The sequence below is a fragment of the Nelumbo lutea genome, chromosome 5 (assembly GCF_056320005.1).
Source record: "Nelumbo lutea isolate HS-2025 chromosome 5, American lotus-T2T, whole genome shotgun sequence".
NCBI lineage: Eukaryota > Viridiplantae > Streptophyta > Magnoliopsida > Proteales > Nelumbonaceae > Nelumbo > Nelumbo lutea.
In genome coordinates this window covers 25,903,183-25,956,709 of record NC_142688.1, presented here as the reverse complement: position 1 = coordinate 25,956,709, position 53,527 = coordinate 25,903,183, and the positions used below count along the sequence as shown (strand labels likewise).

At 35.3% G+C, this 53,527-nt stretch overlaps 2 protein-coding genes and 1 long non-coding RNA gene across 6 annotated transcripts; all 3 read left to right on the top strand.

The window, feature by feature from the left end:
• The first annotated feature begins 12,793 nt into the window (after positions 1–12,793).
• Positions 12,794–23,555, top strand: LOC148851161 (uncharacterized). 4 transcript variants are annotated; one of them, XR_016098959.1, is made up of 9 exons: positions 12,794–13,325; positions 14,782–14,933; positions 18,535–18,606; positions 19,566–19,672; positions 19,812–19,897; positions 20,550–20,657; positions 22,084–22,188; positions 22,379–22,573; positions 23,318–23,555. XR_016098959.1 is itself a non-coding variant. In XM_088943426.1 (8 exons), exons 1-5 carry the CDS (start codon positions 13,216–13,218, stop codon positions 20,572–20,574), a joined length of 480 nt encoding a protein of 159 aa, XP_088799552.1. In that variant the 5' UTR covers positions 12,910–13,215; the 3' UTR covers positions 20,575–20,657; positions 22,084–22,188; positions 22,379–22,573; positions 23,318–23,555. The 4 variants fall into 4 exon arrangements, 2 of the variants coding, with proteins under 2 accessions (XP_088799552.1, XP_088799551.1); XM_088943426.1 differs by lacking the exon at positions 18,535–18,606 and having other exon boundaries at positions 12,910–13,325; XR_016098960.1 differs by lacking the exon at positions 20,550–20,657 and having other exon boundaries at positions 12,920–13,325.
• A 3,415-nt stretch (positions 23,556–26,970) lies between these two features.
• On the top strand, positions 26,971–31,984 carry LOC148851160 (uncharacterized). Its single transcript, XR_016099636.1, has 2 exons — positions 26,971–27,059; positions 31,228–31,984. It is a non-coding gene; the product is annotated as an uncharacterized LOC148851160 (long non-coding RNA).
• Positions 31,985–45,599: 13,615 nt separating this feature from the next.
• LOC148851159 (auxin-induced protein 6B-like) lies at positions 45,600–46,756 on the top strand. Its single transcript, XM_088946468.1, has one exon. It carries the CDS (start codon positions 45,714–45,716, stop codon positions 46,188–46,190), a length of 477 nt encoding a protein of 158 aa, XP_088802594.1. The 5' UTR covers positions 45,600–45,713; the 3' UTR covers positions 46,191–46,756.
• Positions 46,757–53,527: the final 6,771 nt, after the last annotated feature.

Sequence of the window (53,527 nt, the reverse complement as noted above, 5' to 3'; positions counted from 1 at the left end):
GAAACGTCGAAGCCCAAATTTATTGTCCTTCTGCCAATAAGTGAGATTTCCACTGAAGTATCTTTCAGTGGCTTCTTCGAAGCAGTTCCATCAAAGCTTCAACCCTCGCAAACAGGCCATTAATCTTTTCATACAACAATATATCACCTATCATTACCAACCAACCCAAAGAACCAAAGAACGTTAACTTGAACCTTTAAGTTGTATTTATTTGTGTTTGGTAGAACTTCGAGCCATATATACTTAGACTATAATTTAATCTCTTTCTTCCCTAGAGATGGGAATGAGGTGGGCTTGAGGAGGGTTTTGTAAATTCCAGGTCCTCTCCACGACCCCAACTTCCCAATCCATACCCTCCCTAAAACCCACAGTAGGTTGGATTTTCAGAATCCAAATCCTTCCTAACCCTATCCTTTCAAATTTTGGAGGTGGAATGGGGCAAGTCAGATTGTTAGTCTAATTTCTTGTTATATACAAATAATAAACAAGCAAAATAACACGAACAAACACAAGCGTGAAGTCAAGTATTGGGGGGGGGGGGTTGTTTGGCCCCCCAAACATTTAGTTAATATCAGTACTAGTTGTATATATGTTAGTGGTTACTTTACCCCCTCCCCCCACAAAAAAAAAAAAAAAAAAAAGAAAAAAAAAGTCTCATTAAAATGTCAAAGGATTGGTTTCTCTGATGCCCTTTACTAAAATAAAAAAATAAAATAAAAAAAACGATGTTTATTTTTCTTTCATAAAAAGCCATAATACAACTAAACCCTCTCGCCCTATTTCCCTCCAAGCCTTACCTCTTTTACTTCCTACCTTATTATTATTTTTTTTGTTTTAGCCAAAAAGACATACCATGGGAAAAGTAAGTCAATTACATTGAAGGTTAAAAGGCATTTATGAGTTATCATATATGCATTTCCAACTTTCTGTAACAATATTTGTGTTGTTTATATTGTGTATCTATATAGTGCAATTAACTTGATATAACTTTTTTTCATTATCATAAGCCAAGTAAAATCTATATAACTCGCCCCCCATGAAAAAAAAATCCTGACTCCCCCATTGAATAAATAGCAAAAATCCTAATTATTTGATTGAAACATATAAAAAATACATAAAATATTAATTATTATTTAAATAAAAATATTATTAAATTTAACACATAATACATAAGTTGATGCCTTTCAACAATAAAGTCAACATCCAACTCCTGCTGCTTAAGTTTATATACAAGTATTAGGTTACCAAATAAAAGAAAAGTTTATAAGTATTATGGGTATTTTACTAAATTCAATATATAGATAGGTTAGGTTTAACCTGATTTTGCAAAATCTCAGAAGTCATCCCCACCTCAAAATCCTTTTTTCAAATAAAAATCGAAGGATAGAAATTGCAAACCCTATGTCCAATCCCTAATATACTTTACTTTAATTTGTTTAGTGTTCTCGACTTTTCTCTTCGAATTTTCTGATAACAAATAATAATATTCTAGCAGAAGGCTATTGACCCCAAAAAAAGACTACTATAGGAAATTCAAGAAAAAGAAAAACGCATGCAAACCAAAAGGAACCATCAAAGAGAAGATTGAAAATATTGCTAGCTACTGGTGCAATGTAAATTATTATTAGCTTAATTAATTATTAGTTAACTTTGTGGCGGGTAGTGTTGTTTTTAACTATATATGAAGCAGTGAATTGAAGGAACACCACCGCTTGACACACCTAAAATGATTTGCTTTCCACCCATCGTACAAGCTAGCTTCGAGGATTCCACGGTTTGGCTCAACAAAATCTGAAAAAGGGTTTGTCTCGATTTAAATTTCTGGGGGTGAAAAAGTCTACCGTCTACAGTTAACGAAATAACAGCATAAGGGCTTCGGTCTTCCCCAAAGCTGCTACAATTGATAGTACATATACAGAGGTTTATAAGACTTGTCTCTGCATCTGTTATCCTTTGAGCTTTCCTTTTTCTTTCTTCGTACATACAGAATTACAGATCTAAGCTTGTCTCCATGTTCATGAACTTTTTATTTATTTTATTTATTTTTTTTATCTTTCGGTGTCGGTGAGTGCTCAATTGCTAAATGCTAAGAGGGTGGATACTGGACAGGATAACAACCCATGGCGCCAGGAGGCAGGAGTCCAGCACTGAGATCCTCATCCTCCAAGGATTTTCCAATTGCGTAGCTTAGCTTGCATGTTCAAGCTTTAGACCTCTTACAAACAAATTAATTAATAATGTTCTACCTGGATCAGGGGCTGTCAATTGTGGAACCCCAATGAGCTCTTGACTTGCATTGATTTGGTTTATTCCTGTCAAATATATATAGTGCCTGGTTAGGAGGGTCTTGGGGCATGGCTTCTGTGTTCTGAGCTGGGCTCTACAGTCTACACAGAAATCACATAAGCTGTGTTTGATGAAGATACGGAAAGCTCAATATCATTGTTTTAAAAGTCTATTGAGGCGAGGCTATGAAAAAAGGCCTGGCCTCAATAGCCTTGGACCCCATCAATAAGGCTTAGGCCTTGAATTATTTGAGGCTTATGCCTTTGGGCCTTTGGCCTCAAAATGTCCAAAACTTAGGCTTCAATTATTCAACTTACTAATGTGAAATATGAAAGTTAATTTATATAGCGGAAAACATAAATTTAAGGGAAAAAAAAGCCTTGTTTTGTATGTATTGGTGTAATGAACAAATGAATAAATATACAAATACACAAAAATGTATATAGAATGTGTAAAAAAATAGTTTGCTTTATTGTTCATGCTTTATTCTTATCTATTTGCCCATTTATTGTTATTATTATTATTTTGATAATTCCCATTTTCTCATTTATCTCATACTTGATATTCTATTTCTTCTAAAACACATGCATCATATATATGGTCACTCTTTTCTAATGCATATTAGTGCAAGAACCGAAATAGGAATGTCTTGTTCTTAAAACAATGTTGGTTCATTTCCCTAAATTGAAAATTTTGATGAGGAAAAAAGTCAAAAACTACTTTGGTAAGATTTTAACCTAAATTGTATTGTATATTTGCGGTACCAATACCCATTTTAAGGTTTTTTAATATCTTTTTAAAAACTAAATAATATAAAGCTAACCTTGTAAAATAAAAAAAATGACAAAAAAATTATACATGGTTCAAAGTGTCAATAATCAATACATCCCATTCATCATATTAGGGTGTAATACTTTGAGCCATGAATCCATATCTAATATATCATAAAGGCATATAAAATCCTAATTTTATGTTTTCATGTTTTTATTATTTATGGATTATATCATTTTCTTTTTATTTTTTTCCCTCAAGGCTTACGCCTCAAAACTAACCTTGCTCAATATGGATGTTTTAAGTTTTAACCATGCATGAAAAACACACAAGTACACAACTATAACCAGAATAACACAAGTAACTTGTCTAGAACATGGGTGCTCAACCAACATGGTTGGATTAATGCAACTGGCCTCTGATGCAAAGTTTTCCCAAACGGGCCCTTTTTTTTTTTTTTTTGCTTCATGGGCTACACAATGGGAGTAGCCCATCCCCTTGTATCAGCGGGATTTGATCCTACATCTCTACTCCAAATCAGAAAACCTACCAACTGAACCATGGTAGCCCATATTATTATGGGGGTAGCCCATATTATTAATTGGCCTAGTATAAACCCGAACCAAATTGTACTGGTCCAACTCTGGGTAATATACTAACTATTTGATTGGTGATTCACTGACTTGCACGGACTTAACCTGAGAATATTCTAGAATAATGGTCAATGAGATAGCTAGAAGAAAATACTATAATTTAGGAGATCAGATTCAGTCCTCACAAAATGGTGTTCATCATACTCACAGCCTCTTGCAGCTGTGTATTAGAACATCTCCATCCTTTATGGTGTGAACACCGCTTTTTAAGGACTGATTCTGAGTGATCACATTCCCAATTGGGGACCATACCAAAACCTGAACAGAGAAGAGTTTGGAAGACCACATTTCGGGAGTCCACTTGCTTATAGTTTTGAATTTGCAAAATTATAAATTAAGAGGGAGTTTGTGCTTACTGCAGTTTTCTTTATTTTAACTTGCCGCATCAACTTTTCAGCATAGGTGGTAAAGAAATTTTGTTTATGCAAAAACGCAAATGCAACAAGGTCCTTCAATTTTTTTGTCTAAGGAGATGATAATGGAAACAATATTTTGACATTTCTACTTTCTGCAACGTGGTGGTGTTGTGTTTTAAAACCGATCCGAAAGTTAAACCGTTTTTTTCTCTGGGTCATGGGTCACCATTTTAATTGACAGGGTTGGATGGGCTAGACCGTGTCACATCAATCATATGGAATATACATCTTTGTGTTTGTGTGTGTATAAATATGTATTTTATTAATAAATAATTATGTTCTATATGTAATATATGAAGTATTTTATATTTAATCTATGTTTTTAATTCAGTTAATTTTTTTTTATTTGTAAAAAAATATTAAAATTTACAAATTAAGATTAAAAATGGGGTTTTGAAAAAAATAACGGGGCAAGGTGCCTTGGGATACATAGATCTCAAAAAGTTACTCAAAAAAAAAAACACCTTAATCAGACATTGGAGTGTAAAATTATCGACTCCTGAAATTTGCATACACAATTAATATACAACCTGTGATCCAATTACCAAGTTGAACGGGTCAATAATCCAACTGTTCAAATCAAACGGTTTTGACCAAATCCAATAGTTTTTTTTTATCTTTTATGAAATTTACACAAACCGAACATGAAATGTTGACTGGATGACAATTTAAGCAATTCAACCGGCTAACCCAACGACGAATTAAAAGCACTGGTTACAACAACACCCCCTGTCCCCCTCTTTGTTAAATGAAATGCGGGCTTTTTTTTTTTGTTATTATAAATTGTCACAGTTATGTTGCTGATTAAGGAAAACAACCACGCCAGAAAAACCAAAGCTATGCTAAATACTATCTAATATCATTGTAATAACAACTTCTTTTTCTATCATTTAAGGTTTAAAGTATCAATACATATCTCCGATGGAGGGTATTGAGTATTTTCACTCGATGTTTCCTTTTTTTTTTCTTTTCAAAATCTGTTTAGAGGGGTCAGTTTAAGGCTTCTTTACCATGGTTTTTAAAACTGAAACGGACCAGACAATCAGAATGGAAAAACCGGGAATCGGTTCTGACCAGTTCTGTTTTTCCTAAAAACCAAAATTCCCCCAAAATCGTTGATTTTGGTCAGCAAACCGCTGAACCGGTGGTTGACCTTTTTTTTTTTATTTTTTTTTTATTTTTCTATCAGAACGGGCCAAGCGTTTGGTTTGAATGATCGGACCATTCGACTCGGTATCCGGACCTCTGATCGGTTTATTCACCGGGTCGGTTTTAAAAACCATGTTCTTTAACATTTATATTTGATCTATCAGTAGGTCACTGATTGGCTGATATCTGAGGAAATTTTAAACCTTGCTACTATCTAATCTAAACATAGGAGTCCATCACTCTTAATGCAACTACCAGTTAATCAGGTCTTTTTCTTTGCTTGCTTATGCTTTTACGTAAAAGTAGGGGTATAAACTGATCGAATTCGAATGAATAAGGCAATATCCGAGTTTGAATTCGATTAAAAATTGTGATATCCCAATCCGATTCGATTAGGATTTGATTAACTAATTATTTTAGGTAATTAATAAATATATAAAATACATATTTTATTTATTTAAAGTATATCAATATATAAATTATTTATATAATTTAATTATTATATATATAAATTATATAAAACATTTAAACACTTTATATATTATATATAAGAATTAAATTATCGGTCAAATTCATATATTTATTGAATCAAATTAGATCATATCCAAATTCGATTTGATTATGTTGAATATTGAATTCAAAATCGAAATTTTAAATACCATTGACACCGTTGACACCCGTATGTAAAAGAGGAGGGAAAGGTTTTCTTTGTCCCACGAGGGGCAAATATAGAAATCCCCGCTGCACCTTTTATAATGAAAAGATAGTTGGAAAACCAAGTCTCAACTTGTTAATTCACCAAATGCAAAAAAAAAAAAAAAAAAAAAAAAGGAAAAAGGGGTGTTCCACAGTATGGTTGATTTTGTTGCAGTAGGTTTTTTTTTTTCAAAAACAAAACCAATCATATTGACGAACACCCCCTAAAAGTTTTGGGATAAAAGTTATTTCCTCAGAACTTTTGATATTTTCCTTAATTTCTAACGTTTTCCATATTTTTTCGTTTTTATTAAGTCATCAATCGTATAATAAAAATCAATATTTGGCTTGACTTGCCACCTGACTTGGCTGACTCATCTTCTAATACGAGATAGACCTGAGTCAAATCAAAATTTTTGGTCTTCCAACTTCAAACCACGGGTGAAACAACCGAACCTTGGTTCTTTTCCACTATCCAAACGAGCTCAAATAGTCACTAGATCCAACCCTTGTGAACCAAAACACTGGTGCATGAACATTAGAGGTGGTTCACGCATTGAGTTTGGAAATAAAAACATTTTCCCTTTCAGTATTTTGCACAGTTGATCCATGTTCTCTATACACCTATTCATGGGCTGGGCTCCTATTCTACTTTTTGCCAATATTTGGGAGCACTGCTTAAAAATAAGTGTTTATTCGTATTTTGGGCTGGGAGGCTAGGATCATATCATTAAGTACTTATTGATATTTGGAAACTAAGCCTGAAATAAGTACTTATTTTAAAAATAAGTGCTTAGGCTACATTAGCATTCCTTATTTTAAGGACTTGTCTCTTTGTTTTTTTTTTGTTAAAAGCCGATGCTCATAGGACATTTTAACTACAAAAAGATGAATCTTTATAATAAGTAATGCCAAATGCAATCTTATTTGAATAAGCACTTAATTATATTTGGCACTCAGTTTTTTTAAGTACTTATTTTAAAAAGATGAACACTTAAATAAATATTTATGACTCTTTTGTCTTTCGTCTTTTTTTTTTTTTTTTTTTCAAAATATACCCTGATTTTTTCAAACTTATATGGGTAATGTTTTCTCTCATGTACCCAGCCCTTTGAAACAGGACATTCATCTTTCAAGAAAAGCACTCTTTCTATGTAACTAGCTATCTTCGACGGTAATTCCATCCACCTCTCCTCTATCTTAGCAGCCCTCCTTATAAATCCGACGTAAGTGATTCTAGCCTTCTTATGATATCATCTTCTCATGTCTACTGACCTGTGGCGATTCCATCCACTTAAGTGATTCTATCCAACACTTACGTTTGAAAACATTACCCACATAAGTTTGAAAAACTCGGGATATATTTTGAAATTTTGAAAGAAAAAGGACAAAAGAATTAGAAGTACTTATGGGAGAAAAAGACCACCAAGTGCCCAATATAAAATATGTGCTTCATTCTTTAAAATAAGCACTTGAAAAAGTTGTATGTCAAATGCAAATAAATGCTTATTCTAATAGGGACTCCCAAACTTGGCCTAAGATCACCTTTGTGCATCTCCTTCAATCTATATTGTTAGCACTTAATTTTTGCTTGGTCATTTCATCATACTTCTTTATACCCTCATTTTAGACAAAAAACTTATAATCACAACAAGATTAAATTGAGACTTTACAAAACCAAAAATCCCCCATTTGAAACAATCCATAGGACAAATGAAGACTTCGAGATCAACATCGACATCCAATCAAATATGACATACAGATTAAGGAAACTATAAATTAATCACACATCCACCGTTTATCATGCCAACTTCCTTTCTAATGGCCTTGATCCAACACATCCTTCGCTTCAAGGTCACTAGGATATAGTCCACTAGGGAATTCTATCACAAGCTACAATGATCGACTTCAAAAACACCAAAATTCCATTATGACCGCCCTACACAACTAGATTTAGAAAACCTAGATTAACCATTTCTCTTTTAGATTATAACCATCCACTTGATTCTTCACCTTAATCCATGCCTACCCACCAAATTTCATCTCAAAATACCCCGTTTGACTTGCCATCAAGCCTAGATTCTATTTCAACAAATCTCATCATCCATCATCCCATCTTTATTTTGACCAATCAAACCTCACCACTTTATTTGGAGATCCAAAAAACCCCAGCATGTCAACTTTCACAATCAAACTCATTCATTTGGCCGTTATGAAAGTGAGATTTCATTTCAAGCCTTCTCGTTAAGGCGTTAATTGATAAATCATTGGCTAAAACATAGATCCAAACTAAAACTGTTAATTTACATTTTTTATCAAAGATCCATCACTTCCATTAGATTCAGGACGTCCAAAAGTGTCTATCCACCAAATTTCATCCCAAAGTTCCCCTATTTGACATTTCACTAAATAACGATTTTATTTTAACAAATCTCATTGATTCGAACTTGGCAGCCATAGATCTCCATCATTCCGACCCTATTTGGCCAATTAGACCTCACCACTGTGTTCAAAGGCCCAAAAATCCTAGCACGTCAAATTTCATGACTCGATTCACTCGTTTAACCATTAAACTAGGAAGATGCCATTTGGATGCACTAGATCGAATTGCCATCTCATCTGTCATAACCTGAAACATCAAAAGGATGATGGTTGATGTTAGACCCATTCTTGACTTGTTTAAACACTTAGACTAATGAAATTGATCATAATATACCCAAAATCCCAAAAACCTAAAGATACCCTTACTTAAAATTAAGAAAAAACAAAATCACTTTTAAAAATTCATCAAATTTATATTTTCTACCACTGACAGCCCCAAATACGAGACTGTCATGACAAGCATGCTCCAAGCTCCCATTGGACACACAAAACCCATAAAAACCACCTCCCGAATCGAAGAAAACCTTTCACCAAAGAGGAAGGCTTGACTAGGCACCATTTTCTTTGAAAAAACCTTTGCTTATTTATGTAAAAAATCTTTGTTGAACCTAGACACTGTAACTAAACAAGTTTTAGACCTCTTCCTCTCCTTTCCTCTATAAACATATACCCCACTTAACCTTTGGAGGGGGAAGAAACCTAAGGGTAGTTTTTGAAGGAACTTGAGGTGCAAATTTGAAGAAGAGAGATCTTAGAAACACTACCAACCTCTGTAAAACTTCCATTCGTGAAAAACCCTAGATATATAAACCTTAAACTTCAAAACCACCATCTATGTTTCAAGTTTGAAAATTTCCTTAAATCCCTAGGCATTTGTCAATATCAAACCTTTATTAAGCCCATTCAACTATTCTTTTGATCAATTCGATTGTTGGAATATCGTTGTCAAACTTGCATACAAGAGGTAAGCCTCTTACCCTATTTGTAGCTCGAATTTGTGCTTTTTGTGTTGGTTGAAGTTTTGAGACATTGTTCTCGACTTCTTCTAGACTGAGAATAGGGACAAAGAGGCAAGGGTATTAGGGAAATTAATACCTAAGACCCGATAACACTACCTCAAAATCGGTCTTAGGAGAAATTGAGAGCATGTTTCTCTAGATTTCAGAAATTCCAACTATTTTTGTTGTTTTTTGCATGAAATAGAGCCTAGATAACTCTTGTATTGAGCTGCTACAGCAGCTCGGAGAGAGAGGTGCCTAACACCTTCCCTTTCCCAATCATTTTGGATTTAAAATCTCTAGGTTGTGTGTCTTTTCCTGGAGAACGAAATCACTATTAAAGACATAAATTGACTTTTCAAATCTAAAACTAAAGGCCCATTTCCTCTAAAGAATGGGTGACGAATCCATTTCTTTGAGCTAGCCATGAGCTTTTTGGAGCTCACACATATGTTATTCCATCTTTGATCTTTTGCCATGAAAATGACTTAATATGCTACCAAGACCTCTACCATGCATTCTTGCTTTCCATACAATGATCTTTCTCAATCCGTTCATGCCAATGTAATCCATAGAAGCAATGCCTTTTTTTTTTTCTTCAAAGCACCAAAGTTAACTTTATACTCACGTTTCTTGGGTGGTTTCCATTTGCACTCTAAATCTCTTGTTAAGGTTGTGCCTCATTCAGTCGAAGTTGCCACATGGATGTCGTCGTATCTTGGGCCCAACTGACTTCTTCGGGCCACATGAACGGATAAGCATGCTATGCACCAGGGGTCAACAAATGATCCCCAAATGAGAACTTTTGAGGAAGCTTGACCTATCTTCTAGATAGGTGTCCCGATCGGGGAAAGTGGACCTATCTAAAGACCACGACGAGCAGCCTCTTCCCATAAACCCCATGAGGGATGTGTTTGAATTTGCCACGACATTGTGCTATTTAAAGGCATCTCCCCCCAAGGCTTAATCTATCTAAGCTCTTTAATTCTCACCCGCACTTAACACCCTTACTTTCATACACTTCTCCTTGGTCCGAACCAACTTGTCCCAATCAATCTCATCACACATTATTGACTTGAGCATCAGAGTGCCTTCCCCGGGGACCATATCCTTGGGCCTCTGACAATTGATTTGGTTGCAGATTTGTTCGGTGCACCACTTTATACTCCCACCTTGACTCTTCCAAATTGGTAAGATTGGATGGCATCACTTACTCATAAACTTTTCTCACATCCCTACCTACAAGATAGTATTGTTGTGTATGGGGAACAACTTGCCATGAATGACAAGGGAGATATTTGCTTTATACACCTATAGTGTCTAGGAGTATAGATGTGGGTAGGATATGTAAGCTCTTCAAGTTACACACTTATAAACCTAATTTTGCATTATTACTAAGAAAATTCCTATTTTGAATAGGTATTTTGTTTCTAATTGTTGAGGAATAATTAAGACGTCTGGAAATCTATTCGTTTCTATTTTATAAAAATAGAAACAATATTTGGATAACACTATTAATTCTTAAGATTAATTTTTCAAACTTGAAACATAGTATTTCCATTTGTTGAATAAAAATCCCAAACTTGTTTAACATTTTCTTATATTTGATTAATAAATGCTGGATCACAAATTTGTTTAAAAATCATATACCTCATTAATAAAAAATTCCGAACTTGTTCAACATTTTTGCATACAAACACTATTTTGGACGGTTAAAACGATGGGCTAGTGTCATATAGAATCAAATAAAAAAGGATGGATTGTTCAAATAATGACACCCCAAAACGACGGGCTATCATATATTGATCAAATCAAAAACATAAATGATTGCTACTTTGCTAATGTAGGTGGAAAAAACAAAAAGAGTGTGAGAGAAGAGTTGGTGGAGGGAGTTCACTGTGGTTGTTGTTCTCTGTATATGCAGTGTTAGGAAGAAGGAAGAAATTCCATCAATTTTTTGTTTTAATGAAATTAAAAAGTTACCCCTGCTTTACAACTTCCACGTGTGTTCACAACACAACAATCCCACTTCCAAATAGGTTGTTCCTGATGTCACAAATGCGAGAAACAGTCCCACAAAACGATGCCGAATAGGTTGGTTGATCTTTCGATTTTCATTCTCACAAAATTGATTTTCTTTTTTGAATTCTCACAATACTGATTTGCTCGCAAGAATTCCACCTACAGCTTTCAAGCACTTTTTTGGGGAGGGTTATCCTTAATATTGAAGATCTTTTCATTTCGCCCCTTCCGTAATGCATATATAGCCCAAATCATGTAGACCAAATCTTGTCTCCACTTAATTATTTTCCACTAATCCGTAACTGAAGGATCCAATTCATTTGGGTCCGGGCACATTGGGTTGATAGCCATTCCATTCCAAACAAGATAAATTTAAGATACAAGGACATGGCTGAGTAGGTGATATCGTTCCAAATCTAATATGGCATTATGGTCATGGTAGTATTCCACAACCCACTCTGAGAAACTCAACCCTGCAAATATTTTAACAAATAATTAAATAAAAAACAATGTTCTATAGAACATCTCTGCTGAACTTTTGGTAACATTCCATAGGTGGCATCTGCTAGTGCAGGAAAACAGAAATGACTGAAAATTCTTTTGCTCCTGGAAAAAGAACATTATCAAGGGTCCGTTTGATGATCAAACAACATCAACTTGGAAACAAAAATAGTTAATGGCCCATTTACATTTTATAGCTTGTCTGAAGTGCCTATTCACATAGCAATATGAACACTGTTGGACCCAATAATTCATATACATGAATGTGAGCTAAAAGATGAGAAATTGAAATTCAGATTCAATTCAGTGGGGCCATGTTTATGTTTGAGGGATGAAAGGATGCAGATGCAAATTAATGACATTGAAACTCCATGTTTAGCTTTTGGCTCCTGCTCATTTAGGCCCATTAGTTTCGTTTATGTTTATTGTGTAAATGTTTATAGACGGTGCCACATAGGCGCCCCCGTCAACAAATGTCTCAACATTTGTGTGTATTGAATTTTGCAAATTTTAATTTTTATGCACGCCTCTCCCATTTTAGGAAGCTTCATTTTGAAATTTCCTGAACCGGATAGGCATTTTACTGATATAGTGCTTAATGACACTTATACATCATAAATGCCTTCATTATATGTATTTCTCAATTTTGCGGCCACACAAGTATAAAATATTTAGGAAACCAAACACCCTCTACAACACACCGGAACAGAACACTGCCGTGTTCATTTAGACCCACATCAATTCTTACGTGACATTGTAGCCGTAAGCAAAAATGTTTCTGGTGCATTGCGTTGTGCAGTAGACCTGTGGGATTGTCATTCATGGGAGAGATATTTCTAATACACGGCTACAATGTGCTATGTGGAGCCAATCGGAACTCGTCGCGGTGGTGAGAGCCTGGGCATTGAGTGGATTCAACGTAACTGAGGGAAACATTAGTCCAGAGTCCGGATCTTCTCCTCGTACAGCTCTCCTTACACGCCATCGCAGCTGTGGATCGGGAATATATTCTGTACTTAAATATTCGTGGGAGATGTTCTGTGGAATGGAAATGTGAGGTCGTGTGAGGGGTGTGGTCTGTGAGGAGCAAATGCCGATCCAAGCCGAATCCTAACGGCCAAACACGTAACTGATAAGTGATAACCCCCGTCCCCCGGCCAACTCTGGTGCAGGCGGGGCTCGATCCGAAGTCTCCGGTAAACCGATTAGCCAGTTGGCACCTTGCAAATTGTACATTTTAGGAGGGTTTAACATGGTTTTTTTTTTTTTTTTTCCTTTTTTCTTTTGCCGACGAGGGGAACCAAATCTTCCTTGGAGGTTTTGACCTTACTAGAAACTCTAATGGAGGGACTGAATGTTGCCGATGCAAAATTGGCCGTTTATATACATCCATCAAAGGCGGGCAAGGTTTCTCAAGCGATTCTTCGACAACGCAGTACTTTGCTCTTTAAGTACGGTGCTCTCTCTCTCTCTCTCTCTCTGCTCACGAAAAATGAGTTTGATGATTCCTTTAACTTCCTGAATCCTGGTTGTTCGGTTTTGATGATTCCTTTAACTTCCTGAATCCTGGTTGTTTGGTTTGCTGTGCTCGGGAAAGCCTAGGTTTGGGTCACTAACAGGACAACGTGGGGAACGGACCCTGACTGCAACTCTGAATCGATGTTTGAACTGTGGACTTGTCCTAGAATTCTCGTCTTATTAAACATTGAAGTTATAAGGGATTCATTAGGACACTCTAGATACAGTTAGTTCTGTTGAATGCTATACGACGGATGGATTCATATTTTATCCCATTTAATGGTTTCCGAATAAAAGTAGTGCCTCAGTGGGTTCTTTTTCAAATTTTGCTGGATATATGGAAACACACCAAGGAGTCAAACTGTCAAAGTAAATGTTATTTCTCACTTTACCGTATTTGCGATTTCTTATCATGTGCTCGACTTGTAACTTATGATAAAACCGTGCTTGATTTGTGGACCTCTAGTTCACAATATCCAGATAGAAGCGCCTGAAGTTCTATTACATTTTTTTTTTTCATTTAAAACTGGTTGGATCATGGATCTTGTGCATAAACACGTTTTGACATTATCTTGGCAAACCTTTTTCCATCCAACAACATGCACTCATGATATTTACTAAATTCATAACTGTGGAACAACTTGTACGATGCACCTGATATGAATTAATATTTACTTTGGCAAAGATTTAATTGAATGGTGACTTAGCTCTGAAGAGCCGAAAACACTGCATTAAATTTGAGGTTTCATATGCAGAACACAGGGTCTGCATCAAAAATTGGCTTTGAAGTTTTGAAGGTTAAACACTTGCAGCTGAATGGGATATTGATTCCTTAATGCCTTCCTGCCTTGTTTGGGACTTATTCTTATTGAAAAATAAAATGGAAAATTGTTGATTCAATGCCTTTTGTTGCTACAAACCACTAAACACAATGGAGAAAAAATGAACATGCTTAAAGGATGGTCAAGGTATATAGAGGAAGTAGAGACAAAATTAGGAATATAACTAGGAAATAGAGAGAAAATGAGAAGGAATCAATCCATAAAGGGAAACAGAAAATGAAAAATAGGGAAAAGATTAGGAGAAGATAAATAAAACAGTATTTTTTCTTGTTTCAACATGAATCTTGAATTTTTTCTGAAATTCTGGTTGTTGACCCATCAAATTCTGTACAGTCTGCTACCAGAATTTAGAAGGCCTTGAAACCATGCGGGTTTTTAATCTGAGTTTTGCTTTAGTTGTTCAATTTGTTAAGAAGTGACATCTCCAAATCAGTTGTTAGGTCACATTTGATGATTTTCCATTTTATGTTTGCACTTTGCAAAGATTGATATTAGTAATTTTTTTAGGTGAGTTTACTGACTTGGATTCAGTGGCTCTGTTTTGCAGGTACATCGAGGTCTTTGATGGTGTTGTTCTAGCCTATGATGTGACAATTCGGGATAAAAATGCCAAAGTTCTTCCTGGAATTAACCCATATTTTGGAGTAAAACTAAAAGCTAAGATGTTGCTCTTTTCCCCAAAACCAGACATGCTTTTAGGTAGTTCCAATACAATCTTTTGGATCCTATGTATGTGACTCCAATGATTTTATATTCAAAACTTAATATTGGTTTGAGTTGGTCCAATAAGCTGAATGCTCTATGCTGATCCTAGATAGTCCCTGATTTCTTATATAGTTAATGCAATGACATATCTCTATTTTAACAGGAGGTTATCATCCATGAGGTAATTAGCTTAGAAGTTTTGGAAGATTTGGTAGTTTTTAGTCAATTAATTGAGTTTCTTTCTTTAACTTAAAGGGAAACTGGTAACATATTCTTAATTTTTTTTTTAATTTCGGTGTTAAAAGTACTTGCAGCTTTCTTTTCTTTTTATAATTGAATTGTAGTCATTAATCAGAGAAATATAAGCTGTTACAAGCATCCATTGGAGAGCCACGAGGTGCAACCTCTCCTAGACATTACAGTGAAAGCAGAATAAACCAGAAAAAAGTTACAAACTTGCCCAGAATAGCTCTTCCCTAAATACCTCTTGTTTGGCAAGAGAGTTAGAAAAGACATTTTTCCGAACTACCCACCCATTGGACTCTAATTGTCATGTGTCCAGTTAACCATTTAAATCTTTTCATTACATCCTATGGCTCCAAGTAGCTGAATTGGGGTTCTGCAACCAACCCATAATTACCTTAGAGTCCCTTTTAATCAGTAACTTTTCTATCCCAAGTTATTTGGCAAACTGAACTCCTTGTATAGCAGCCAACAATTCAGCCCTTGTAGAATCACCCACTCCCACCAGGCCTGAAAATGGAGATAAGATATTGCTTTCCTCAGATCTCAAGACCCCCCCAATCCCTGACAAACCTGGATTGCCTCGGCTACTCCTGTCAAAGTTCAGTTTAATAAAACCTTCCGGAGGAGGTACCCAAACTGCTGCAGATTTATTTTCTGAGAAGTCGTGCACTCGTGCTAGCAATTACAGATTAGTTTCTCCAGAAATCATCAAAGGAAAAGAGAGTGAAGGGTTCTAGGGTTCTCAACCAGTGTATAGCTCTATTCAAAATACACTCCTTCACTGCTGGAAGAGTTCTTCTCCTTGTCATGAAAGATTCTAGAATTCCTTTCTTCCCAAATAGTCTACAAAGTAGCTGCTCTAATGCACCTCCACATGCATTTCCCTTTTTTTGTTGGCCAAACAAAGGTAGATGAGCTGAACAACAATTTTACTTTTTATGGCATCATCTACTAAAGTGATTTAAAAGGCGCGCCTAGGCGCACAGGCGAGGCGCATTTCAGGGTATGCGCCTTGCCTAGGTCCTAGGCGCAGCCCTTTCAAAAGGCGCACGCCTAGTGTGCCTGATGTGCCTTGCGCCTCAGCCCAGGTGTGCGCCTTTTGAAAAATTGACGCTTTTTTGCTTTTTTTGAACCTAGCGGTTGGGCCGGGGGATCCGCCCCCTGGACCCTAGTGCCACACCCCTCGAGGCAAGCCCAAACAAGTCCACCTTAGGTCTTAAATTCTTAGTTTTCACACAAATAATGATTTTATGGTTTTAGTTGCTTTTTGAGAAGACATTTTATTAGGATGAATGAATGAACAACATTACCAAATTGGGGGTTCTCGGAGCTCCGGAAGGCGGCTCGTAGAATTAAGAATGTAATATATTTTACATTACATTAGCTACGTGAAGTAATGCAATTGAGTGGAAAAAGAGATTAGAGGTTTTAAATGCTTGAAAACGTTTTATATGTTTGATTTTATTTTTAAATTCTCATTTGAATATGCTTTACATCTTATGTTTATGTATTTTAATTTTAGATAATAGGTTTTTAAAAACATTATTTTAAATTTTAAGTTTATATTTTTTATTAATATTATGTTTAATATTTTTTGAAAATTTTGGCATTTTTTTTTGAATTTTCTGACAATTTTTTTTTATTTTTTAGCATTTTTTTAATAATTTTGTGCCTTGCTTCCAAAAGGCGCGTGGCTTGCCTTTTGCTTTGCGCCTCAGGCGCAAATTGACCCCTACGCCTTGCGCTTTTAAAACACTAATTTACTTACCACCAAACAAATCAGAAAAGGGTCCAAACAAACATTACCAAGATAAGAAAGCAACTCAGTGACACAAAGAAGTTCAGCCTCCCGCAAACCTCTGCGAAAACCAATAGCTTGTAGTTTATTCTACAATTTTAAATATAAGACTTTTCCAACAGCTTGGATTTTCTTACCTTCGAACCCTTGGCAGTGGCAATTTGGCTCACATTGGTTTATCAAACGAGCTGGAAGAGGCAAATAGATCTGGAGAACAAGAGATAGTTACAACAGGAAAAGGTAACAAGCTAAAGTACAACAAGCATTTAGAGGGATAGATGATGTAGGACAATTATGATCCATGTTTGGAAAGCCTAAAAGAATCTTCTGAAGTTTATATATGGACTTAAGCTTCTAAGGGTGTCAGTGGGTCTAGGGAGGTTTAATTATGTATCTAGTGTGAATAAGGATATGTGATTGGATCAGGAAGGATCCTGGTTGGAATTCCACCAAACTGTGGAGATCTCTTGGGTTTGGAAAACTAAAGAAAAAGAAGGGGTTCAAAGGTAAAATTTTCCAATGAAGTTTGTTAGGATAGTTCAGAATGGAGTGTTATAAAGGATGGCTGAGATGCTGAGTATGAGAAAACTTTGGTTGTCCACATTCAACAACCTGTGGTCTCCACAAGTTCTCTCCAAGTGACATGTTAATTCATACAGCCATGCCTTGAGTACTGCTACTGTTGCATGGAATCCATATGAACTAATGTGTCATGCAGGGGGAGCCCTGTGGGTGAAGTTTGTTAGGATAGTTCAGATGGAGTGTTATAAAAGATGGCTGAGACATTGAATATGAGAAAACTTTGGTTATCCACATTCAACAACCTGTGGTGTCCACACACACATACTCACTCACTCACTCTCTCTTTCTCTCTCTCTCTCTCTCTCTCTCCAAGTGACATGTTAATCCGTATAGCCACGCCTTGAGTACTGCTATTGTTGTATGGAATCCATATGAATGTGTCATGCAGGGGGAGCCCTGTGGATGGCACAAGCTATTGAATATATACGTGGGGTTCCAGGCATATTTTCCAGGACCATAAGACCAAAAGTTCCCTTAGTAAGAAAAATAGATAATTCCATAAATTGGGGATTGAGGAGGAAATTTCAAATTCTCATTTAGGGGAATGCTCTGGGCGGTAAGAGAGGGATGGCTGGATTGAACCTGGTATTCATAAATTTTCAAGTGGTGTGGTTTTGATTGAGAGACTTCTCTCTTTAGGGAGATTGTGAATGGTCTGGCTTTGGTCAGTATTTGAAATGGGCTATCTGGGATCAATTACTGTGTCTGGTTAATGCTGAATGAATTCTATTCCTCTAAGTCTTGATAGCTATGGATGGTTGATGTTAAAGAACACTTCCATTGTCCACGAATACAAAAATGGATATAAATAATTTTTGTAAAATTTCCATTTTAACAACAGATTTTGCGTCAGTGACTGATAAAATCATCCCCTTCATTGGTTATTCTCTCTAACCTAAAGAGCTTGCTAGTCTAATTCTTGAAAGACCAAGACAATCTCAACTCTGATTTATTCCTCATCACCAACAGGCCACAAAGTATGAAGTGGATGGCTTTCAAGCTGTACTAAAGCATTTATACTGGAGGGCCCTGGATACCTCAGTAAGTCATCCATCAATATAGCACCATTTGATCATTTTACTAGAGAACATTTTCACATCTTGTGGTTGTTAATTCTAGGGGTGGCCACAACCGAGCTATTCGAGCTCGGCTCGGCTTGGCTCGATTTAAACAGAGCTTCGAGCCAAATTTGAGCCCAATATATAGACTTGTTTGCTAATCGAGCCAAGCTCGAGCCCAATGAAGCTCGACTTGTGAGGCTCGCGAGCCTAGTATTAAATAAATCATTTTTATTATATATATGCATACATAAATACATACATATATATATGTATAATAGTAAATAATTTTTATAATCATTTTTATTATATATTTTTATTTTTTGTATATATAATATCAAATAATTTTATAATTCTTAATTTTTGTCTGAAAAATAAAAAAATAATTTTTATTTTTCAAAAAAAAACTTAGCTTATAATCGAGCTCAAGCTGAGCCGAGCTCGAGCTCGAGCTTGATACTATTCCTACAAGCCGAGCTCAAATAGCAAAGTATTCGGCTTGGCTCGGCTCAAATCCACCCCTAGTTAATTATTGTTTCTTCTGTTCAGCTACTTATGCGAAGGCTATTAGTAAGTGATTAACTGAAGACCCTAGAACAACATAATATACATAGTATCTAATACAGTTATGTATACATGTAAGTTTTAAGATCTTTTCTTTCAAACTTGGTTTTGGGGTTCTTTCATTTTATTTAGGCTTTGCATGCTTTGTTGATGACATTTTTTATGCCTTTTGAGCTCTTTCTTTCTTTCTTTTCTTTCTTTTTATTTTTTAATTTACTCATGCATACATATGAACCCAAATGAAAGTTTTGTTAATCTGAAATTTCTAATTTCGTTGATATCTTTCTGCATGCTACTTTAAATTTGCAATTTTTAACATGTCTAGTTAGTTGTTCCTTCTTTTAACTTGCATGATGATCCGTTGTTATGATACTCTAGAAGGGAAGGTGGTGAAGCTTGGAAAAGCTCTTCATGTCATTGTTCTTGGTTTCTCATCTGCTTGCATAGCAGAGGAGGATATTCGTGAAGAGTTTCATTATAGAATTGTAAGGATTTCTGTGTTCAATGGACCATTTTTTGTCAATTCTCTGTACTGTGGTAACTGATTACTGTACTATAATTGTTGTTATGGGGAGAGACAAACTTATCACTGGTTTTGCTTTTTATGATTTATTTTTGTTTTAGAAACATGGAGAGGAAGTTTTTGCTAGTACATCTCACAGGCGACATGTCATCAAGGTTGGAAGCATGATAACCTTCTCAGTGAAGAGGTGAACTATTCTTTTTGTATGCTATTTAGGTTTTTTAAGTAAATATCCATGCACCCAGATAAATTTGGACTAAGTTGATTAAAAGCATTGGGTTAAGGTTGTCAATGCTCCAACATACGACACTGACATAATTAATGCAGGAAAAAAGAAAAAGAAAAGAGTAAAAGACATTCTGATGCAATAATTTCTTCATATCATGCATTTGTTATTCGTTAGTTCTAAATGAGGGATTCTAGCCTTATTTGTAAGGTTCTTATGATATTACGTATGGTTGGACCACCTACTAGCAGCATTTTATGGGTCCTAGTGATGTGGGGCCTACAGATTTGAGATAAAGGGAAGCCAATTGGATTATTCTTCCTAGATCTGTATTGTCTTTTGAGTGTTTTTGTGCTAGGCTTCACCAATTCATTATAACCCAACTTCTTACCATGGGCTTTTGAGTTTCTTTATTACTAATCTCAAAATTATTGTTCTACTTTACTTTTTTATGTTTTGTTCCAAACCATTGTTATTGACTTACCAATTATCTCTCCCCCTTGTTATCTTAGCCTTTGAAACACTCTTTAGTTCTATCTGGTCTCTTTTTTGCTGGGTGTTCTTAAACCAAGTCTTGAACAAGCAAGTTGAGGTCCTTGTGGTTTATTTCCAGCTTGAAGAAGTTCATTCCGGCTTAAACCAAGTCTCAAACACTATTTCTAGCTTGATAAAGTTCATACACAAAGTTCCTCATGCAATGTGATTGCATCATCTGTAACAGGTATCATAAGGATGAACTTAGAAAATTTTTTAGTTGCTTTGGTAGCCTACATGATTTAGTTATATACCTTAAAAAGGTCAGATTTCTTAAGATGCTCTGATGACCTCTTAGTGATTTAGGGGTTTTGCATGTTTTGATCAGTGCTTTTAGGTAGTACAATTCGTTCAAGCAGCTGGGAAAATTAATTTAGATCTCAGTCTTTTATATCAATAGTGTATATTTGCTTAGAAAGAAGTGATTGGTAGTATCCTATAGGTTAGTGAATATTGAACAATTTTTTTTTTTCAGATTTCTAACTCTATGTGATGATTGATCCTTCATTTTACCCATGCATGAGAAGTGGTATGCATAAAGTGTGGATTTGGGGAATTTTTTGGATGAGCCAAATTCTTACCTGTTTGTTCAATCTGAGTTCTTATGAATTGACTAGAGATCCACATGCTCTAGAATTTAACTTATTTAGTCAGTTCCAACTTCTTTCTGGTTTTAAGAGTCAATCAGTCAAATAGAGGCTATACATATGGTTATAATATGTGAGACATTGTAGGGAGAACTAAAGTACATAACTTTTATTTGAAACGTGGGTTTTTCTTTCCTTGTACTTAGTCTCCACTCTGTGCTTCTTTTTCTGGTGTCATCGCTGTCAAAAATCCCTATTGATATATTTTTTAAGATTCTATATCAATAATGGAGGCCAATGATTATAGTTAAAATCTCTTTATTTAAAATTTGCATGATACTATTCTTTTTTTTCCTACCTATTCTTGATATTTGGTATTACCTCTGATATCAATATCATCATTCTCAAGTTCTTTATTATGTTTGGTCTTTCTGTTATTTTCCTACATTTAGTTTGTATCTTGATATTTACTAGAATTAGTAGAATGCTATTCCTTGCATTCAGTGGCATTAGGTTTTTTTAATGTGCATGCTTGGAGCAGTCAAAGATAAGCTAGAACTGAAATGGGCAAAAAAATTTTTAATAAAATTACTGTTATTGATAAAAAAAAAAGACAATAATTAGATGTGGAAGTCTTTTAATGTGATTTTCAAAATATTTAACTGTAATTTCCATCAAACCTTCACAAATATTTCAATTTATGACATTTTTTTTTCGTGGCTTTGCTGTACTTTTCAAAAATAAATTGCTTTAGTAAACTGGTCAACATATCAAGAATTCAGTTTACTGTTTTCTGATAAAACATTGGTGACTTTGATGATAAAGTATTTATAAAAATATTTGATGTTAAAATTCCATTATTATTTGTACAGTTTTTTTTAATGATTGTAGCTGCAATATTTTTGGTACCTTTTTTGCTATCTGCTTTTTAATCATTCTGATCTAGCTTAGTTTCCTGAATTCAATGAAGCTTTGAAATTTCATTTTTAGTAGTAATTTGGCATGACTCTTTTTCCATCGTGGTAGCTTTGATGAAGAAATACTCCATATATCTGGATCCCTTATTCCAGAAAACACTGGAAGCACCAAATGATTGCATAAACACATGGAAGAAGGTTCAATAGTAGAAAGGTTTGACACTCTTACGCCTATTTCAATGTATTCTGTTTTTTATTTTATATTTTATATTTTTACTTTGTGTATGTTGAACTGAAGGCCCTAGACATTGGAGAGCTCCTTGTTGAATGTAGCAAAATATAAATTCACCATGCTGCAGTTCATGAATTTTTTACTGTTATACTAACAAACAAAATGTCTGCAGGAGTATCAAGAAGCAGAAACAAAAGGATGATAGAAGCAAAATGCAGGAGCATTGTACTGGGATACTTGATAATGCAGGATTATCTTTGAACGCTGAAGATCAACCAAAGAAGACAAAAAGTCAGAGAATTATTTAAGTCTTGAATCAATCTGCTTGAGGGTCCTGAATTTGTTAAAGGAGCCTACTTGCAACCTGGTAGCTTATATTGCTCTTTTTGGGCTTGCTGTATGTTCACCACTGTAAAGTTTCTCTGTAGAATTCCTAGTGCCAATATCTTTGACCAATTAGATGCCCCCATGAATTTTGATGGATACCATCTGATTGGTTACCATTTTTATCATGCGGGTTGATTGCTTATTAGTTTTTTGGGTATCATGCTTTTTTTTTGGTATCGTAGTTGCTATATTATGCTATTACATATGGTTAACTAGAAATGAAATAATTTTTGAAAAAACAACTGAATTGGTTCTTTAGCACATATCATTATTATTATAGTGTAGTTAAATCTGCTAATCTATGATAATAAAATGGTTAATGGAGAGCCAAGTGAGTCATGTGCAGGATAACCTTTGGGAGTTGCCTTCAAAAGATTTCATGTAAATAAATTACTTAGGAGGTAGTTATGGTTCAAGGTATTGATATCATGAGTTTTTAAACAGCAAAACTCACATTTTTTTAATAAATTTTCAGTTCAGTATTTCAAAAATAAATGTCTTGGGAGTTCTTATGTTTGAACTTATAGAAGCCCCCAGCCCCTATATCCTAGTATATAGCATATCCGTGACCCTGAAAACTGATACATATCTTACATTATGGTATGATATGTATCAGATACTTTGAACCCTGGGAGCTAGGAGGTACTGTAAGTTTGTAACAAGTAAAATAGGATCATATGGTTTTGTAGTCAGAACTGATATGGACTATTTTCTTTGGCTGCAGGTGGAATATGTAACATTGTCGAAGGAGCCAGAGAAACAGAACTCTTAGAAATTTATTTTGCTGTTTTTTGTGCTAAGAGTGAAGGTTCGAAGAGTGTTGGAGTCGGACTCTCAATTCCCCCCCACCCCCTCCAAAACAAAAACGAAAAAAATGAGAATCGGACATCGTAACTATTAAGGAATTAAGGTATGGAATCGGATACTCACGAAAAATGATATGTTCCTTGGTTTTCTAGGTATTTTGGATCGTATGGACTCTTGTTTATATGTTGATCATATTGTGTTTAAACACGTTAATAGACGGGTTAATGGCATGGTTTTTAAAAATGAACCAGTCAGGGGTCGGGTTACCGCTTCAAACGGTCCGACTGTTTGATTCGAATGGCCAGCCTGTTCTGACAAAAAATTAAAAAAATTGAAAACGGTCAAAACCGTTCAAATAGTTAACCGGCTGGTTCAGCGGTTTGCTGACCAAAATGAATGGTTTTGGGGGAAAAAACCGGTTTGAGGGAAAACGGCACTGTTCAGGTGGCCGGTTCCTGGTTTTTCTTGTCTGACCGTCTGGTCCGGTCCAATTTTGAAAACCGTGGTTAATCGAACAGCTCAAGAGGATGAGGTATACTGGTTGCTCGGACTCAGAGTTAGGTCGTATAAGGATATACTAGCCTCAAATTCAAAACCATTCGAACGGTTAACCAGCCGGTTCAGCGGTTTGCTGACCAAAATGAATGATTTTGGGGGAAAAAGTGGGTTTGGGAGAAAACGGAACTGGTCAGCTGACCGGTTCCTGGTTTTTCTGGTCCGATCCAGTTTTGAAAACCGTGGTTAATCGAACAGTTCAAGAGGATGAGGTATACTGGTTGCTCGGACTCAGAGTTAGGTCGTATAAGGATGTACTGGCCTCAAACTCAATAGCTAGAATTTAGTACCTTTGCCAAAGCTTGACTGTACTAGTGCTTTGGTATAATATTTTGTTTTGACCATTAAAAATTTTGACAAAATACATGGTATAATAGTAATGGTTTACGTTTATACCTTAGAAGCCAAAAAAAAATGATATTATGTTTACACCATATTTATTAAATTGGTTATACAAGTCTTGTTTTCTTGACACGCATTCCTGGTAATAGGGATGCTAATTGATAAAAATTCCATATGATCCAGTTAAAATTAGGGCTGCAAGTTGGGCCAGGTTAGGTCAGGTTGAGGCCAATCCTAGTTTAATCCTAAGTTCTAAACCCCATTAACTTTAATTCAACCCGATTTTCAACCCGAACGGCCTGACCCTAACTCTAATCCTAATTAAATTCCTTCGATCCTAATCCAACTCAACCTAACCTGAAGTCAATCTTGGGCTGGGTTGGACTCGGGTCGGGCCCAACCCAACCTTCTTTCTATCTTTTAAAATCTCATAGAATTTTTCGATTTTAGATTTTTATTCAACTTTCACTATGTGTTTCATTAGTATTTGTTTGTTGACATTATTTTTTTGTTCTTTTAGTACAAAATTCAGAAAAACAAGTGTTAGAAATGATTATACTTTATTATGAGTTATGGATTGCGATAGATCTTTCTTGGTTGGCAAACAACATAGCGGAGATGAAGAATAAAATTTTCAAAAAACATAAAATAATGTTATTAAGGTTTTTAGTCTTTCTAATTAGGATTAAGTCAAGTGATTATCTTAAAAGAAATACATGATACTATGTGGTGGGGGCTATACAAATATTAAATATCATGCATCTAAACAAATCAATGTATGTTATATATTGCATATAACATATATTTATATATGACATGTACTATAGAGTCGGGTTCGGGTTGGGTCAGGTTGGCTAAGGGGTCAACCTTAACTCAACTCGAAGTAAAGTCACATTCATGAATTTCAACCCTAACCCTAACCCGAACATCAACCTGACCCAACCCAATCTAACATTTTCGGGTTGGGTTAGGGTTGGGTTCGGGCCAACCCGGCCCAAGTTGCAGCCTTAGTTAAAATTGATTTGACAAGGAAATAAAAAATTAGGGGTGGATTGAACCCTAAATTTCACTAAAGAAATCAACTCAACAGGTGTGAACAAATTGCACAGATGACTAAATGCATGTTCAATTTTACATAAATTTAAATCACAAAAAAATGGTGCCATTGAAACAAAAATAAAGCAAATTGATTAATCAATTTCATATCAATCTCAATCCACCCATTGAAAAAGAAACAAAAGAAATAAAAAAAAAAAACTTTAACAATGACCCTAAACCCTTTAAAGAACAAAACTACAGAAGGGTTTGCTCTCATATATGTCAGGAACTTCAACTCTTCAAGCATAGATTGAGATTTGTCTTTGGTGATGTGATGCCGATGACAATATATGCACAAGGTTTTAAAAGGCCAAGGCATAGTTAAGGCATAATGCTATAATGGTCCAAAAAGGTAAGGCACAAGACTCATAGCTTGAGAATAAAATTAATTAAAGTATATAATTTGATAAAAATAACATATAATATACCATTTTAGAATGATAGAAGGTAAAATATCCAATAAAACAAAAGTTTATAAGCAATAAGTTTTTGCAGTTAAGCATTAAATAAAATAATAACAAATCAACTAACAATGATAAGCATTTTACATTTCCATCATTCCATGTTTTAAGATGCAAAGTTCTCAAATAATTCAAATGGCCAATTTAGAAGAAAGTAAACATATGAAGAATCATTTATATAATTGGATATTACATTTATGGTCATTCAATAGTTTAAAAGAATAAAATAACTTAGTTGGATAAAAATCACTTGATATATCCAATAGAAACTAAGAACTTGATTGGCCCTCGTTGCATTGAACTCTCCTAACACATTAAAGAGAAACTAGTAAAACTTGACGTCCCCTCTTAGTTTTTCATTTTTACTTGTTATTTATTTGGCTAATAATTATTGAAATGCTTATTCTATATATTTTGAACCATAAAAATGCATCAAATATATATATTTTTTGCATTAGATTGCTAATAATTATTGATACTTGAGGCTTATGCCTTTTTACGCCTCAAGCTACCCCTTTTGTCCTGAGACAAGCTTAAAGCTTTGAGGCAAAATCCATACGCCCTGAGGCTTGAGATTTAAGCCTTGAAGCAAAATCCATACACTTCACCTCAAGGTGCAAGCCTCGCGCCTCAAGGCTTAAACTTTTTAAAATAATGTGCATGCATTCTTTAGTGTGGGCAAATCTAATCTTTGACGGAGGTATCAAGCATATAATCAGTGTTAGGTGCCTCAGATTAGAGCAAAAAAGAAACAAGTTCCTCAGGCGGAAGAGATGGGTGGTGTTAGGGGGGGGGTATAATTGTCTATGTAAATAATACCATATAAAATATGTAAATATAATCGAATCAGATAAGCTAATATTCAAATATGATTCGATAGTTGTTGGAATCAAAGTTTAGGATTTGATTTGATTTGTTTATCTATAAAAACATATTCGAATCAGCTATAATGGAATCGGATTGATAAGGAATGTTGTTTTGAAAACTGGACCAGATCAGGCGGTCGGACCGTTTGACCCAGGAACCAGTCATATCTCTGGGTTCAATTTTAGTCTAAATCACTTTTTTGGAATAACATTGATTCGGTCAGAGAACTGCTGAACCATTTGACCTGGACAGATGGGGGAGGGACTGATATGAGATCTCAGATCTGAGATCAGAGAGAGAGATCTGTTGCCGTTCATGCCGCTGTTGTCATTGTCGGTGAGCATTACCTCTTCTTCCTCATCACCTTTTTATTCTTCTTTTTCCTTCTTTCATAAGGATTGTTTTCGGATCTATTCTATATTCTAAAATGCAGTGTTTATGGCAGATTCTTCATATTGCTTCCAATTCCTTTAAAACTTGGTGACTTTTTTGAAATTTTTTAAAATAATAATTAAACATGGGGTTATTTAAGATCACCCACAACCAAACTACTTAAGAAATAGAATGTAACATAGGCATCTTTTATTCTTTTTAACACAGGCTTGTGAATTGCATGGGTCTCTTTTTAGTTGTTTTCTAAAATAATGTAGGCTTCTTGGTTTGAGGATAGAATGACTTTGCACAATGAGTTTGGTTTAGGAAATAAGGTTGATCATTTCTCTATACATAAATGTTATAAAATGAACATATAATGTATTTATTTATATGCTTTATAACATATAATATATATGCATATATAATGTCATAAAATGTATATATTATATGATATTACTTCAATAAAATATATATTAAATAAATAATGTATTGCTGATTGCCCAGTAGCTGAGTGGTTAATCGTTATCCCTTTAAATATTCTTTTAAATATTGAGGTGTAATGGGTTTCCCTGCAAACAAAAACTCTGCACACACTCTGAAAAGCATTGGAATCCAGTTATACATTGGGAACATCTCGCCTAGGTTTAAAGTACATGTATGGGAGATACTCTCAAAGTGCGACTCGATACTATGTGTGCAAAGTTTTTTGTTTGTAGAAGATCAAGGTACAGTTTATGGGTATGCACCTAGGGATGACAATTTCTACCCTACGTGGTAAGTAACCGCCCCTACCCATCCCCTGGGGGTAGTTTTTTTTTTTTTGATGGACAAGTTTTGGGATTCTACTACCCTTATGGATACTGTATGGTGTTAAGCTAAATCAAACTCTCCCGAACCCACATATTGTCGAAAAACATATAAACTTTATATATTATCTGTTTAAATTTAATAATATTTTGAATTTATGTAAAGGACAAGTCATATTTTGTGTTTTTTTATATGTTTTAATCAAATAATTGAAAAATTTACTGTTTTTTTCTGTGTGGGGAGGAGTTGGATTCTTAAAATGCAACTCGCTAATGGTTTTGAGACGGATACAAATTGGGTGGTTTAGGGAGATGTATAGAATCTAGAGTTTACGAACTCCTCCCCAAACCTATCGCATTGCCGTCCCATGCACCTTGCTCTGTCCCTATCCCTTAATCTCCATGTATGGTGTAATATGTTATACTAAAAAAAGAAAAAGATAATGTATTTAAATGACATAGCCCAGAGTCCTTTCTTGATCAGACTCATATAGACCTGGGCCTTATGTTTTATTCTGTCCTGCCTCGGCCCATGAGCACCCCGTCATGTAATTAATTGATTTGTTGGTAAGCTACTTAACTGTTCGACTCATTTTGCTTAAGAGTAAAAGGTAGGTTGTAGCCTTGTAGGGTTAGGTTAGGTTGAGGTCAACCCTAACCCAACCTGAGGTTCAAAACCCCCTAGCCTTAAGCTTAAAAACTTGAAATCCCTCAACCCTAACCTAACCCAAAGTTGACTTAAGATTGGGCTCAGCACAACCTTTCTCCTGTTTTCTTAAAATCTTTCAAATCCTTTGAATCAACTAAGCTTAACTTTTTTGACCATATATTGACCATATTTTTTATTGATGTTTTGCTTGTTTGATGTTTATATATATATATATATATATATATATTAGTTCTTTTAAAATAAAAGTGAACAAAGAATAATGTTTAGAATGATCAGTCCATTATGAATTACGATAAATCTCCTATATAGAAATTGTAAAATCATGATATCAACAATAATAAAAGTATAAAACATAAAATTATGGAAAGAAATCACTAATGATAATTCATTATTAGGGTTAGGGCTTAATAGTTGAGATAAATGGATTGTGATATATTTAGTATGACCATAATAAATATAAACATTAATAATAATAGAGTTAGGTTTGGGTTGCTGGAGGAATCAACCCTATCCTTAATCCGAAAGTCAACCCGATCCAATCCTATCCAAATTGCAGCCTTGCAACATGTATGAATCGAATTGGGATCTTCAGTTAACAAAACATGTGCCAACACCGCACATCTCGTCATGAAACTGGGACCCAGTATAAAAGTTGGACTCGCCATGTATGAGATGTGTGGTGTGAGATTATGTTGATAGGTCATTCGAATGAATTTTGTTGGCAGGTGATTCAGATTCATACGAACCCATTAACTTTAGTAATGATTGATTCAAAAGATTAAAATGATTAACTGTTCAAACCGTTCATGAGGTTCAAATAAATTAAAAGTATTTTTCTTTTTTAGAAGCCCAATTAAAAGAATATTGAGTATCAATAGTATTATTTGTTAAATAATATAAAGATATTTAACTAAGAGAAAATACAGACCAAAGTAGCCGTAAATATTTTACTTCTTATAAACAATTTTCCACGCCATCAATTTTATCATATAACAACAGTAAGTCATCCATTTTGTTTTTCTATTTTTCTGATGAAAAGCTCTTACAATTCAACCTCATATTTTCATCCAAAGGGCCGGCGGCAAAAACTCAACATTTTCACAACAATGGTGAACTGTCACCCCGACAAAAAAAAATTGGGTCCACCTCTGCTGGCTTGGGTTTTAAGACGTTGGTCAGGCTTTCACCTTCACTGCTATGTTGAAATTTCAATTTTCTTCGTAGAAAAGGAAACTTCAATTTTACCATTCAAAAAATGACACTCCAAATGTGACAAAGAGAGAAAAAAAAAAACTATTGTAAAACTCTACAAATATATAAAATAATACAAAATATAAAGTTTTACATTCTACGTATTTGTATTTATACTCCTTTCAAATTGAACCGGCCTGAAAAGCAGAGAACGATCTGACCAATGTGCAGACATAAACTTTTCCTCCTTTTAACTAATCTATTTTTCCTGAAGGAAAATATAGAATGAATCGGAATTCGGAAATCAGTTAGTGAGTAAATATTAACGCCAATGGGTAATAATTTAAAAACATAGGTTCGTCAAGTGACTATAGAGCTGTGTTTGGTTTGAAGGAAAAGGTAGGGGAATTCAAGTCTGGCAATCATCTGATATTCGACATCTAAACTAAAACAGTTGTCAGGGAGTCCTCATTTAATGGACTCACTTGTGCTGTTGTGCAGTACGCTAGATGTACCATAAATGGGCCCACGAATTAATGGGTCCCTCCCGACAAGAGAATCTCGTAAGCTGGTGTTGATATGATTCTTTTGGACCTTAGTTGTTCATACAGCTTTATAATGTGGTGTACATGTGTGTGTGGATCTGATCCAAACAACTCATTCACTACCAGTTGACGGGAGAGGGAGACCTTTGGTGTAGGACCCTTTTGAATGGGAGGGGGGCGATTCTGAACCGGTTTGGTACGTTTCATACGTTGAGTTGAGCCACAGCTAGCTGGATATGGGACAACTGTTGAGTGGTTATTAGAGTTGTGAAATATTTGAAGAAAAGAAGAATATAATAGGAGGCAGAATCTGTGTAGCATTAATTCATTCCATTTCATCATCTACTACTGTCTACTGATCATCAACATATATAATTTAATTTTATGCAGATTAGGGCAAAGTGCCAAATTGGGTTTGCCCAAAATTAGCAAAATAATATAATATAATTGATATAGCATCTTTTGCCAGCAGGACCAATCTGGGGGGTGGGGGATGTTGTGAGAAGTTGGAAGCCATAAAAGTTAAAGAGGAGGGCTGTATATATAAGTGGAAGAGTATGAAGTTTTCAGGTTGGTGAATGATGGTGTCTTCTCTCATCTCATCAATTCTACCCATGTGCAACTTTGATTATTTTAATCAGAAAACTACAGTGAAATTAAAGTTACGACAATGAACTTCCCCTCCTCTAATCTGGCTTATAATATATGTATATGCTACCATGCATGAGAGGATAACGATATTCTATCTCTCTACACTCCTAAACAAGGCCTATGTTTTTATCTTTAGTGGTTCATCAACTGTTCAAGCAGTGTTTACTATATTGTTGCATTAGTAACATTAATTGGCACTTAAGAATTTATTGGCGGAAAACTAGTTGGGATTTAAATTTGGTATTAATTAAATCTGTTTTCTGCAGCTGGTTGTATAGGTAAATGCATGGAATTGCAGAAATCGCATGCTTTGACATGAAATGAAATGCATCTCCGGCCCAGCTGTTTACATATTTCTATTGACTTAAATGAGATCGAGCATATATTCACTGTTCAAATTTTCTAAAACCTAAATGTTAAAAACCCCACAGATCACAAGGCTTTCCAATCATATTAAAGGATGCATGTGTTTTTATCATATTTAATTAAAGCTAGGCATTTTTTTTTGAGTAGAAGAAAAATTGAAATTAGAAAGAGGTTGGTGTATGCTCTCTCACTTTATATATATATATATATATATATATATATATATAGACTCTAGAGACTTAGTGTATAGACTGACAAAAGGATAAGCAGATGAAGGTGGCTGACTGAGCTGGGCATGTCCCTGTATAAACCACCCATGTGGATATCCAATATATGAAATCTTTCTTCTTCCTTTAGTTACGTGGACTGGACTGAAGAGATTCTTTCCACCGACCAACACTATTCCAGCGTCAGACGTTAACACAAAAGCAATAAAAAAGTGGTTCCCAAATCTGCTGCTGCTACACCATATGAGAAATCAACACGTCAGTTCCTTTTAGACAAGATGGTCCAGTGGTGATGAGTGAATGTTTTGTGAAAATTCTCACTACCTTGTACATCAAACTGCACTCTCTCTCTCTCTCTGTCTGTCTTCTGTACCTTTCCAGCCTTGCTTATAAGGTGGCGGATAATGAATACTGAACAAAAATTTCGATATCTCATTGTGTACGTAGCGAGCTGAGGATAATTAGATGTCAGTCAGAACCAACATATCTTCTTTAAGTAGGGAAACTCACAGGTCGGGCCGAGCCAGGTTTTTACAAGGTTTATAAAATGATCAAACCCGGCTGGGTCTAGCAGAAAATCATCTGCCACGGCCGGTGTCTAGAGAATTAGACCCCGCATGCATGCATCAATGGAGTACTATTTTCACTTTTTGTGATAATCATAAAGTTGAGGTAAAGTTTTTAAGGAGCTAGCTTAGAGCTTAGGTAGCGTTTTGTGAAACTCCTTAAGAAATTATCTTCAACTTTAAGAAATCAAAATAATACAGTATTATCAATATGTTACAGGAATGAAACGTGACAGAAAAGATATATAACATCTCTGCTATTCCTGTACGTAGCGTAGCTTCTGTGCATGAGTTGAAGATAAGAAAGCTAAATGCATCCATTTGATGATCAAATATTATTATAATATTGGCGAATGGCGATAGATATATATGACTGATGAGTTTTCAAAACAAAGAATAATAACAGAAAAGAAGGTCAAGAGGCCGTTCACATGCCTTGCCCAGCCGCTGTACATGATCAATGTAGGGCTTAAATTATTAGCTAGCAGCCTAGCATGCATACATATTATATATACAAGGAATATATATATATAGAATATAATAGGGGAGCCTCTCTCTCTCTCTCTCTCTATTAATTCCTTTATATGATATTGAAAATGACATAGCATAAAAGATGTGTCCAACGAACTGGGAAAAGCAAATTAAGGAAACTTGTCATACCATTCACTAGGGATCGTATCAGCACCTCCTGACCTCAATCTAGCTTAATTTAATTTGCTAAGAAATGATCTGTTTGACGAAGCTCTTTCCATCTCTTTATTTAGCTTAATCTCTAGGCTATCAAGAAATTAAAAAGAAAAAGTCAAATATTGTAGCATAAAATATATAGAAGAAGAAATTAAAAGAAAGAAATGCAACTCCCAGCTTAAAGCCTCTACGTACGAGTGGGCCGGGGGTTGTTAAAAGTTTAAACTTAGTTAAAACGGAACATAACACTTGATTGATCAGTCTGACAATACGTATATTGATAATGGGGGACCTACCCCAAATGGCCAAATCAAACAGATGGCCCACCGCGCGCCACCGCCATTAGAAGACTGATATGATGTGGGAGTTGATTTAGAGACAAAGAGATAGAGACACTGGATGACTAAAGTTGAAATCTTTAACGTGTGGAAGGAATATATGTAAATTATATGCTAGCTAGGTGGTTAGAAATAGAATTGTCCAATACATATATACTATATATCCGTAAGGTTCTTCCCTACTGATGGTCCACTAATCAATGAATTGAGTTGACCAGTTTGTGACCCATATCCCTCCTTGCCCCATTAATTCCAGGACAAGGACTGGGTCCAGCGAAGCCAACCCATTTGGACGGAAGTCGAATCCATTTTTAAATTTGTCTGGCCACTTGGGAATAATTCAACTTCAACCTAAGATCCCAACAGGCCAAAACCACACAACCCCCAATCTAACTCACCATCCGGTCAAACACATCTTAATTAACCCAAATTAAAATCACCAACTTCAGAATTTGCTCCTACTTGTATGGTGAGTGCTACTGATTGATCCCTACCTAGTACAATTGAAATGGGTTTCGGAATTGGGATCAGACAACTTGGAAATAAACACCCTGATGGTGATGACCTGCCACTGGCAGCTTTGTCAGAACTGTTGCCTCCATAGTCTATCCTATGGTTCTACGTTGGTTGATATATAAGTAGCTTTTTATTTGTAATTCGCTATCTTAACAAGTTTAAACAAAAAATCACAACAATTAATTATTATTTTTTTTCTTTTTGGAAAGAAACAATATTTTCCACATATTATCGAATACTCACTATTATTTTTCAAAACCTATAGAGAAACCCCTCATGAGTGAGTTTTATACTTTTATTATTCAAAACCCACCTTCCCTTAAAGGTTTGTATTAGATCACTCTTAGTGATCATTAAGAAAAGTCCTCATAAGCATTTAACTTATTTTATATGACCAAACTATCCTTAAATGATAAATCAACTTTATTAATCTCTCTGATTAAAATGCATGCTTTTAATGAAGTTGTGTGAGATGTTCATCATCTCAAAAACTATCACAGCCAATGTCAATTATCTCCTACATATGGTGATTTATTATCATTAATTTTATTTGTGAGAGGATTTAAACGCATTGGTTATATTGATGGTTCCATCTGTTGAACCCGGAGTATTTTTACATGGATTCTTTCCTCATTCACTGAAGGAGTAGTTAGATAATTGGGCACACCATAGCCTAAGAAGGTTTATTTTTAGGGTGGATGCACTTCAATCAATGTACAAAAATTTTCGACAATCCAAAGATACGTGGACTTGTAATTCACCGTGAAAAGTGCTTTGAGGAAGGAGCGACATTTTTTCATTTTTCTAGCCTAACGTGTCTGGGAACTGGGATGCGTTGAATCACATTCACATCTTTGCTGCTCGATCGGTGTTGAGTTAGAGATTTAGAGTGATGCACTATAGTTTGTGTTGTTTCAATTGTAAAAGACAACCACAGTGCGTATAGCTAGGAGGCTAGGCTATCTACAAAAATGTAGACTTGTCTCTGATAAATCTTGCTCTATAGGTATTCATTCGACCATGGGATGATCATCCAGCAATGTAAATTATTGGGAACGCCTAGCTAGGCCCTCATTAATTATGAGTCATTGGTCACACATATTCCTGATTATACCTTAGGGTCTGTTTGGTTTATAGTTAGAATGAGAAATGGAATCGGAATCGAAAATTCCTCAAAATTGGGAATCAGAATGTTTTATTCACAGTTTATTTATAAAATACAATAATTAGAATCAGTTAGAATGAGATTTTATTTTTAAGGAAGAAAGAGGGAATGACCATTCCCTTAAATGAGAGAATATAATTCCACCAGGAAAGGCAATAAAGTTCCAATTCATACAACTGGACAGGTTATAATCAGAATGGCCCAATTCTAATTGTAATTCCAAACCCCTATTTCTGTAAACCAAACAAGCCCTTAACGTGAAGAAGGCTAAACTCTCTCCCCATAAACCATGGAATTCAAATACAAATTAAGAATTTCTGAATCCTTCTAATTAAATCTAATTTTAATCATAAATGGATGCGGGTCAAAAATATATACTTCAAAAAAAAAAATAAATAAATAAAACCAAATATTTAAGTAAGAATACCCATTGATAGAATCTATTTTTGAATATTGATCCTAGTATATATAAAACACAATTAACATTAAACCAGAAGAAATTATGTGGATAATGATTATTTACAGAAATGCATCTGAAACAATATATTAGGGCATTCTGACTTATGATGAACACATAGAAGCTGAGGAATTGTGTTCAAGATTAATTAGTAGCGAGTCCATCAATTACTAAAAATGATTCAGATGAGTAAAATTGTGTGTTTTCCCCTGCTTCGAGGTGCAATTCTAGCTTTCCTCCCACAAGGCCATAATCTATTATAGTGAGCATAATTTAATTACGCTGTTTAAGCATCTCCTCTTGCTTTAACCAAGGCATGGACATGATGTACGGTATCGACTGAAATTTGTGTATTTCATTTATCAGAAATACGCACCCTACTCCCTACTCCCTAGGTATATCCTAAAAAGCCAGACCGGAAAACCAGTAGCCGGGGGCAGGCAGGGTGGTCCAACCAGGATATGGTTCAAGTTAGGTAGTAGTTCAATCATATCGTCTTGTGATAAGAGATTAATTAATTAAAAATAGGCCTTAGAATATTCTATGACAGGTCTCTGGCTCAGCAGTGGCCAGAGGGGGTTTGGGCCGTTTGGCTGCTGGTCAATCAAGGGTTGAATCAATTCAATCAAGTGGTGTTTTCTGTTTTGTTTTCGGCAGAAGATCAAACCACAAGTTGACTGGGTCCATAATTATATACCCGACAGGCTGGTCCGGTTTGTTCAGAGCACAAACCGGAAGGGAAAGGATGGGGGGTTGTCACATCTAGATCTCTATCGTTTCTGTGCAAAAGGAGGTGGTCACTAGAAATTAGGTCACTGGTACCATGTCTCATTACTAATAATGAAGAAGAAGAAGAAGAATGAGAAAAGGTTTGAATTAAAGTAGTAATTCAAGTGTGTGTAGTTGGGTTGTTTGGACTTGATTACCTAACTTGCTTCTAATTACTATGCATGATTTATTATTAATTCACTAAGTTTGGATTGCGCCCATAATATGCAAATTTGATGCCCAAAGTTTGAAAAAAAGAAGAATAAAGCCAGAATGTGGTGGGCCCTATCTCTCAAGAAAGATTCCTCTAAGAAATATAATCACCGAACTAAACGATCGTGGCTTGTGCCAGCTATGTAGCCATTACCAACTTTATTTTTGCGGCCGTCCGTTATCTGCTCAAAATCAACAACTACATTGCCTGCTAATCTGCTATGATAAGATATAACACACATACACACATCGCGACTCGTGAGTCGTGACTTCTCCATTTCCTTTATTCCTATTTTGCCTTTTCCTCCTCTCTTCTCTCACAGTCTCACCTATTTTTTGTCTTCAATGTAAGTGGATCTAAATCTGGATAGGATCCATAGTTTCACGGATCACTAACTCCGGATGTGGATTGTGGAACTTTACACCCATATCTTGATGTGATTTGATTTTGATCCATGATTCGTATCGGATACTCCATCCCTATTGTTTCTACTCTCCAATTTTATAGCGGCTACAACGCATTATGCTGTACAACTAAGCTGGCTTCGAACCTGGACGGGGAGGATTCAGGAATCAGGATCCCCCGGATAAGGCCATACGTCATTAGGCCCCACCCAGACCCTACGATGACGAGGGAGGGACTACCGGACTAGGGATTAGGGAGAGACCCTTTCTGCCTTCTCCTCCCTTACACCGTCCTTGCAACTTTGAGAAGTGCTACCCTGAGGAATACCTACCTGATAACCGAATATCTATCTATATGTAGGGGTTCCCCGTGCTTCTCTTCAGCCATTCGTTTCAGGTGTAGGAGGAATTTGGGTCCACCATTGACAATTATTCGATCCCAAGAGATATCTACCAGCATCAGCGAGTTTGAACGACTCGGTCGGGAACATCCGGATTCATTCGAAACAGGATTCAGTCAGAGCAAGCAAACTCCATTCGAACAGTCATTATAACAAACATAAAACATAAAAGTATGGAGATATTTGCGATGGAAGGCTATAAAGGCTGTTTGAACATTGTTTAAACGGATTTTGTTCTGATTGAAGTCGATGCTGCTTCGTGAAGCAAATAGTATCTTGTTTTGTTCTTTTTTTTCAAGGTGGTGCCACGTCAAAATAGGATGATAATAGGTAATAACGGTCATAATGACCATTGATAATTATTCATATTTTATATACTATTTTTAATAAATTTTTTATAATATATAAATAATAATAATTAATTTCAGTTAGGTTTATCCATCAAACTGATAAAACCGACCAATCCGATCAACTCGATCCGAGTTGGTCGGTTTTCTAGTATTTTAGGTTGGTTTTGTTTCAATAATTTTCCAATTCGACCAACTTGGATCAATTTCAATTTGTCCATTTGTAAACCGACCAAAATTGAATGACCTAACCATGGATATATATTGATATTTTATATTTTAAATATAATTTTTAATATGGAAAAGTAAGAAATTTCTCATATTTCTTAGTCTAAATGTTTTATATCATAAATCTAATTTTTTAATTTATTTTTTTTAATAATTGCACTATAATTTTTAAAATTAAATTAAATTTTTAAGTTTAGATCTTTTGAACCGATTGACCAAACCAAAAAAAATCAACCCAAATGAGTACAATTTGAGTGGGTCGATTTTCACGAAAGGTCAGTCGGTTTCAATTGACCAACTCCCCAACCTGACCGAGTTAATTTAGTTGGCCAAATAGCTAACGACCGAACCGAACCAACTCATGAACACTCATAATTTTTGCTAAATTAATAGTCTCATCTTTGATAAATAACAATAGTTTAATCTCCAATAATTATTGAGAATTTATAGCAAAAATACATAATTATTGAAAATATATTGATAATGAAAAAAATACAATAAGTACTAAAAATATATTAACTTAATAAATAGTATAATCTCAAATAATAGTTTAATCTCTACTAACTATTAATCAATAATTTATAACAAAAATACAATAAATTAAATTTAAAATTTTCAATAATAGTAGTTTAATCTCCAATAATTATTGAAAATTTTCTGTTAAATAACAAAACAAAATAAATTTATACATAATCAGTGAAAATATACTTATCACAAAAGATGATAAATTATTACTGAAATACAATAAATATTAAATTTAGTATATATAACTATATACTAAAACACAGATTAAGAGTTTAAAATTCTTATTAATATATATTAATTTTTTTTAAAGTTATTTTCTCAAATTATTACTTGATATAAGTCAAATTTGTCATTTATAATATTATGTAAAAATATTAAATTATTATTAATTTCAATATTATGTTATAATTATTTTTCTACTTTTCATTTTTTTTTGAAATTTATTACATACTTTCTTTATTTTAACTATTTAAAATCTAGTAATGTTAAATATTTTGTTCTTTAGAATATTTAGTTATTTAAATACTTAAATAAGATGTAAAATATTTAAATTTTAAATATTAATTTTTATTGAATTTAATTATCCATAAAATCATAATTTGTGCTATTATTACACAATTTCATTATTAATTTTGTAATATATTAAATTATTCGTAATGTCAATATTATGTTATAATTACTTTTCTACTTTGAAGAAATTTTTTAAACTTATTACATAATTTCGTTATTTTAACTATTTAAAATCTAATTATGATAAATATTTAATTATTTAAATAGTCTATAAAATATTTAATTTTTGTTATTTGAATTTTATTTATTTAAAGTTATTACTTATTATTAAATATTTGAAAAACATTTAAATTGGTAATCCTGAAAAACATAATTTAAATTGTGAGTACATAATTTCATGATATTTTTTGTAGAAATATAAAATTATTTTTTGTATTTTTAAAAAATATTTCAAAGTTATTATATAATTTTGTTAGAATATTTAAATAATTCTTAAAATTTTTAATCTAAATTCTTTATATAGATATAGATAAAAAGTAGGGGAGAGGATAAATTGTAATTAGAGATAATTTTGGAGATAAATAGGAATTAGAGATAATTTAGAAGATAAATAGGAATTAAAGATAATTTTGGAGAAAGTGAGGGAGGTAGTTTAGGAGAAATTTTAGGAGAAGAGATTATTTAGGTTATTGGGAAAGTGCATCTCATTGGTTGTTTAAAAAATTATTTAGGTTCTATACTTTTAACTATTCATTAAATTTAACAATCTATAAAATTATAATTTATTCTATTGTTATATAATTTCGTTATTAATTTTCTAAAATATTAAATTATTATTAATTTGAATATTATGTTATGATTTTTTATTTTAATATTTTTCTATTTTATTGCATAATTTTGTTATTTTAACTATTTAAAATATAGTTATGTTAAATATTTTGCTATTTAAAATATTTAGTTATTTAAATATTTAAATACTATATAAAGTATTTAAAATACTCCTTATTTGAATTTAAGATATTTAGTTATTCAAATATTTAAATAATTAAATATTTTGCTATGTAATTATTTAGATATTTTTAGTATTCTATTATTTAAAATATTTAGTTATTGAAATATTGAAATAGTATTTTACTTTTTAATGTTAACTTCTATTATTTGAATAGCATTTAATTTGAATAATCTGGAAAATCATAATTTATATTGTGAGTACATGATATCGTGATGAATTTTGTTAAAATTTATAACTATTAATAATATGAATATTATTAAATCTATTATAATTACTTTTTGCGTTTTTAATAAATATTTTAAATTTTATACTATTATTAAATAATTTCATTATTAATTTTGTAAAAAGATTAAATTATCATTATTTTGAATATTATGTTATGATTTTTTATCTTAAGATTTTTATTTTATTGATAATTTCATTATTTTAACTATTTAAAATATAGTTATGTTAAATATTTTGTTATTTAAAATATTTATTTATTTAAATATGTTAATAATATATAAAATATTTATAAATACTCGTTATTTGAATTTAAGATATTTAGTTATTGAAATATTTAAATAATTAAATATTTTTCTTTATAATTATTTCATTGTTTTTAGTATTTTATTATTTAAGATATTTAGTTATTGAAATAATTTTTTATTTTTTAATGTTAAACTTCTATTATTTGGATAACATTTAATTTAAGTAATTTGGAAAATCATAATTTATATTGTTAGTACGCATTTTCGTGATGAGTTATGTAGAGATAATTTGGAGAGAAATTTTATAATTTAAACTCTCTTTAGATAGATATAGATAAAAAGTAAAAAAGAGGATAAATAGGATTTATAGATAATTTGGAGAGAAATGCTGTGGTAAATTATAGATAAGCTAGGAGATAAATAGGAATTGGAGATGATTTAGGAGAAAGTGGGGGAGGTAGCTTAGCATAAATTTTAGGAGAGGAGATTGTTGGGAATGTATGGATAAGAGAGAGATTTTAGATAATTTTTCATAAGGAATGAGAGCATTTCATTGGTTCTTTAAAAAATTATATGGAATAAAGAAAATAAAAATACAAAAAATGGAGAAAATTTCTTGGCCGCTTTGTTTTAATATATATATTTGTACTCTGTCTAAACTGATAGCAAGAAAGAAAATTGAATAAGGCCCATCTCCTACCAATGCAAGCCAGAATCACATAAAAATTTTGCATTTGGGTCAATTTTGAATTCATTTTTTGTGTTTAGGTTCAATTTGAGAAGAGTACAAATATAAATATCTACCATGCAAAACAAGATTTATAAATATAATATATAAGGCTTTACACTACATAAATTTGTATTTGCACTCTTACCAAATTAGGCTTCAGGCCTGACTTTACATTGTGTTGGGATCGGGCTTTGGGTTGGACCCATCCAAATTTTAGCAAAAGTCAAGGCTGAACCTGGCCCATGAATAGTTCTACTAGATACAAAAGTAAAATACTAGAGTGTTTGGGATTTGCTCCTCATAAAGTGCATCTAACACCAACCTCAACACATACCATCGTGAATTAGGAATAACTCCCCATGACTAGGAAATGTTCCTGCTGTGCAGATGGAATGTGTTGTGAGGTTGGTGTGAGGAGTGCTCTATGAGGAGCAGAACAGATCTGGGTTCTCAGTTTTCTTTTATCTCATCATTTTATTTTCAATTCTACTTCATAGGTTCAATTTGAAAAAAAGTAGAAAAACATATAAAATAATACAAAATACAAGATTTTAAACTCTACATATTTATATTTATACTTCTTCTATATTGAGCCATACACACAAATAGCAAAAATAAACCAGCCCAATTTGCATTCTCATGCAAATGAAAACTGCATTACAAATAAACGAAGCTTATTACTCATCAATTGACGGTTTTTTTTTTTACTGTTTTCGATTAGATCTCTAATTGGCTACTGAATCCCGCCGAACATATATTCCCTAAATCTGTAATTATGGTTTTATTATATTTTGATAATAATATTAAGAGGAAGAGAAAGAAGAATATACATTTAATGAACGACAAGGAAGAAGATATTGGGAAGACAACAAATCTTACAAATGATGAACGCGAACAAAATAACAAAGTTAAACAAGTAATTTCATGAGTTATGAATCCACTCTTACGAATCCCTCCATTAATCGGCTTCAAAAAGAAAAAGAACAAAATATTCATCCATTGCAGCTATGAACCCTAACAACTCACAGTGGGGATTGCCTCAAGGTCTCACAACATAAAAGCGGGGCCCATATCCCATCCCATTGTTAATCTCAGCCCTCTAAAATGGGGCAGACACCTGAACTGTTGTTCAAAAATATAAAGAAGACTCTACCCACCAGAGTACATTCACCAAAGCAAGAAGATCCATCACGTATTTGATCCCTATTGCCCGAATGTGGGTCGGATGCCCGTGTGTTACCTTATTATATAGAGCCAAATCAAGTAATCAACTCCACCCCCATTCCCAATAATATTGCCACTGCCACAGTATAATATCCTTGTGGGTGTCCTCAAAATCCATGCGGATAGTCAGTTTTGCCACGTGGGCATAGCTTTCATTGGGTGGAGCGGGAATACTTTAGAATCAGCCACTTGTGGCTTTTCTTAATTGTCAGTATCACTTCAACTATAGTGAGACAGCGCTGGAGTTCTCTTTGTTACTGCCAAAAGGGAACCATTGAACAAGCAGGGAGGAGATGGCTGACTTATTGCCACTTGGATGAGGATTGTCGGGCCCAAGTATGCAAATTGAAGGCGTTTGTTATACCAAAACACGTAGATCCAAATTGATCGAGCTATCATTTTTCTTTTTTCTTTTTTTCTTTTTATTTATTTTGGCAAATTAAGAATTGAGCTACCAAATGCCAAATTGGATCCCAATTCTCAAGCTTGTTTTATCTTATAAATAAATTATGTATTACAAGACTACAAATCACAGACTGTTCAACCCCACGATCCAATCCAAACTGGCTTCTTTGTCTTCGGTGGCGTCGTCTACCTGTATGGGGGGTGACAGGGCTCTAAAGTCTAAATAGAGTTTATGTTGACGCACCACAAGCAAATCTCAGCGTGGATTGAGAACATCTCTCATAATTGTCATTGGAAGATGATCACTATACACGGTTGAAATGTGTTGTAGGGGAAGCAGAGGATGCAAATTCCTTTAATTATGGTTCAGGACCTTGATAGCTAGCTACGTGTAGTATGCGTAAGAGTATAAAAGAGTCATTGTCGGATGGGGTCCCACCTAAGCGAATGGGCAGGGTCAGTGTGATTAGATCTAACCCGTATAGATTTGTGGCCCTTCAGTTCTTCACCTTGTTATGGTAATGGTATCAATTACATACACATGATAATGGGCGCAATACATATATTCAGTAAAAAATGTAGAGAAGAGAGAAATTTGGTGGTTTTACCATGAAGAGGACAGTTGGTAAATGGTAAGATGGTGATAACATAGTTCCTTTTTTTAAAGAAATAAATAAATAAACGTATATATTGGACGTTTTGGCAGTTCGTATTGGAATTAAAAAGGAGGGAAAGAGGGATCTTGGCACATGGGGTGTGGTCAGGACTGAGGAGCATGGAGTGTGACAATGTGACATGTAAAATTGTTACTCAACCCCCCCCCCCACCCACAACAAAAACAAAAACAAAAATTATTATTATTATTATTATTATTTTGAATAAAGAACAAAAATTATTAATTGGTGTTTCATGTTTGAGTTGAAAGGAAGAGGCATCTCTCCATTTAGAAGACTGCTACCAAGAAAAAGAAATGGGGGAAGAGGCATCTCGCTCTCGCTCTTGTAACTGTTAATGACCTACCTTTCAACTACCTGCTTTCCTTTTTCTAACAGCAGAAAAAAAAAAAAGATAAATGTACAACAGTTACACATGGAGAGAGAGAGAGTACTTTTCCAACTCCACATGTGGTGGGGTTCCAAGTTACAACTTCCTCCTTGGTGTGTACAGACACCCCCACGGACCGCACAGATATGGTTTTACCCATGGGCGTCTCATCTCCCGTCCTTATTTTTCCATTGTTTTATGCTTGTGTCTGCATTTTAGTAAAAAATTCTTGCTCTCTTGTTCATGACTTTATATCCATTATGTTCTCTTCATTTAATTTGGGTTTTAATTTGCATTTGATAGCAAATGAGTAGTACTCTTTTTTCTTTCTTAATTAAAGGATAAAGAAAATCAAACAAAAAGTGAGTAATTAGGGGGAATGACGTGGGTTTGCGGAAGGAGGATATATAGCTTGCAGAGTGGGAACCTGAGAAAGAGAGAGAGGGGCACTTAATTTGTTATGGCATATTTATAGAAAAAGGACTAAAGACTATCACCCCTGTATTCTTTTCATCATATTCCCACTTCGGACTAAGGACTAAATACAAATATATATAGTATGAATCTATATATACACATTTTATATTTGTATTCTCTTCAAATTAAGCCTTAAACTGTGTTAGAGTTAAAGGAAAAAGTAGGAAAAAGAAGAGAAAGATAAGGTTTATAAAACTTGAATAGGTTTCCCTACATTTCTTCCAGTGATAATTTCCACCGATAATTTTTAGCCAGCTTATTAAAAAAGAAAGCTGCAAATGTATATATAAATTTTGGGCTGATGGAACTGATTGAATGGTGCATTGGGATGTCCTATCTCCTATGAGAAAAAAGGACATGTCATAAACTATACGGCACCAAACAACTTGAAAGGTGGTTTCTGTGGCTCCCGACTCAACCTTTCTTGACCTACGTACGTTTCCAATTTGCATGTATATGTTTGTTGCGTGCCCCACGTTCACGGTTTCATTGACCCAATTCCACCAACACCCACCTTTCACCAAAATTCCATTTCATTGTGGTTTTGCAATAGGAGTCACGTATATGCATATATTGAGAGATTACTCTCTCTCTCTCTCTATATATATATAATTTCAATGGCAAAAAATGTAATGAGCTTTTTGGGTTGTTAAATAAAAGATTTTAGTTGCAGAAAAATAAGAAGTTTCATTTCAGATTTTTGGCCATTTTAAAAACTTATGTAAACTTTTTAGGGCATAGTTTTTTTTGACTTTCTGTCTCTTATTGCTAAATGAAGAAATACCAAATTTTGGCCTTCTAAACTTTGAAAAACCTCAAAGACCATACAAAAAGATTTACTAAACGCCCTCTAAATTAAATGAAACCGAACCAGAAGTCTAGAACCATTAGAGCTACAGGTATTTCATGCTTTGTATGGTTGAAGTTGTAATTAATTAAGAATACAACACTCTTGCCAAGAAGTTATATTAGAGATTTTGAATGAGATAGTCAGATAGATAACAAAGTAAACAAACACATATTACTAGTCTCTATTAAATTAAAAAAAAAAATGAAAGAGATATATTCAACACAACTGTGATGACTTTTTCTCTTTCTTCTATTCCAAGTTTTTTTCACCAAAAATTTTTAGTCCATATTATTCATATAATTGTTTTTTTTTTTTTTGGGGGGGGGGGGGGGTGGAAGAGAGAAAGGTTGAGAATTGGGACCAAGCTCTGCCTGCCCGGCCTGCCCCATTCATAAAAACAAGGTACAGCTTCGTCGTACATTGTACATATCATTAAGTACTCTACCAAAGTACTCTCTGAATTAAATCCAATGCTCTGCCTCTCTTTTTCTTAATAAATTTACCCTTATTTTAAAGTTGTGTATTTTATTTGGACCAAAATATCAAGATACTCCTTTGAAGTATAGAGGGAAATTGGTATTTGGCACCATGCATTGCCACTGCCAGTGAGCAGTGAGTGAAGGATACAATGCAATGTTGTGATTATCTCCAACACGGAGGGCATTTTGGTATTCCTCTATTTATAAAACCATCCCTCCTAAGTCCCCTACTACTCCCCATTTTCCCTCACTAGTCACTACTCCCTCAGCCTCACCCGCTGCCAAACTAAAAACCATTCCTCCCTTCCTTCTCTCGCCTTCTTTTGTATTCTTGGAAGGAAAATGCCTGCCGGCATCGGAAAATGCAGCAAAATCCGGCACATCGTCAGACTCAGGCAAATGCTCCGGAAATGGCGCCAGAAAGCCGCATTGGCCGCGCGCATCTCTTCCCGTGCTCGTATCCCATCCGACGTCCCCGCCGGACACGTGGCCGTATGCGTGGGCCGCAACTACAGAAGATTCGTGGTGCGGGCGACGTACCTGAACCATCCCGTCTTCAAGAAACTTCTGGTTCAAGCCGAGGAAGAGTACGGCTTCACCAATCAAGGTCCGCTGGCGATCCCATGCGACGAGTCGCTCTTCGAAGAAATTCTCCTCTACCTCTCTCGGTCCGAGTCTGCTGCTAACTCTACTCGGTACAGCAACCTAGAGGACTTCCAAAGATCCTGCCACGCGGGGGGGATCAGGACCACTTCTCTCGACCTCTGGCCCGAATCTCGTCCGCTCCTTCACGGCTTTGCTGACAAATCCATCTGGTAGTCAAAAACCGTCCCATTCCTAGGTTGTTAGAGAGCTCCGGCTCTCAGTCGGACTATTACGGTCGGCGTACCCTCCAAGCAATTGAATTCAACCAATTATTACTAGACCGGACAACATAAACTCAAGTGACAACGGCGATTAACAGAAGGAGGACATGTGGGTACGAATCTCCCAAGCTGCACAGGTTTTACCCAGTTGGTCTGTCTACTTCTTTTTGATCAAGTGAGTGATGGAGGAGGAGCTGGTAAATTGTTTCTTTTTCTTATGTGAATGGGGGGGGGGGGGGGGGTTGAGTAAATTGTGTTTTGCTCCTGAGAATGTATGGAGATGGCAAAGTGAGGGAGGTTTAAGGTTTTCCTCCGAGTCGTCCCGAGTTCGAAGCGGGGGAAGGAATAATTAGGATGAAAGGAGATGAAAATGAGAGGTTTATCATTTTTCAGAGAAAAGAAGGAAATGAAAGTTGCAGATCAAAACATAGTAGATTAGTAGGAGCGAGGGAGGGAGAAGCGTTGGCAGTAAATTTATTGTTTCCTTCCCTGTGTTGTAAATTATGTGATATATTTAATTAATTAAGGAATCCAAGCCCAAGTTATAGAAAAAAAATTGATTATTTTCTGTGTAAATTTTACAGTTTAATTTTGCTTATTGCGATATAATTTTTGTTTTCTGGGGGAGAGAATCCGTGAGCCACAGATGGAAGACTGAGGGAGCATTTCCAATTTTCCATATTGGATCTCCTCTTCAACTCCCATCCAAATATGCAATCCACGTCAAGCAACCTCTCTCGGCTTCTTTTCTTTCTCTCTCCGAACCGCGTACCTCCGGTAGATTTCATTTCAGTTCAGTCCTCAGTCCTCAGCTGAGATTATATATAGTATGATATTCAGCCTTTGGAACTTTGAAATATAGAAGAGGGGGGTAGGCCTGCCTGGTTGATAGGGCGTTGGTGGCTCCCTCATTACACCCAAGCAGAGCGGAAGGCACTGGTACATAGTAGGCGTACAGTGTATACAAAAGCATTCTTCGCTATTATGAATGGACGATAACATGGGCTAGCTGTTTCTAGAACCAGATATGATCAACGGTCAGGATGTGTGAACATGAGGATCCAACAGAGAGAAAAAGAGAGAGATCTGATTTGTGATTTGTCACTTGCAAAGGATGCTGCATACAAAAAACCGGGCTCCACCCCACGTACCATGGACTGACTGAATTATGAGGCAAAGCCCATAATTTGGCACCTTTTATTCAATCAGGGTGTGCCCACTATCTCAGTTGCTGTAGCCTGTAGCCTGTAGCCTGTAGCCTGTAAGGAGATGGAACCAATGCTTCAGTTATGTTATGAGCAGAGCATTATCAGAGACCATCACATGGTGTGTGTATTCACTATTCAGAGACCCAACTCCCAAGTGGGGGCCATAGACATGGAACAACAAGGCCTGGAGCTGCTTCATTAACATCTTTTTCAAGAATAAAAGTTAAATGAGGAGGACTGAGGGTGAACTTTGTATGGATTCATCATCTTAAGTAAAAGGGCAATGCATGTGCGTGCACTGCATTGCATTTGCAATTTTGCATGCATCGGTATTCGGTAGGAGCTCCCTCCCCCTCTCTCTCCCATTAGTCAGTCGTTTACTCAAAAAATTTTTCTTTTTCTTTTGAGTCTTGTGACGACCCCTAATGGTAAGACCTGGCCGCTACCAATAGCCTATAGCCTATAGGGAGTACTGTCAGTTTGATTTCACATATATAGGACCGAATCCGGATCCGCCTCGCATTTCCTGATGCCTGATGCCACTTTTCCAATGCCAAGGGCCTGGGCCTGGGCCTGGGTCTGGGTTTCAACTTGCCACCCTCCTACAAGCTACAACTCTCAATTAAGCTTCTTCTTTAGACATGAAGGTCCCCTTTGTTTGCTTCCACGTCCTGATATCACATGTCTAACCCAAGCTACAACTCCATTGCAGTTTCTGTCTATTGATATTATTGACTTAATTCATTTGCAACACCAAAACGAACCCAACCAAAAAGGATTCATTGTTTAGATATAGTGAAGTTTATTATTTTTTTTAAGCTAAAACTCATTAATAGTAATAGAGAATTGATAAAGGGGCGGGGGGCAAGCGGGGCCTTTTGGGCCCCCAACCATGTTTCCATGTCGAAGATAGCTGGGTCGTCAAGACTTCTTTTTCTGTAGACGACTTGACTAGCAGACCAATTCATAAACCAGGTCGAGAATTGAGCGTTTGGCCAACTCTCTTACTCTAGCTCAGAAAATAAGTAGAATAAAAAAAATAAGACAAGAGCTGATGGGTTTGGGTCGAGTCGTGGATTGCTACGTCACAACCCCTATGTTGACGTTTCAACCGGCAAAGAATATCATTCTTGGCCTTTTTCTCGGTAATCTATCATTCTTTGGGCTGGGCATTCCAACAAATTATCAAGTCCATCTGAAGAATAATCAATTTTTGAGTTCTGGGCCCCTATTACTATTAGTTTAGATTAATTGTAAGCTCGACTTGTTTTACGGTTGCTAATAGATTAAAACATGAATGAGAGCAGACATGAAGACATATTCTTCTATATGTACGTCTGGGAACTTATAGACCATGCGATTGTCTTGACTTTGACCAATGGATATCCATGGTCATGGACCCCAGACCCCCTGCAACTACGTTTCTGTATCTATCTCTGAGAGCAGGCCATGTAGATTGCATCGAATGAGAATTTAAAGCTATGAGATAAGTTGTATACTACCTAATCAATGAGAATTATATTCATCAAAATTCAAAATTATTTAGGGGCCGGGGTGGTTTTGATTGGTCAAACAAACATTCAATACAACGATTTTGATATTTGTCTTCTTTTTTTTTTTTTTATGGATTTAGAAAAGTCAGTGTGCTAAGCTAATCACATGGCAAATAGCAAGCTAACAACCCTTTGTTTTTTTTTTCGCAAAATAAAAAAAAAAAAAAGAAAAAACCTCTTTTTTCTTGAAAATAAGAAGTCGGCTTATCTCGTCATTATAAGTCTAAAAAGAAGGATTTAATAATTTTAAGAGCGTTCAGACCTTAATGGTGAAGTTACAGCAAGTGGCAGTACGTCACAGTAGTATACGTTAATCGGAGAAATTAATCGGAAATGTCCTCCTCATCATTATTATATATGGCACAAGTAGAGATTATTTCTACTTCTTGTTCTTAATTATGTTGGTGAAAGGAACTGGATTAATTGTTGATGATATAATATAGTGTAGGCCGGCCTCAAGATATACCAGAGCTGGCTTTCAATTCTATATATTCATGACAGTGCACATGACTTAGGCTTCTCCTTTGCGTGAGAAAGCCGAAGACTTTTGGTTACTGTGTGATACAAACGCAAACTCTGACCATGATATTATCGATCGATTGAGGACAAGAAAATCTCGTAATTACTGCTTGTCTTCTCTAATTACATACGCTAGCTGATTTCCATCTCACTGTCCTATCCTATTCCTGTGTCGAAAACTTAAAACAGTAGTCGTTTGTATTTGTAATGTCAAAAGTCGACCCTTACCTTCATTCACAATTAGTCCCCGGCCGACCCCCCTAAGGCCCAAACTGCCGCACAACCTACAATACAGGTCATGGTTTTCAAAATTATACTGGACCGAACGGTTGGACTGGAAAAACCTAAGTGATCGGTTTCACTTTCCTCCAAATGTTAGACAATTTTGTATGCCCTTAACTTCAATCAAGATGATGTACTTTATAAATTTATTGTAAATGAATAAAAATGCATATTTGATTCATGTTCCCTTGGTATGTTTCTGTGTAATTCCCTTAAACTGGACACTTAATGAGACTCGTGTTATTTTAAAATGTTCACAGCCAGTGGGTCGGTCTGGGAAGACCTATCCTGACAAGGCTAACACTGTGGTGCCACCAAGTCGGTTGGGGTGGCCTGTCTCAGCTGCCAGGGTGAGACCCTAGGCACATACAGTGTATGATTAATTGAATTTATGAACTGGACCAAATTTTCAGTATTGCCCTGGACCTTAGAGATTGATGGGCAAAACTGAAAAGTTACACCCAACCCCTACACTCGATTATGATACTGTACTAAGTATCGGATTGTGTTGTCTTTGATATACTAATCAGTGAGATCCTTAGCGGGGGTCAAAACCTGGGTATGTTGGGACAGTCTAAGAATTCATCTAAGTGGGTGATCATAGTGACATGATCAGCCCCTTTGTCAAACAAAGGTAATGATCGGGGAAGCACTCTCACTGATGGAAACCAAGACTTCCGGCAGCCGATTTCAATCGTTGAGATTTGTTTTGCAAAATATATTTTATATGAGATATAAAAGTATATATATTATGGTTTCGAAATGATTTGCAAAAGGTTTTAATTCTCGGGGTCCATATAAGCAGAGAATGCAACACTGTTCCTTATAGCCGAGGGAGAGGTCCTCTCTTGTCGGGCAGTGTGTGATAATTATGGGCTGAGAGGTTAAGTGTAAGACCATTGAGGATAATACCCGATGGGCTAATCTTGCATCTGCCCACAGTCCCTGGGTGTTACAAGGTGGCTTGGCCCAGGGACCACTTAGGGTAAGTGTTGGGCCCATAGAGCCCATAAGATGGGTTTCGGGGGTGCACTGTCCATAACAGTGTATTCGGCTAGGCTTTGTAACGAAGGCTGAGCTGAACCCATGTGGCTGATGTGTAGATCAATGTTTGGGTCCCACGCCATGCAAGGAATCCCAACTGGGCAGCAGTTTGGAAGGCTAAGTGAGTACATAACCTTAAATGGGCCTTAAGCCCATTTCGAACTGGACTGATTTGATCAGTCAATTAAAAGGGGCGAATTCTGAGATGGATCAACTGATAGGGTTGGGCCTACACCCTATCCACTTAGAGAGTCCAAGATATAAATAAAATTTAGATCTGGAAGCCTCCTAATGAGATTAGGAGAAAGCTAATCTAATCTGTAGATAAGATAAGGGTTTATCCTTATCACCTGAAGAGAATGCTGATCCAAATATGATTTGGATAAGCAACTCCTAATTGGATTAGGAGCTGATCCTTTAGGTTAACAAAAGGAGGAGGGGGGCGGCATCCTTTAGACATACAACCCCAAAACTCTTGTCTTCAAAGCTGAAATCACAAGAAGAGAGAACCCTGCACCCTACGAATACTCTCTTGCCGCCTCCTTCCTGTAGCTGCCACCTCTAGTAGTTCGATCTCCTACTCTCTATAGGAGTTATCAAGATTTGATCTTGATACCAATCTTTTGGGGAAAAGATTGATTGGAGCTGTATTCACAAGCCACCCTGTTGATTCTTGTGAAGGGTCAAGTTCTTTTGGAAGAACATTATTGATTCTGCTCCATTCTACACTGCGTCATGTTCAGTGAGAGCAGATTTTGGATCCTTCCTTGGGCGTGAACACCTCCATTGGGAGATACTGTTTCTCTGTATCAGGTACATCCTCCCTCTTACTCCTTTTGGTTTAGATCTGGTTTGGTTAATGGTTCAAGATTGATCCTTGAAAAATATGTTTTTCTAAAATAGGGAATTCAATTCCCTACAAAGATGGGAGAAATTGTTGAAATTCGCCCAGTCCATTCTGCAAGATTTGGGCATCCATGTGATGGATATCCTATCCTTTCAGTGGTATCAGAGTCAGGTTCAAATCTTCAACCAATTTGTTTCAGATCTGAACCTGCGTAAATGGGCAGAAGGCATTCTACCTGATTTGCGCATATATGGGTTATGGGAAACTTGTTCCCAAAATTAATGGGCAAATAATCTGAAATTAATTTTATATAAACCTGATTATTATTTAGAATTGTTCTTTATGATTTTCTTGATTTATGGGTTGTTCGTACAAGAGGAGATCGATTTCTTGGTTTGCGCAGGGAACCTTCAAGATTTGTAGTTTCTTGATTTATTCATTACATTTGGTCTGTAAATAATTTTTTTTTATTTTTAGACTCAATGTATTAGGCATTCGATCTGATGTAATTATAATAGAAATTAGGTTTTCTATTTCTATTTATTTTTGGATCGAAGATGGCGGCGCATGGAAGGAGATTTCATAGATGAGACATTTGCTACCTGCGATTTGCAGTTTGTGAAACTGCAATCTGTGATCTAACCTCTGTTTTGTAGGATGGATTGTGCGAACAACCTTATTTGATTGATACTTGATTTTGTTTTATCAGTTCTTTAATTTCATATTATTTTCTTGAATTAAAGATCAAACCCTAGACCCATTCGAACCAAGATTGGTTCAAACTGTTTGGACCAAACCTGGGGTTTAATCAAGGCTGAAAGTCAACCCTAATTTTCCCACTAATGGGCATGAGGATTGATATTTAATTAAATAGTTAATTTGGCCAACATGTAAAGGCTCAGTTTTAAATAGTTAAAACTGCCAAAAGCCCACTTCAAAAGATAAAGCTATATGGGCCGAATTGGGTAACCCTAATTCAGCCCATATACCTAGATAATATTAATGGTTAATATTATGGATTTAAAACGGGCTTCAAATGAGCCTTGCAGATGATTAATTGATTGAATCAATTTATCCCTGCATGAGATGTATGGATGTGTGATGTGCTACGTACATGGGCCATAAGTGCTTGGCCCATACTCAATCGACAGTGGTTCTTGTGCACACCATGGCTGAATGCACATCATTTCCATGGTGTCCCTTTTGGTCATTGGATGACCTCCCTCAATGGTGGGCCCCACACCTCATCAAGAGGTTACGTGCGGAACCCTAGCCGATTAAGGCCCACCAAAATCTGACTTTATGAAAGTCAGTGGGAGCCACTTTGGTTTGACCTAGATCAAACTAGGAAGTAATTAATTGTTCCCTCCGGCTAATATGAGTGCATGTGATAGGGAAATTCATATGATGAAATCTCTAAAGGCCTTCCATCATTAGCATGAGGATGGGTCATTCAGTAATGAGGAAACGCACCAGAAAATGGGCTATCCATTTGCTATTGGGCTTGTCTAAGTGTTTTATAAGATGATAGGGGCGTCATAGATCGATGTGGGAGGGGCTTCACCAGAAAATGGGAACTCTCTCACGGTACCTTGGCGTTCACGAATATGATGGGTAAGCACTCACTGGGCAGAAATGTTTACCTAAAAACGACTTTGAACCTTGTCTGATAGAGGCCAAAGGGAAAACTCATATGATGAGTGGATATGATCCTTCACAGAAAGGTGGTGGGGTTATGCAGCTGAAGCAGTTGGCTCCATGCACCCTATGTGATTTCCCACATTTTCAGAGACAACCCGTAGTCTCCGTCACTAAGAAAGGAATGAAATCTTAGAGA

What these genes read in the sequence shown, in the direction of transcription:
- LOC148851161 (XM_088943425.1), top strand. Translation starts at nt 13,216, where the DNA reads ATGGAGGGACTGAATGTTGCCGATGCAAAATTGGCCGTTTATATACAT. An exon ending in AAAACCAGACATGCTTTTAG is followed by an intron (nt 14,934 to 19,565) that starts GTAGTTCCAATA and finishes ATGATACTCTAG; the next exon opens with AAGGGAAGGTGGTGAAGCTT. An exon ending in AAGAGTTTCATTATAGAATT is followed by an intron (nt 19,673 to 19,811) that starts GTAAGGATTTCT and finishes TTTTTGTTTTAG; the next exon opens with AAACATGGAGAGGAAGTTTT.
- LOC148851159 (XM_088946468.1), top strand. Translation starts at nt 45,714, where the DNA reads ATGCCTGCCGGCATCGGAAAATGCAGCAAAATCCGGCACATCGTCAGA.